Source organism: Oncorhynchus mykiss, chromosome 30 (genome assembly GCF_057628025.1).
Source record: "Oncorhynchus mykiss isolate SJ-2025 chromosome 30, ASM5762802v1, whole genome shotgun sequence".
Lineage (NCBI taxonomy): Eukaryota > Metazoa > Chordata > Actinopteri > Salmoniformes > Salmonidae > Oncorhynchus > Oncorhynchus mykiss.
Window position 1 is genome coordinate 36436776 of NC_143051.1, and position 72089 is coordinate 36508864.

Genomic DNA, 72089 nt, shown 5'->3' on the forward strand with positions numbered 1-72089 from the left:
CACCCATTTCCTCTGTTGTTATTTTCTTGCTGTCTGAGCGGGTGGAAGGTATTACAGAATGGAAGCTCAAGCGTATAGAGTCAGGACTCTGGGAGAATGGGAACAAGGTTGGAAAGAGGGAGAGATTGGCTCTCAGTACTTATTTTTCTTTTCATATTACTGAATCTCTAGCTGTAGTTCTCAAGGAATTACAGAGTGTAATCATTAAAGGTGTGTCTGTCATCTGAATAGGCTTATTGTGTGAAATGACTGAGATGCCTTTCACTGCCTTTTTCAGTGGTACAACATTGCTCATTTTTCTTATGTAATAGCATGTTGGAGAGCTATATTGACAAGGTTCTCTGTGAACTGAAGGGAGTCCGGTTTTTCTTCCCACTATGTGGGAAAGCCGTTGATATGAAATGGTAGGTTGCGGAAATTCAACACACACACACAAACATAATATTACACTTCTATAACCATAGACGTGTTTTTTTATTTATTTTTTATTTAGAAAGAACTTGCACATGCCTGAATTATCTCCTCCTACCTGTTGATACGCAGGCTTGTAGATATGGGACACCCAGTTGTTGGTGTGGATATAGCTGAGATGGGTATTAGGCAGTTCTTTGAAGATCAGAAGTTGATCTACAGTGAAGAAGTGGTCCCAGCAATACCTGGTGCCAAGGTTTACAAGGTATGAAGAAGACCATGCACTTCGGTTCGCATTCCTGAGGGCCAATCTCGTTTGCGTGTCCATCCTTCCATCTACTCCTTTTGTGGATCACATTGATTATGCCTTAACTGAAACGTTCAGATGGAAAGCTATCCTTGTACCGGTGTGACCAATGCAAATTCTCCAGGTAAAGATCATTTGAACAGTAATCCATTTCCCCGCATTTCTTAAATTGTTTTGACACAAGTTACGTCTGTAACAGGTATGCAGCACTGATCATGTCGTCCGTGGACAAGGACTGACGATACCTCTTGGACAATTTTTTTTATTTTTATTCTTAATAGTTTGAAGGTAAGATCTTCCCCTGAAATAACAGCTCAAATGATATTTGTCTTCCATTTGTTCTAGATGCATGTGAGTAGCATATTTATTCAAACATACAGTAGAGTATGCGTGTAGTTTATTAACCTTCCATTGTCATTCGTTAACACCTCTCTATATGTCCTCCATTTTATGTGCCTTGTATAAACAGACTTTCTGGTGAGTTTTATTAATACAATTGTGTTTGTCATTGATAGTACCTTTATTGATATTCCTTTGTATACCTGTAATTGAACTGAATTTGATATTTAACACAAAAACCAATTGAGTGAAATATGAGAAGATATTGTAGGAGAGAATTGTGGCAAGGTAGTTTCACAATATTCATTTGATTTGATATGTATTCCAGGGAGGAGTTGTGATATTGAGTTTATACAGTCTTCAGGTGCTCTCCCAGGCGTGAAGGATAAGGAATGGGGCTTGGATGTCTTCATAGGAGGACAGGGAGAGATGTCTGAGCGAAATAGCGCATTGAAAATGATTGTCAGGATGTTAGGTGTTCTGTGAAGGTTAGATGTTGTTATTAGCTTTGTTGACAGTTTGGAAATGACCTCATGTCGAAATATGTCAAGTCAATTCTTTCAAATGGGAAATGAACTGAATTTGCAGTGTTTTTGAAATGTCTGGCATTTAAAATAAAATAAAATATACCCGTGTGCCTTTGCTTTTTATTATTTGTATCATAGATATTGTGTCCTGTTGAAGAAGAAAACAATTCTCTACAATGAAAGCAAGGAACATGCATTAGATACTCCACAGCAATTGTTATAATAATTCTGACCTGTCTTGAAATGCATAGGTTCCTCATTGTTAACCAATACATTGGATTCGGCACTTCTCTTTGTTCGCGTGCTGTCACGTTCTGCTCCACACTAGACCCCGATTTGCTGTTGCCTAGATACTAGGGGTGCGTTCGTAAATTCACTCTGGCTATCTACTCCGATTTCAGAGCACTTTCGTCCGAGTGTGCCAGAGTGCAGAATAACTGATCAATTTATGAATGCTCAACACCCGTTGAATATGGACCGTGTAAACCTCGGCAAAAAAAAGCATAATCAATTGTTGCCAGCAGCACAGTTACAAGTCAACAACGCCAACACGAAAACAGCCTAAAAGGCGTTCTCTCATTTGTGTCTGGAAGAAGACAGCAAGATATCCAGTTAGCTTGGGTGCTTGACAGCCGTTGTGAGGTCAGAACTTTGGGGTCAACCCTACTCCTAGGCCAGAGCGTCCAGTATGCGCTCTGGACGCACAGAGAGCGAAACCCTCGGAATTTACCAACGGACAATCTAACAACGCATCTGACAACGCTCTGAATTTACGAACGCCCAGTGCGCCCTCTGAACGCACTCTGGACGCACTCTGAGCGCCCTCTGAGCGCACTCTGACACTCCAGATTTAATTTACCAACACACCCTTAGGCCTACATTTTTTGTTAACAAATCCAGGGAGTCAGGGACGAAGATAAGCGTTATTTTATAAAGCAGACGTGCCCGAAGCCACAAAAGAAGGAAACGGTAAGTTTGTAAAACGTGACAAGGTTGACATAATGTTGTCATTGAGTTTTTGTGAATGTTACAATGTAGCAATTGCAAGATGTGCCACATATAGAACAACAAACTGCCCGAGAGGGCTCGAATGCAACGTTTTAACAAAGCGGGCACGTGTTGCTGCAATAACGACGCTCACTCGTGAACGTGTTAACGATTCATTTTACAGTAATGACAATGGTTATTTCATATGACCAGATCAGCATACATCCACCTGGGCAATGTATCCGGGATGATGAAACCCAAGCCCTTGAGGTTAGCAGGTAACAGGCAGCTACAGCGGTAGCAAATGTTACAATCTTTTCTGGACTTATTTTTGTGCACATATTTTTTACACTATTATTTGGGTAGGTGTATATAAATTTATTTTTTTTATTATTATCTAATTCACGTATTAATGAGTATGGCAGGTCAGTCACCGCGCAGCAAGGCTGGAGGGGATATTTACTAATTTGGTTATTATTAAGAAGATGCTTAGAGCCAATGTGATTAGCAGTTAAAGTCTATATCCAGAATAATCTATGTACGTAGATTATACACCACATCTAATACGTCCAGAAATTGTGTGGCGGCCAAACCTCCATGCACAAAACATTTCACCTACTGCGCTAAACTATCACTTTAAGTGCTTTGTTTATACAGGAGACGTGGCACTGACCTATAAAGAGGCAGTTGTATGAGGTTAGTACCAAACACCACAGAGTGGGGATTTGACCTTTGCAACTGTATATTCCAGAGGAGATGTTGACTCAACAGAGGCTACTGCTTTGACAGGCAGTACTGTTTAACCAGCGGTGGTGGTATAGTATATCAGGGTTATTATAGGGTAACGCAGCACCCGGTGTGTCTGCATCTAGTACCAGAATAGCTCTTATGACCTTAGTAAATGTCTTTTGAAAAAAAAAAGGAATGATGATGTGACACAAACCCAGATTCTGTGTTTTACTAGCAGCTTGAAATAGACTGGCTGGCTGACTGCCTGAATGAATGGATGGATGGCTAACTGTACCTCTGTCTCCTGAAGATGGTGCCGACAGCAGTAAACATAAACAAACTAGCTGCACCAATCCAACTGTAGCATTTCAGCTCTGTTTTTCAGGTAACCTTTACCTTTACCTGGCTATCTGCTCGGTCTGTCCCAGTGTCTGTACAGCTTCTTCTGCTACGTTCATTAGGAAGGACCCAAGGGGTATCCAGGAGGAGGTAGGGCTCCTGCTGCGTTCCCCACCCTCAGGAACAGGGTGGAGGCCACAAAGGACAGACCAAAGGTGTGTGGGGAGTGGGGGAGGGCTAGGGTGGTGTGGGTGCGTGCGTGACTATCTATCCACTACCACATTACATGTTGAGTGATTTCTATGTTGCAGTAAAGAACCAAATGGTTTGGTTTGGAAAGCCATCTCTCCTTGAATGATGTCTAGCTACCTCCCATCCCATAGGACTCATAGGACTGATTGAGACAGATTTAAGACTTGTCAGATATGAGTGACAGGATGTTTAATGTCAGCTCCTAACATCTGACAGACAGTTCTGTAAGTAATTTGAGGTCTATTGCTGTTATGCTGTCAGGTCCAGGCCAAAACAAATTCATAAAAAATCCTACAATGTGATTTTCTGGATTTTTTTTCTCATTTTGTCTGTCATAGTTGAAGTGTACCTATGATGAAAATTACAGGCCTCTGAGTTTACATTGGAGCGTTACGTTCACTAGTTCCAGAAACATCCAGTGATTTTGCATAGCCACATCGATTCAACAGAAATACTCATCATAAATGTAGATGATAATACAAGTTATACACATGGAATTATAGATATACCTCTACTTAATGCAACCGCTGTGTCAGATTTCAAAAAAACTTTACGGAAAAAGCAAACCATGCAATAATCTGAGACGGCGCTCAGAAAATTAATCAAATTAGATGCCATGTTGGAGTCAACAGAAACCCGAAATTACATGATAAATATTCCCTTACCTTTGATGATCTTCATCAGAATGCACTCCCAGGAATCGCAGTTCCACAATAATTGCTTGATTTGTTCGATAATGTCCGTTATTTATGTCAAAGTAGCTCCTTTTGTTAGCGTTAGGTACACATATCCAAACGCTTGTGCGTTTGGACAAAAACTTTGGGCAAAAACTTCAAAAAGTTATATTACAGGTCGAAGAAACATTTCAAACTGAGTATAGAATCAATCATTAGGATGTTTTTATCATAAATCTTCAATAATGTTCCAACCGGAGAATTCCTTTGTGTCTACAGAAGCAAGTCGATATCATGTGGAATGCGCATTACCAGGAAATGGCTCTCTGCCAGTAAGCTGACTCATTAAGCTCTTATTCAGTCCCACAACATAGCAGAAGCCTCATTCAAGTTTCTAAAGATGGTTGACATCTAGTGGAAGCCCTAGGAAGTGCAACTTCATTCATATCCCAATGTGAATTCAATAGGGCCTGGGTTAAAAATATACCAACCTCAGATTTCTCACTTCCTGTTTGGATTTCTTCTCAGGTTTTTGCCTGCCATATGAGTTCTGTTATACTCACAAACATCATTCAAACAGTTTTAGAAACTTGTTTTCTTTCCAATACTAATAATAATATGCATATATTAGCAACTGAGACTGAGGAGCAGGCCGTTTACTCTGGGCACCTTTCATCCAAGCTACTCAATACTGCCCCTGCAGCCATAAGAAGTTAAGGAAATTCTACAGTATGACTCGTGTGATTTTGTCCTCCCACTGTAGGATTGCTCCTCACTCTTATGCCCAAACCCAAACAAATGAATATCTAGTGCCTAGGGAATAGGCACCCGTTTGGAATTGGTCCTCAGTCTTCTGCTTTTCGTCCTCTGACCCTGAGTAAGCTCGTGACCCAGCTCTCCCCAGTCATGGTGTCCCTGCTGCCCTATCCGCGGGAGAAGGCTCCTCACCTGTTCCACCGCAACAGACTCAAGAATCAGAGCCAGGCCGCGCTGTGTAACCCAGAATAGCCCCATCCCAGGTCTGTTTGTGCTGTCTTGCCAACTCCTATGGCCATTGTCACTCCAATTGTTAGCAAGACAGCATAAAGTTCTGGGACCAGGCTAGGGAATAAATATGTTCGCTGAATCAGAAGGTTGAATGGAAGAACAAACTAGAGGTGTAAGAGACTGATAATATGCACTGGAAACATTCTATTGAACTTCTGAATATCTCTTGTGCAGTGCATTCGAAAAGTATTCAGACCCCTTGACCTTTTCCACATTTTGTTACAGCATTATTCTAAAATTGATTTTTTAAAACATTTCCCTCAGGAATCGACACCCAATAATGACAAAGCAAAAACTGTTTTTTTGACATTTTTGCAAAGCTATGTCAGGTTGGATGGGGAGCGGCGTTGCACAGCTATTGTCAGGTCTCTCCAGAGATGTTCGATTGGGTTCAAGTCCGGGCTTTGGCTGGGCCACTTAAGGACATTCAGAGACTCATCTCTAAGCCATTGTCTTGGCTGTGTGCTTAGGGCCGTTGTCCTGTTGGAAGGTGAACCGTCGCCCTAGTCTGAGGTCCTGAGTGCTCTGGAGCGGTTTTCATCAAGGATCTCTCTTTGCTCCATTCATCTTTCCCTCGATCCTGACTAGTCTCCCAGTCACTGCCACCAGCAGTGACTGGGAGATGGTAGGGATGGTGCCAGGTTTCCTCCAGATGGGACACTTGGCATTCAGGCCAAAAACTTAAATCTTGGTTTTTCCAGACCAGAGAATATTGTTTCTCATGGTCTGTGAGTCCTTTAGATGCCTTTTGGCAAACTCTAAGTGGGTTGTCATTTGCCTTTTACTGAGGAGTGGCTTCCGTTTGGCCACTCTACCATAAAGGTCTGATTGGTGGAGTGCTGCAGAGATGGTTGTCCTTCTGGAAGGTTCCCCCATCTCCACAGATGAACTCTGGAGCTCTGTCAGAGTGACCATTGGGTTCTTGGTCACCTCCCTGACCAAGGCCCTTCTCCCCCGATTGCTTAGCTTGGCCGGGCGACCAGCTCTAGGAAGAGTCTTGGTGGTTCCATTTAAAAATGATGGAGGCCACTGTGTTCTTTGGGACGTTTAATGCAGCAGAAATGTGTTGGTATCCTTCCCCAGATCTGTGCCTCGACACAACCCTGTCTTGGAGCTCTACGGACAATTATTTCAACCTCATGGCTTGGTTTTTGCTCTGACATGCACTGTCAACTGTGGGACCTTATATAGACAGGTGTGTGCCTTTCCAAACCATGTCCAATAAATTGAATTTACCACAGGTGGACCCCAATCAAGTTGTAGAAGCATTTCAAGGCTGATCAATGGAAACAGGATGCACCTGAGCTCAATTTTGTGTCTCATAGCAAAATCTGTAAATAAGGTATTTCTGTTTTTTATTTTGGATACATTTGCAAAACAAATGTAAAACCTGTTGTCGCTTTGTCATTATGGGGTATTGTGTGTAGATTGATTAGGGGGGGAAAAAATTACATTCATTTTAGTATAAGGCAAAATGTGCCAAAGGGAATACTTTCCAAATGCACTGTATTGCCACACCCCTGAACTTATGTCTGTTATGTGTGAACTTTAATATCTGTTTTCCTAGATTTGGGTTTCTAGAGAAGCCTCTGAGCCAGTTCAGCTGCACCACCCTCATGCACAAGGGAGCCAACAACGAGGAGGGGGAAGAGGATGATGACGATGAAGACCCCGGCGTCCATGTTAGAAGCAGTAAGAACACCTTCAACGCAGCAGCCTCAGCCGTGCCAATACAGTCGCCTCACGGGCCCCCACAGAGGGAGTGTGTGACGGAGAAGTCCGTCAGTACACCAACACACACACACATTAATCGCGCCTCCCTGCTCTGTTATTAGCTACATTAACAATGAGAGTTGTATGTACTAAGATAGAGACGTTAACTCTCTTAGTACATACATTTCACACTTTATTCTTTCCTCCCGTCAGTAACAGTTTATGGCATAAAGAATATACAGACAAGCGTTCATGTTTAATTTAAGCAACGTTTATTGTACTTATCAATGTTATGGATGAGTGCGTTGTTTGTTTGGTTCTGTTCCCCTCTCTCCGTCTCTGTAGCTTCCGTGTATGCTGGGATAAGGACCAGAGGTACGGTAATCGGGCTGGCTTTGTAGTGCCTGTCCCGAATGGCTCGTTCATGTGAATGAGCTTATTGGAAGACTCCATGTCAGTAGGGATGGGATTTTGTAAATGTTATATTGGTATATTGTATCATGAGAAACGTGTTGCAATGCATATCATTCATGATGTTTAGCTGAGTGGGAAATGTAAGCTTTGATGAAGGTAATTGCTAATTAATTAGTGCTGGGTATGCTCTGATGGGAGGGGCTTCCCCTACAAAAAGGAGCCTCTCTTTCAGTTCAAGGGGGGGACCATTTTGGATTGAGCTATTGATGGGGCAGCATTGTTATTTTAATTACATTTTTTATAGCTGTCCCATAATGGATACTTTGGATGGCAGTACTGTTGTTTTTCTTCCGTATTCACTATGTAAATAAACACCCAGAAGCACAGAAGTACTTTTGCGGCGCCGCCATCTTTTTATTTGATGGAGGTTAGGTTTTTCAGTTTAGCCTTCTGGCCTACTCTACCTGACAGTGTGCCCTCAGACACAGAGTGATAGTATGTGCGCGTTTGTGTGTCTGCGTGTGTGTTTGTGTGCAGTGGTGCGTATTTATGATCTTTGTGTTTCATAATTGTCCTTCAATTCGCAAGTGGCTGAATGTATCTCACCAGAGAAAGCATCCAACTGAGCGAAACAGCATCCCTCTGTCTCAGTATGTCTGGCCAAAAAGAGTATGACATTGTTGCCACCTGTAGCATTGAATTCATTAGCAAGAGAAGCCAGCAAGCATTTGGACTCCCTTGATAATGTTTAAATAAAATAATAGCCAATCAGTGTTGAGCTAAACTGAGTGAGCTCTACTGTGAATGGTCCTGGCGCACCAAACAAAAGTGTCAAGTGAAGCCATTTTTGATTTAACTTCACACAAATCATATTGCATCAAAAGCACTGATAGAATTGTAAAGAAAAAATCATCTCGTTGTGAAGTTGTCCTCCGGTGGCTAGCTAGTTAGATAAAATCGTCCCTTTCCTAAATTAGCCATGGATGGAGATAGGGATTTGGACTTGTGGACTTGGTGTACCAGCCAATCATTATAACGGCAATTCTGATCCAACCATAAAGTCTCTGGGGGGATACATTGTGCCCCTGGCCTGAGAGGATGGAAGTTCAACATGTAACTAGATATATTAGGCTAACGTGAACGAGTTGGCTCATCGTCGGCCATGAAATTAGGTTAGGCTTGCTGGCATGCCTTTTAGCCTGGTAGCCTAGTCTAGGACAACAAAGACTAAAAGTAGGTCGGCTACTGTATGACAGAGAGGAAGATTGCATAGGCGTTCCTCTACAAGTAGGGTGAATCAACATGTTTTTTCTACTTGTGCGCGCACACACACACACACACACTGAGCCCTCTCCTGTACTTCCTGTTCACCCACGACTGCGTGGCCACGCACGCCTCCAACTCAATCATCAAGTTTGCGGACGACACAACAGTGGTAGGCTTGATTACCAACAACGACGAGACGGCCTACAGGGAGGAGGTGAGGGCCCTCGGAGTGTGGTGTCAGGAAAATAACCTCACACTCAACGTCAACAAAACTAAGGAGATGATTGTGGACTTCAGGAAACAGCAGAGGGAACACCCCCCTATCCACATCGATGGAACAGTAGTGGAGAGGGTAGCAAATTTTAAGTTCCTCGGCATACCCATCACAGACAAACTGAATTGGTCCACTCACACACACAGCATTGTGAAGAAGGCGCAGCAGCGCCTCTTCAACCTCAGGAGGCTGAAGAAATTCGGCTTGTCACCAAAAGCACTCACAAACTTTTACAGATGCACAATCGAGAGCATCCTGGCGGGCTGTATCACCGCCTGGTACGGCAACTGCTCCGCCCTCAACCGTAAGGCTCTCCAGAGGGTAGTGAGGTCTGCACAACGCATCACCGGGGGCAAACTACCTGCCCTCCAGGACACCTATACCACCCGATGTCACAGGAAGGCCATAAAGATCATCAAGGACATCAACCACCCGAGCCACTGCCTGTTCACCCGAGGTGAGTACAGGTGCATCAAAGCTGGGACCGAGAGACTGAAAAACAGCTTCTATCTCAAGGCCATCAGACTGTTAAACAGCCACCACTAACATTGAGTGGCTGCTGCCAACACACTGACACTGACTCAACTCCAGCCACTTTAATAATGGGAATTGATGGGAAATGATGTAAACATATCACTAGCCACTTTAAACAATGCTACCTTATATAATGTTACTTACCCTACATTATTCATCTCATATGCATATGTATATACTGTACTCTATATCATCGACTGTATCCTTATGTAATACATGTATCACTAGCCACTTTAACTATGCCACTTTGTTTACATACTCATCTCATATGTATATACTGTACTCGATACCATCTACTGTATCTTGCCTATGCTGCTCTGTACCATCACTCATTCATATATCCTTATGTACATATTCTTTATCCCCTTACACTGTGTACAAGACAGTAGTTTTGGAATTGTTAGTTAGATTACTTGTTATTACTGCATTGTCGGAACTAGAAGCACAAGCATTTCGCTACACTCGCATTAACATCTGCTAACCATGTGTATGTGACAAATAAAATTTGATTTGATTTGACACACACACACACACACACACACACACACTCCAGTACCATGGACATTCATTATTCTATTCACCTAGCTCAATGTAACACAGCTGGTTTTATGCTACTACTTTTCCCTATACCCATCATGAGGTTGCTACAACCTAGTCTATGAATGAAAGTTTATAACGTAGGTGCCCATATCGAGCGAATTTTGAGTAATCAAGGTGACAGACAGTGACACATTCAATACCGCCTTGCACACTCTTGCCTGCATCTAGCTGATCTAGGGTGTAATCATTAGTCCAACAGTTGCAAACAAGAGTTTCTATTGGACAAATTCAGGTATGTTTATCCCCGTTTCGTTCCATTTGCTTTCGTTTAAGAAATATTTTTCAACAGAATCGACAGAATGAATACACCCCCGAATACAGTTCACTTTCATAGCAGCCACATAAAAACAGCATGATCACTTTGCATGTTGTACACATAATTCCTTCTCTCAACTGTCTACGGGCTCTCCTCTCACCTTTTCCCTTTCCTTGTGGACTTCAGTGCACAACACATTAGCTGTGTGACCAGGCGAAAAAACCTTTCCAAGCCAAACCATATCATGCCCTGTAACTGCTACACACAGCCTACATCTTTGTCACAACATAGTCAACACACCTGAACTAACGCGTTGGTAAACCACCTACAATCATGCAACACAGTGTACAGTCAGAAAGTAGTTTAGCAGTTAGACCGGTGGCAATAAATTAATACCACCAAAAGCTTACTTTGACTTGGAAGAGGTCCAGTGTTGGATAGCCATAGCCAGCTGCTAGCTAACATAGCATCCCTCTCTGTTTGAGCTGGGTATTTGAGTAAACTAGGTAGTTGCATTCGCTAGCTAAGTGAAAAAAAAATACAACCAAATATAGCTAGCTTTCTCTCTCTCTCTGCCTCTCTTTCTCGTTCTCGCTCTCTTGCTTCTTCTTAATTTTGGAAGAAATTAATTTGTTAAAAACTGTTTTGTGTCAACTACTCACCACGTTGTATGCACTGCAGTGTTAGCTAGCTGTAGCTTATGCTTTCAGTACTAGATTCATTCTCTGATCCTTTGATTGGGTGGACACCATCAGTTCACGCTGCAAGGGCTCTGAAAGATTCAGGGACATCCTCCAGAAGTTGTCATAATTACTGTGTAAGTCTTTGGAAGAGGGTGAGAACCATGAGCCTCCTAGGTTTTGTCCTTTGGCTAAAACATGGTGCTACCTTCCAGAGTGCTGCTGAGGCTACTGTAGACCTTCATTGAAAAACGTTCATTGGTCCTCCCCTTCCTCCTCTGAGGAGCCTCCACTGCCCAGCACTGTCAACACGTTGTATTCAACACTTTTATAAGTCCTAAAAGGCACGTCCTTCCTTTTCCCACTCAGCACTACAACAAGCACTGCAGCAGTAATGAATGAGTATGAAAGTGTATCTATAGGCTTGCGTTTTTGTTGTTATTATTAGCAGCTTGGTTCTTTTTTTTAACATCTAGGAATATTTCACTTTCTCTGTTCATAGGAGTAACAACATGAATTTGTGCTTGAGGCCGAAATAATGTGGTGCAACTCGGAGTTTCACGGTCACCTCAGTCTGCTGCTCTCTCCCTCCGCTGAGATTGACCATCAGCCCAGTAAAATCAAAGCTAATTATTTAAATGTATGCTCACTCAGCTGTGCCTCACAAATAAAACAAGGGATCTATTACCGGTGTGATCATATAGCCTACCTCAAATGTTGAAATATAATGTTTTTAAATGTTCTGAACAACAATGCAGAGGCATGGCAATTCAAGCAAAGACAATATGCAGTGATAATGTATTGGGCCTATAGCTGACTGCACAAACCTCATTGCTAGAGCACTGTTTTTAATTGGTTAATGTTGCATAGGCTTCCATTTTTTAAGTTGACTCAAAAAGTGATCTTGAAGTTGGTGACCACTGTTCTAGAGTTTTCTCTGTTAACACTATCAACGTTTCCCTTTACTGTAGCAATTGTGATAGAATCAATGCAATATTAGTCACTTTCAATGCAACTTACTGAAACAAAACTAACTATGCAAGATATTTTGTTGTAGGCAGAACGCATCGGAGTAGGATTCTATTGCATTGACATGGACAACTCAGCCCGTATTCTACATAGACCGGTGCTGCATAAACAATCAGAGCTGCAGTAGGCCTATATGCAAATAGATCCTTGCCATATATGGATCTGTGCCATTCACTTTGAACTGGACTGTGTTTAAAGCATGAGTGGTCGTGAGTAGATGTGCTTGTTTTGAGATCAAAGTGAGAGCTGCATGTAGCCACGTGTGCACATTTTGTTCATATCCTTTGCTACTTAGTGAGTCCAATTATAGAACATTTGTAGTCAGCAATAGGGGAGTGATTGCTTCCTACAAGAGCACAAAACGTGTACATTTCTAGAAATCTTTTAAAAGCAAGTCAGGTAAAGAGCATTTTTTTGTCTTAAAGGGGCAGTGTTGTATTTTGAGACAGGCTTGCATAAGCTAAGTAACCAATAGGCAGAGGGTATTATAATTTGGCCTATTCTCTGTAATAATGGTATGGGAATAATAATGCATTTTATTTTGTAAAGTGGTTTCTTGCATCACAAAACAAAACAACATTTTCAGTCACCTTGTTTGAAGGTGAAGTGGATAAACAGGTGAATGTCAAGCCCTGCATGTTTTTTCCCCCAAAAGTCTCATGGAATGTAGGTCTACGTTGAACACCACACAATGGCTGCTACTGTAGGCTGAATGATAGAACAGCTATTTCCATGTTAAAGTGTTATAGGATGCATTTTCTCCATTGTTTTTGGTGGTAGGTCACTCTGGTAGGTCTACATTAGGATCAAATAACCACAGTAGCCTACTTGGCCACTGTTAAAACTCTAACCTAAAGTGGGTACAGCCTCAGTGTTCATAGTAAAGGCACGCTGGAAGTTGCACAGAGTTCAACGTTCAATTTTGCGCTCAGCAGAACAGAAATTTGCACCTGGCTATTGATTAACGAACAAAACAAGAACATTGTGCCATTTGGTTTGCTTAATATAAGGAGTTTGAAATGATTTATACTTTTACTATTACTTTGATACTTAAGTATATTTAAAGCCAAATACTTTTAGACTTTTACTTTCACTTTTACTTGAGTCATTTTCTATTAAGGTATCTTGACAGTTGTGTACTTTTTCCACCAATGATTCTGCCCACTGTGTGACTGTTCTCTTCTTGTTGTCTCGGCCTTATATATATCACAGTGGGTTATAGAGGAAAATACGCAATTATCATAACAGGTTGTAAAAAATTGTATGGCTTTTTTTCCTGGCTAGGCTTAACCCAGAGATTTTACCCACACACTGCTACTGTGTGTGTGTGTGTTGAGTTTCACATTGTAGCCTTGAACCGAGGCGGAGAAAAATACAGACAATAGCTGCTTTTTCCCAAACATATGCCTGCAGGTTTATTTTTGTATTATTTTTCTCAACATGTAAGACTTTTGCCTCTGGGCTATCACTTGAAATATAATTTTTATATCCTGTTTACGGTTTCCCCCAGTATACTGTCTAAATGCGTTTGGATGTTCGGGAACTATTATTATTTGCCACCAGGTGGTGCTGTTGTTTGAGAAATAACGAAATATGATTTCCTCTTTCAGTATTACTGTACAATCAATCCATCATTGTATATGGTTCAGTTTCAAAGCATATATAATGATCACAAAATACCATGGCATGTATTCAATGCATCACTATCCTCCATAAAATGTATAACTGCTAAGTAAATCTCATGCTACAGTATGTAAATTCTGCGTCTTTCATACTGACTTATACATTATATCCATTTGACGTAAGACAGCTGCCATGACTCTTTCCCCCAGGGTGACTTGCATGTCTACCAGTCAGTGCTGCCTGTGTCCTATCCTCGTATAACACAGGGCCATAGCTTCTCAGCATGCTGCGGCTGCACCAGCCACTGTGGCAGAAGGGGCTTTGCCTTCACTCTAATTGGCTGGGTAATCTGGGATGCCAGAGCAAGAGCTAAGCCTGCTCTGGAGACTGGGGGATGGGACACAGGGTGCAGGGATGGAAGGGGCCACTGGAGGGAGGCTGGAGGGTGATCCCTCCATGGACCCTCCTTTACACGGGCTGGATCCGACCAGGAGGGCATGATGGCAGGAGCCAAATCCCCCTATAGATTTCATTCCACCAGCCTTGGCAATGGCTAGGTTGCGCCATGCTCCAGACTCTGAACACAGAAGATTCCCTTAAGAAGTAAACAAGGGGAAGGAGATACAGGGTCACACTTTATATTAAGTTACACAGTTACTGTGGGAACAGGGGCCTTTTATTTATTACAATTCAGTCATTGTTTCCAGCCCGTTATCTGCAGATACCACGTATAGCTAAGTAATGACATAGTGGTTATCAAAGATGATCAGTTTTATTGAGATAGTAGTAGAGAGAAAAATGACACATGGTATAGGTACTAAGTACAGTGTGGCCATCCAACTTGTGGGCCAAATAGTTGCATGGCCGTATGCAAAGTTATCAAAAAAGATAAACCTAAGTTAATAGTTGCATGGCCGTATGCAAAGTTATCAAAAAAGATAAACCTAAGTTAATAGTTGCAAGGCCGTATGCAAAGTTATCAAAAAAAAGATAACCCTAAGTTGGTCAATTCTGGTAAGCATTATTATGAGTTCAATATACTCACTCAGAGTTGATGGTGTAGTGAACCTTTCACCATAAAAGATCTTTGTCCTGATACATAATGTATTGGTTTCGTCTTGCTATAAAAAGCACAACCACATTCAAGAACAACACCCCCAACTTGGAACTATACTCACTAAAAGTTTCTGACAAATAGTTCAATAAATTCCCACAAAGCCTCCTCTATTCTCCATGCATTAGGCCCTTGCTCTGCTCTTCAGAACGTTGCGGTCCTAAAGTCTATGCTCTCTGAAATAGTTTGCAGTTGACGCATGTCACCTCTTGTAAAGGACCAGTCATGCCTGTAATTACAATCCATATTCAACAATGACAGGGGATGTTAAGGGATTTCTGTTTGAAGCGGACGACCAAAAGCAGAGCACCCTGCTCGCGATTCGGAAAGCGGAAAACTGTGTTTCATAAAGTTGAGGTTTATACAGTGCTAACTACGAAAGGGTATAGGTCTATTGTACTCCTAATTTAAACAGTGTTATGTTGAAATCCTCCTCAGAAGTTTGCCAGTGTCCTTTCTCAACCGATAGTGAGACTGAGCTGAGAGAAAAGTCTGGCAGCAAGGTGACATGGCTTCTGTTGTCCCAGACGGTAATCCCAACATGTTTCAAGCTGACCACCATTGTCCCTGTTCCCAAGAATTCCAAGGTAACCTGCCTAAATGCTTTGAAAGGCTGGTCATGACACACATAAACACCATCATCCCAGACACCCTGGACCCACTCCATTTCACATACCGCCCCAACAGATCCACAGATGACGCAATCTCTATTGCACTTCACACTGCCTCTCCTCTTCTGTACTCCCTGTTCACCCACGACTGTGTGGCCACGCACGACTCCCAACACCATCATCAAGTTTGCTGACAACATGACGGTGGTAGGCCTGATCACCGACGGCGATGAGATAGCCTACTGGGAGGAGGTCAGAGACGTCCACATCACTAAGGACTTAACATGGTCCACACACACCTGCACAGTCATGAAGAGGGCACGACCGCACCTCTTCTCCCTCAGACGGCTGCAAAGATTTGGCATGGGCCCTCAGATCCTCAAAGAGATCTACAGCTACCATCAAGAGCATCTTGACTGGCTGCATCACCACTTGGTATGGCAAATGCACCACCCTCGACTGCAAATCGATACAGAGGGTGGTTCGGACAGTCCAGAACATCACTGGGGCTGAGCTCCCTGCCATCCAGGACCAATATATCCAACAGTGTCAGAGGAAGGCCCGAAAAATGGCCAAATACTTCAGCCAGCAAGCCACAGACTGTTCACTCTGCTGCTATCCGGCAAACGGTACAGGAGCATTGGCTCTCAGACCAACAGGCTCCGAGACGGTTTCTACCCCCAAGCCATAAGGCTGCTAAAAATGTCAATTAAAAGGTTACACAGACTATCTGCATGGACCCTATCTTGCATTGACTCTATGCACACTAACAAGACTGAATCCAGTGCCCTCAGAAAGTATTCACACCCCTTGACTTCTTCCTCATTTTGTTGTGTTACAAAGTGGGATTTAAATGGATTTAATTGTCATGTATTTTGTCAACGATCTGCACAAAATACTCTGTCTATGTCAAAGTGGGTAAAACATTTATGAAAACGTAAACATTAATATATCTTGATTAGATAAGAATCCCCTTTGGCAGTGATTACTGCTGTGATTCTTTCTGGGTAAGTCTCTTAAGAGTTTTCCACATCTGGATTGTGTAACATTTGACCATTATTCTTTCCAAAATTCTTCAAGTGCTGACAAATTGGTTGTTGATCATTGCTAGACAACCATTTTCAGGTCTTGCCATAGATGTTCAAGCAGATTTAAGTCAAAACTGTAACTTGGCCACTCAGGAACATCCCCGGGCTTCTTGGTAAGCAACTCCAGTGTAGATTTGGCCTTGTGTTTTATGTTATTGTCCTGCTGAAATGTGAATTAATTTCCTAGTGTCTGATGGAAAGCAGACTGAACCAGGTTTTCCTCTAGGATTTTGCCTGTGCTTAGCTCCATTCACTAACTTTTTTATCCTGAAAAACTCTCCAGTCCTTAACAATTACAAGCATACCCATAACATGATGCAGCCACCACTATACTTGAAAATATGGAGAGTGGTACTCTTCCCTGAACAATCAATAATTTTGTATTCAGGACAAAAAGTGAATTGCTTTGCCACATTTTTTGCAGTATTTCTATAGTGCCTTTTTGCAAAAAGGATGCATGTTTTGGAATATTGGTTTCTGTACAGGCTTCCTTCTTTTCACATTGTCAATTAGGTTAGCATTGTGGAGTAACTACAATGTTTTTGAGCCATCCTCATTTTTCTCCTATCACAGGCATTAACAGTTTTAAAGTCAACATTGGCCTCATGGTGAAATCCCTGAGCGGTTTCCTTCCTCTCCGGCAACTGAGTTAGGAAGGATGCCTGTATCTTTGTAGTGACTGGGTGTATTGATATACCACCCAAGGTGTAATTAATAACTTCACCATGTTCAAAATGATATTTATTGTCTGCTTGTTTTATTTTTTACCCATCTACCAATAGGTGCGCTTCTTTGCGAGGCATTGGTCTTTGTGGTTGAATCTGTGTTTGAAATTCACTGCTCGACTGAGGGACCTTACAGATAATTGTATGTGCGGGGTACAGAGATGAGGTAGTCATTCAAAAATCATGTTAAACAACCCCTGTATATAGCTTTATTCTTGTGTATTTTATTCCTTGGGTTACTATTTTTATACAAACAAGTTTTACTCGTTGGGAAGGACTCGTAAGCAAACATTTCACTGTAAAATCTACACCCGTTGTATTCTGCACACGTGACAAATCAAATTGGATTTGATTTGTGCGAGAAAGGCAATATACAAGCATATAGTCTGATACAAAGTATGAATGCGTGGTTACTTGTAAGTTAGAAGCCATGTTTGCCATTCACAGTATGAGAATGTCAAACAATTGAAACAAAGTGCTCATTCAAGATTCAAATACTGTCATTTATGCGTGATATGATTGTAGGATTCATACCGTAGGCCTACTGAAACTGGATCCCATTTCATATCTCTTTAGGAGTGAATTATACCAGCAGGGGGAGACTTTGCATGGAAATTAACCATAGAAATGGACAGACAGGAACATTTCTTAAAATGATCCTCTACTATCGAGGCCATCAGGAAAAACAGTTAGTAGCACAATTATAATTTCAAGCTGTCACAGTCATTTCAGTAAAGTAATACTTTGTTAAAGGGGAACGATGAGGCCCGACGAGATGACTGCAGTGATTTAAAAGATGCAGATAATTATAACCCACAATTTAAGATGATACATTATATTATAGTTGACTAATGGTAACTGTACTTTTCTGGAACATGAAACAATATTTTATCATTATGTAAGCTATTAAGTGATATTCTAAGTATATCATGTCCCCGTGTAGCTCAGTTGATAGAACTTGGTTGTACTTAAAAGAATATGCGCTCACTACTGAAAGTCTCTCTGGATACACGCGCCTGCTAAATGACAGAAACGTCAATAAAGTACATCTAGATGCAAGCAATAGGACATTTCATTTGATGGCAGTGCGTTGTAGTGATATACAGATAGGCAATGCTCTTGGCTTGAACGATGCACCCATATGGTCGGAGTAACTGTCAATCATTGCACTATCTGTCCTTGTGTTTTCTTCCCGACTCTCTCTCTGCATACTGTTGACTTTCTGTGAAGTGTGAAATGGCCGAATCGTAGCGAGTTTAGCGGAACTGTACTATAAGTGAATAGAAGTCCGGATTCAACTGTGAAACAACCAAGTCAAATGTCCTACGCAGCAATTTGACTCAATATATATATATATATATATATATATATATATATATATAAATGTTTTGGTAGGGAAAAAGTGCGTGGCGGAATAAGAAAACGCAACACGTATCCGGTGTTCCACTCTTAGAGTGAGAGAAACGCAAAGGACCGGAGCGAGGGTGCAAGGGGAGAGGGGGATAGTCGCAAACAGAAGAGGGAAGGGAGAGAAGGAAGACGATTTGGTATTTTGGCTGTATCTACAAATTTCACTGAAGGAATAATGAGGAACATTTGGATAATTTTGACCCTCGGCATGACGGCCTTTCTCTCGGGGGAAAGGGTAAGTTTAAAAAAAAGTGAACCATATCGATTTGCTTGCGGGTAACGTTAGAATGGGGGGGAAACAACGTTGAATCTGGGACCACTCACACTTGTATGTTATACCGTAACGCACTTGAAGCAATTGTGACTGTAGCCCATTGTTGTCCTGAATGTGACACATTGTAGCCGGTCATATTACAATTTAGGAGCAATGAGAATTTAATTCCGGACAGAGCTATTTCTTCAACTGTAGTCAATGTTAAACTTTTTTTTTTTTTGACCGGTCAAGTTTGTCTATGCTGACAATGTTTCAACGTTCAGAGTTTGCTTTGAAGAGATACATCTTCTTTTTTTTTTTTTTTTACAGTTTTGTCTAGTTTAATTTCTGTATTTGAACATCTTCCCGAAACTATCATTTCTACGTACGTGGCAGGTTGCTGGTCAAAAATAGAGGAAACCTTTCTGGATGGAAATAACAAGACTAATTTTAATTTTATTTTTACAAATCACTGCTTATTATAAGCTAACCTGTTATCAGTTGGCCGTTGGAGTTCATAAAACTCAGCCTGGTTCCATTTACGAAGCTTTTTGTCGTTTAGATGTAATGGCCAATTCATAGGTTATTATTGTGAAATGCAAATAAACGCTATTGCTGCATGCAGCCTTTCCAAAAATCATTTTGGCTGCGTAAACGTGCCTAGCCTACTCAAACACTAAACCAGGAAAGTATAACCTAGTTATATACATCCTTATGCTACGTTATGTTCCGTTATGTGCCCAGCTCAGTTGGCCGTTTTGCTTATCAGAGTGAGACACAATTCCAGGCAACCCAATAAGCTACTGTAATGCTCACAAAGACTTTAGTGAGAGCTAAATAAGTTGTTTATGGCAGTGTAACAATAGGTTGTTTACCTAGTGTATTACCCAAAAGGCTCAGACTTGTCTGTTCCCGTCTCCACACGGGCTCTATCCGTGTCTCATTGGACCATGGCTCCGGCGTGGGGCCAAAGCCAGGCCACTGGTACTTTTCAGCTGGCATTTAGATAACAGTAGCTAACTGTGAACTTTAACACCTCACACAAGACGTACTGTTTTGATGACGCCGATGCTGTTGATGCTGCTCTTCACTAGTCCTCAAAACACAATTTCCCTATTGCAACACTGTTATAAACTGGGGGGGTTCGAGCCCTGAATATTGATTGGCTTAAAGCCTTGGTACCACGGGTATGACAAAATATGTATTTTTACTCTTCTAATTACGTTGGTAACCAGATTACGATAGCAATATGGCCCCTCAGGGGTTTGTGCTATATGACCAATATACCACGGCCAAGGGCTGTAATCCAGGCACTCAGCGTTGCGTCGTGCCCAAAACAGCCCTTAGACTTAGTATGTTGGCCTTAGACCACACCCCCTTGGGCCTTATTGCTTAAGTGTAACACTGGTGTTACAGTGGAAAGTCAGCATTAGAGCCAAACATATTAGAGACATGTATGGAATTTGTTTTATTATAGATATCCAAACTTACTATTATGTGATCATGCTGTTTCTATATCCTCATGTTTGGTAATATAATTGGGGCCCACTGATTATCCCACAAATTGTCTAGAATGCTGGAATGTACTTGGAAAAATATAATTGAGCATTTGTGTCTTCCATGTATTTGGTGCTATAACTGAACTCTTATTCAAAGTGTCCCACTGCTTTCTCTGTGGCTTTACAGGTCTTGTCACTTGGCTCCGTTCCTCTCGGAATGGTTGTCCAATTAGCTGTTTTAACGAGTCATTGTTTTGCATGAAGTCACCCCCAGAGGGCATGTTTTTAACAGATGAGCCTCAGATCCAGAAGCCCTTGTGTCTGCTTGACTCATAGGGTCTCCCTCCATTGGATACTATTGGAGAGAAAGTCAAAGCTCACAAAAACACAAAAGTGGCCATGTTACTTTGTATTTTTGTTGTTTTGAAGAACATTGTCATCAGGCAGTTGTGAAGAGAGCCCCTCAACCTGTCATTTTCTTTGACCCCTTGGTCCTTTGGGCTGTAGCCTACCAAGGTCTGATCCATGGCTTTGTGGGCATGGCAACGATGTATGTTTGACCATGTATGTTTGACTATCCCCCTCCTTCTCCCTCCCCCTATCAATCTATCGCTTCTCTCTATCTGTGTGTACCCTGCAGCAGTGAGAGGCGAATATCCGTCTCAATGAAACTCGACGCGTGACATTGATTCTCAATGTTGGCACCCCTGTTGACATGTCAATCAAGTGGTTTGGCTGATAACCACCAGGCAAATCTATGTGTTAATTATAAGGTTGACGTTTATTGTCATGAATCTTGCCCTGGAGGCAGAACTGAGCGAATTCCGCTAGATGTGCCAGCTGCAAAGTCAAAATTGTCTCTATTGTTTAAATTCCTGTGGGGAAATTAGCTTGTTAGTCTTAATTCAAGGTTAGGCATCAGGGTTAGCAGTGTGGTTAAGGTTAGGGTTATGTTTAAAAACAGATTTTATGACTTTGTGACTGTGCCAGCTACTCTACAGAGCTGCCTACAGGGCAAGATTCATAACAAAAAATGCCAACCTGCAGTTAATTACCACACTCCTTCAAGCACAGTTATTACTGTACCCTTCAGATAAGACATTTCAGCTGGGGTCTTCGTCCCAAATTGTCTATTTACATTAAAATTTTTGTCCTTTAGCAGATGCTCTTATCCAGAGCAACTTACAGTAATGAGTGCATACATTTTCATACTGGTCCCACACGGGAATTGAACACACAACCCTGGCGTTGCAAGTGCCATGCTGTACCAACTGAGCAACATGGGACTAAATGGCAACCTATTCCGTGTATAGTGCACTACTTTCGACCAGAGCTCCATGGGCCCTCATCAAAAGTAGTGCACTACGTATAGGGAATAGTGTGTCAATTTAGACAGAGCCGTAGTCGAAGGTGATTTATAATGCCCGCTGGGATTTTTTTTCTCCCAGTTTTCATTTCCTGTAACCCGGATGCGAAGAAGGTTGGGCCCTAGCTATGTTTTGGGTTCCCGCTAGTTGCCAGATGTGGGAGCATGTCAATTTTTGTCAGGTATTGGTGGGAAGCGTGGGTGCTCACCTCCTTTCAAATTGATGATTTATGTGAGGGTAGCACTGTCTCAGTGTCTGATGCAGGACCTCAAAGGAATAACTCAAAACATGGAATTGGCCAATGAATCTCGGGACATTCAAGGAAAATAAGTGGGAAAAACACAAAAATTCCATTCCACTTTTGAGGTTATAGACACTTTGTATATAACAAAATATGTGATTGTTTACAAACTGTATATCATAAGGATTTACACATCTATAAGCACACCATAAATGCATGCTTACTTACATTACGTTGCAATAATGCTATGTAGCAATAAAGCAATGTTTATGATGTGCTTATAGATGTGCATTGTATGCTTTATGATCCCGTGCCCTTAAATAACACTGGAAAGTAAAACAACGAGGTCAGGGGAGATGCATCCATGGGTAGAACTACACAGCACCTCATTTGTTCTGTGTTCACTGATTTGAAGTAATGTTGTGCCCGAGTAGCACAGGTTGCTAGCTGACCGCTGGATCACCCCACACTCCTGCCAAGCTCCACACCTGAGGCTGTCTTTGGCTTCTGTATTAAAGAAGACAATAGCAACATCAATACACAAACTGCGTTCACTAGCAGGCCCAGAACCACCGATGCCAAGCCTTTTTCCATTTCCTATTCCTCTAGATACGGTATACAATTTTCAGCCAACTTTATTGATCTACCTGTAGATTCTTGCAACTTCTCTGAATGTTCTGACCTGAATAGCTGTACACCCCGACTCTGCGCAGTTTTAGAACCCGACTCGCAGTCTCTTTTAAAGTGACTATAAGAGGGCTTTATCCCATCCTCCTTTTGTAAAAAAAAAAAAAAGTGCATCATCTATCATTTAAGAAATATTGAACAAACAAGAATGAACAGTAAACATGTCACCCCCCACAAATGATGCAGTGCCCCCATTGGGCCAATCAGTGTAATTTTGTAAATGCCAGATCTCTATGGCAAGACTCATCATTCACCCAAGTTTTGTCAAAATCAGGCCAGCGGTGTCTGTGATATGGCGTGGGTTAGCTCGCACCTATCCCTGAGCATGTGAGCCAAATGTCATCACTCTGAGTCAAAAATATACATTTTGTCCCGTTATAGCGCCAGTTATAGTGTTTGCAACTGTGTTGTTACAATATGAATATCCTTGACTGATTTATGTGCCAGACCAACCCCACGTGAATGTTTATTGGTCAATAGTGGCCCTGTGGTTTTAGGTACTAGTTGGAAAAATATTGCATCGAGAGACCTTTTGTCTATAGATGCCACACTTCAAGTTTCGTGCAGATCGGTTATTCGTTGCCAGAAGAGTAGCGTTTTAAAAGTTTAGCCCAAAATTCTAAATGCTAAATTCTAAAATTCTAAATTGGCTGACCTTATGGCTCCCCGAGACATTTGTTCCTTGTAAGGAGAGGGACCTATGTACCTAATTTCATGATTTTAGGTCAAACGGGGTGAGGGGTGTTACCTTACAAAGTTAGCATTTTCAATCTCCCTATCTGCCAAGCGTTATGCAATCTCTAATGGACTCTGCAGGCCCGGGCTCCTTGGGCCTCTGAAGGAAAGCGTCTGTCCCCATGCGCTCTTCTTTTGTCATCAGCCACGCACGCAGCCCTGCTTTGTCGACCCCACCCCCAAGGCTAAGACGCTGCTTGGCATTACCGCCGCGTCTTAAGTTACCCTGAGAACAGTTGCATTATTATTCCACATTGAGACAGCTGAAAATAATGTTGTTGTTTTTTAAGACGGGAGATGCAGCACCAACGCTCTGCTTTGCTGACACTCGAGAAGGGAGTGTTTGTGTACGCTTCGCGGACATCTGCAGGACGTGTGTGCGTTTGTTTGAAAGGAACAGCCCCCCCCCCCCCCCCCCCCCCCCCCCCCACCCTCTCTTCTCTTGACTTTTTGGAAGGGATTTTTCATGAGGCTGAGGTTGTGTGTGTGTGTGTGTATTTGTTTGTCTTTATTAAAGACAAAGTCCAGCCTTCTAGGCTTGGGGAAACACATTAGGGAGAGGCAGCACATGGACGGTGGTTTAACTTTGGCCCCTGCCACCGTGCATGTGTAGACAGTAAGGAGCCACAATTTGACAAACTAGTGACTCCCCACCTTTCTTAACGTGGATGTCAAGTTTTTGTTGAAAACAGTAACTGTTTATAAAGCAGCCCATCTCTCTCTCTCTCTCTCTCTCTCTCTCTCTCTCTCTCTCTCTCTCTCTCTCTCTCTCTCTCTCTCTCTCTCTCTCTCTCTCTCTCTCTCTCTCTCTCTCTCTCTCTCTCTCTCTCTCTCTCTCTCTCTCTCTCTCTCTCTCTCTCTCTCTCTCTCTCTCTCTCTCTCTCTCTCTCTCTCTCTCTCTCTCTCCCCTTAATTAGGTTAGCAAATGAAACGTTCCTTCAGAGGATTGTGGTGGAGGTTCTGTGGTTGTGACGAAGAAAAGGAAAGCAGGGAAAAGACCCTGTGTTTAACCTGTCTGCTTCCTTCCTGTACTACCATGCATGCAGCCTAGTTACACTTTAAATGAAGAGGAGAGTGTGAATTTGGTCTCCCTTTTGGCGAAGGGGGCTCCTTCTGTCTGGTGCTTTACTGCTAGGAATTCTTGAGGATGTCTGACTTGGGGGTGGGGGGGGGCAGACCTATGTGCCGAGCAGGATGGCGCTGGATTAGGCTAGTTAGGACAGTAATGAGAGTTAAGTGTTTGGCCTGAGCACACGATCCCACATCTGCCTAACACTATCCCCAGTAAGTCTCAGTTGCCAAGAGAAATAACCATTGTATTGGGTCAAAAAATCAATTTCTGCTTTGAATCATTCCAATGAAATGACAAATGAATGATCCAAAAAATTCAATTGCATGCTCTTATCTCCCGTTGATATTTGGAACGCTATTTGGACTTATTGTCATGCAACGCATTCGATCGTTGTTTTGAGTGAGGTCAGATGAAACCTCAAAATTGTATGTGATTGTCACGTGTGTGCTCCCTCTCTGGCCTCTTGGTCACCAGGCTGCTCGTTATGGCGCACACCTGTCACCATTGTTACACGCATCTGCACACAATGACACTCACCTGGACTCCATCACCTCCTTGATTACCTGCCCTTTATATGTCACTCTCTTTTGTTTCTTCCCCAGTCGTCATTGTTCCTGTTCCTGGGTCATGTCTGTCCGTTGTTTGTGTTACGTGTTGGTTTCATTTATTTATTAAAACACTCACTCCCTGAACTTGCTTCCCGACTCTCAGCGTACATCGTTACAGAATGACGACTCAATAAAGGGAAGCATCACGGAGTGTTTTTTTTGTGTTGGAGGTGATGTCGGGTCCAGGTGTTGGAGCCGGAGCTGCCTGGGAGGTCTCAGCCGGTTTGTCGGATTCCCATGCCTCAGCGGGCTCGATAGGCTCCCATGCCTCAGCGGGCTCGATAGGCTCCCATGCCTCAGCTGGCTCGATAGGCTCCCATGCCTCAGCTGGCTCGATAGGCTCCCATGCCTCAGCTGGCTCGATAGGCTCCCATGCCTCAGCTGGCTCGATAGGCTCCCATGCCTCAGCTGGGTGAACAGGTTCCCGTGCCTCGACCGAGGTAACCGGGGAGGTTTCAGCCGGCTCATCAGGCTCTCACGCCTCAGCCGGTACGTCAGGTTTCTGCGCCTCAGCGGAGGCGACCAGTTCTCTCCAGATCCCCAGGTCCTGTAGCTGGAGCCGAACGCGCCGGGGACGGGGTACTGTCAAGTGTGCTCTCTCCGGAGCTCTAGGTCACCATGCTCCCGCGCCTCAGCTGGATCGACAGGTTCCCGCGCCTCAGCAGAGGGGACCAGTCCGCTCCTGATCCCTAGGATCGTCATCTTGGTCGGCGTCCTGTCGTATTTGTTTCTGTTCCCGGGTCATGTTTGTGCTTTGTTTGTGTTACGTGTTGGTTTCATTTATTTATTAAAACACTCACTCCCTGAACTTGCTTCACCATCACTCTCAGCGTACGTCGTTAGAGTGACGTTGTACACATCGTATTTTATGTGGCACGGAGTTACTCTCATGTCACTTCATTAGAAACAGAAACTTTGACCGACACTCTCCATCTCCTTGCTCGGACTTGGGCACACGACCGCCACACTAAGTTACAGAAATGTTATTGGCGCAGAGTTTCATAGTTTGTGGTCAAGCTTGTTGTGTATATCTGCTGCCTGTGAAACCTCTCCTTCTCCCTATTGGCTCTGTTCTCCTGTATAGACAAGGATCCGAGTGGGAATGTGCTTCATCTGTGGGGTGTTATCTACAAATGGGGGATATATAAAGAAGTCATGACTTCAATTGAATTTTTCCATCCCGCTCCCAAGATTGCGCTGGAAAACATCTTGCCACATTTCCCACGTCTGTTCTCACTCATATTTCCGAGCATGTTTTATCGGTTCTAAAAAGCACCTAATTGATATCTGTACTGTGCTCCGCCAAGCAGAAAAATGCACTTTAATATCTGGTGTTTCCATTATAAACCCTGACTTGATTCAGTGCAACACTGTAATTTCATGTTGTTTTCATGAGAAATCCCACAGATTCCAGAGGGTTTTGAGGCACTTCCGTAAAGATTCGTTTAGAGGCTTTCGAAATAGCACCTCTCATCCAAATGCTGAGGTCATGTGTAAACGTTTCTACTCATTGGCATTGAATTTAATGGAGCAGTCATGAATATTCAGCAAAGAGTTGTGGTTGTCATAGGAACAGTTTGAGAAAAACAGGAAGTAATTTAGTTCTCTGTCTAGGTACATCGTACCGTAGGGAAATGTTTTTCAAACTAATAATTGCCCTCCAAGGCACAGCTATGTTTTACTCTCTTGCTCTCCGGAAAAATGCTGCCAATTCAGATTTGGTTCAGTTGTACAAAGACATTTTAAACCTTTTTGTGTTTTGTAAAATAGCTACATTCTATTATCCTCAATCTAAGGCGTTTTTAGAAGCAAGTATACAGCTTCCTGCATCTCCTGTCATGACTGAAAGGCCCTTTTCAGATGTGCTTTAGTTTGATTCTCCAGGCCAGTGGTGGCAGACACACTGCCCAAATAGTCCAGTAGATAAACTGGAAAATTGTTCACGCTGGTATAGAAGCATGAAAAATGGTACACTTGTATAATTTATAGAGCTGAACAAAACCTGATATGGTGCCATCTCTGACTCAGGTGTCCAGCCATGTCCAGTGTCCCGAAACGCTCCCGTTACCGAGAGAGAGAACGAGGGCACTTTTATTAAACGGGGGGAGGAGCCGTTAAAGAACCGTGTGAGATGGAATCCATTTTGATTTTAAATGCAAATGTCACTGACACGCTAATTTCCTCACTCTCCTTTTGAAACGACGGCAAAGTCTTAATGGGTGGAACATTTCAAGGAAAGCCTCCAAAACAAACAAGACTTTTGTGGATGGCGTTCCACAAATTCTGGCCCCCAGTGACCTCATTGAAAATCCACTTTCCCAATCTGTCACCTTTGATAGTGTGTATATCATATCTCTGTTTTCTCCCATCCCTGATTTCGGAGAGACTGGGCCAAAGCTAATTTATTTTTTAATCTTGGCATTGTCATGCTATGCTTAAGCCGGTTAGCCCGGAGGCGTGAGCCTTGATGACTTTGATGACAATCATTTGTTTAATCAAGTGATTCATTGGCTGGCTGGAATGATGGCCGACTTCCCTGACTCCAGACCCAGGATATCCTCTAGAGAAAATAGAGCCTCGTGGCTGTCTCCCAGAATGCATCCAACACCAAGGCTTAGTAAAATTCCAGACAATGACCTACCCTACCAGCCAGTGCCCGGGCCTGGACATTACGTACAGATTTACAGTCTTCCGAACCTCCTCGGAATGTTCTGGAGTTCATGGCATCTTTTGAAGCAGTCTGTTACCCTTTTGTCTTTTTGTGTGGCTTCCCATCACTATGTGTGAGTTATTGACCACATAAGGCATCTTGACAGGGTTTGTTGGGGTCTAGGCTGCAAATACTTTAAAGACATCTGTACTTGTGTGGGGTATAGTAGCATCTCCCCTTTAGTGTGGTGTGTACCACCACAATCTCTGCTCTCCAGCTTTTCAGCGCTCTACATATCTTCTGTTCCTGCTTAGAGGACCGGCATTTCAAAGTTGTTCCACATGCCAGCTACCAAGACCCATTCAAAGGCTCTAATGTTGTGTTTGAACTTTCTGGTAACCAATGAATAGAGGCGCTCGGTGTGTCTCTGGGACCAATCGGAATGCTTCTTCTACCGTATCCTCAGCACCTTCTGCCTGTCCATATGGAGGCAGTAAGACAGAGGGTGGAGCACGGGGTGACCTTGTGTTGTTTCAGGAACTCAGGGAAAGCGAGACGGCGGACTTCCGAACCGCACATTCCTCAGGAATTACAGCAGAGGGATGTAATTGGGCTGCGTAGCGAGAGTGAGGTTTGGCAGATACATTAAAGCTGTTTTTAGCCGCACAGTCTTGTCAGTGATGACTATCAGTGGTTCCCGACGGAGGACAAAACGGTCCTTTTTGGAAGTTCTGGCTGTGTGTGCGTGCATGCGTGGGTATGTCTCTTGTCTCAAAAGTGTGTTTTATGTCTTGATAAAGTGGGCTTCTCCAAAGGGGCCCTGACGGGGGAAAATGCTCTTTCTGCCACATAATCATTAAAGATTGAGAACGAAGCCAAGCCGTGGTTACTCGCACAGGACCTATTTCTGTAGCCACAAACTCAATTATTTACACAGAATGGAATATGAATGAGACCTTTTGCCTCATCTTTCTCAAACATGAGCTCAGGGCTAAAGCGCTGCTTTGAACAGTCACATAAAAGCGCTATAGAATCCAAGCCAACCTGCTTTTTTTGTAAAAGCCCTGATATTTATAGTCCGAGGGTAGCTTATACGCCTATGGCCTTTGCCATTTGATAATAAACTGAGACCGGAAAAGGCTGGTCTATTGTGGCTGCTTTACAAAAGTTGTCTACATAATGTGTCGATGATATTGTCCAGAGCCTTGTGAGTCGTTTACCCCTTGCTTTGTGAACTAACTGCGGCTACATTGTTTTCCAGTTGACTCCCAACAGCTGGGTTGCACATGTAAAACACGGGGAGGAAATGATTTCCCTTTTGTTGTGGAGCAGTTTGTTTCAACAAACGTGGAGACCGAATCGGATGGAGCTGTAGTGCTCTGTCAAGCGTTACACACACATTCAAATGGCTTCCTCTCTGTGGAGTGGTGTTTGATCTCTTCCTGTGAATCGCTCCCTGAACGCTGGCTATAGCAGCTAATCTGCAGCATGTGCCACTATACCCCGGGTGACTTCCTAAACTGATAATCCACCCAGTAATTGTGTAACTGTGTGAAAGGGTAGTAGGTGTGTCCCCAGCACCGCAGAGTTACCAAAACATATTTAAAGCTGTTGCATTAGAGAGCAGCTTTGTTCTACGAGCATCTGGCCATCGGAGGTTTAGGTCAATGTTTTAATGTCTCTATGATGCACTGTTGAGCAGTCTGACTGTGCCAGGGCCTTGCTGGGATCATGCCTCATTAATCGGCTATTACATTAATATTGGCTTCCCACTCTTCATAAGTTGCCGCTTGACTTGAGCATGCCTTTAAGGCTGTTATTGTTTCCCATCTTACCTCATAGTGCGGTCAACATTTGTAGCTTGCGGTGAGGTCTGGTGCCTCAGTGTGAAACTTTAGACCTGTCTCTGGATCAGTGTTTGAACGTAGCGACAGGGCATGGCTACCCCGACCAGGTAATTACTAACCCCCCTGGTCCTGGATCACTGTTCTTGCAGGTGGTGCTGAGACCGGGTCGATGCTCCAGTTATTTTTTTGTGCCAGCGCCAGTTTGTGTCCTCTGCTTGTATTAGCCCTGTATACTGTGATCAGAGATCACCACCTGACGCCCTCGCTCTGAGTCATCCGTCCCTCCCGTAACACCATTAGTGTTTCCTCCTGCTTCTTGCCTCCTCCCTCTGCCGGTACTGACTGTGTGTCCTCGCTCCCTTCATCAACCTCTCGCCATTTATTTTCCCCTTCCTCCTCATAGTCAGCATCATAGTCAGCATCATAGTCAGCATCATAGCCAACATCATAGTCAACATCATAGTCAACACAGCATCATAGTCAACATAATAGTCAGCATCATATTCAACATCATATGCAACATCATAGTCAGCATCATAGTCAACACAGCATCATAGTCAGCGCCATCGTCAACATCATAGTCAGCATCATAGTCAACATCACAGTCAGCATCATATTCAACATCACAGTCAGCATCATATTCAACATCATAGTCAACATCATAGTCAGCATCATAGTCAGCATCATTTTCAACATCATAGTCAGCATCATAGTCAACATCATAGTCAGCATCATAGTCAACATCATAGTCAGCATCATAGTCAGCATCATAGTCAGCATCATAGTCAACATCATAGTCAGCATCATAGTCAACACAGCATCATAGTCAACATCATAGTCAACATCATAGTCTGCATCATAGTCAGCATCATAGTCAGCATCATAGTCAACATCATAGTCAACATCATAGTCAGCATCATAGTCAACATCATAGTCAGCATCATAGTCAACCTCATAGTCAGCATAATATTCAACATCATAGTCAGCATCATAGTCAACATCATAGTCAGCATCATAGTCAACATCATAGTCAGCATCATAGTCAACACAGCATCATAGTCAACATCATAGTCAGCATCAGTGTCAACATCATAGTCAGCATCATAGTCAACATCATAGTCAGCATCATAGTCAACATCATAGTCAGCCTCATAGTCAGCATCATAGTCAACATCATAGTCAACATCATTGTCAACATCATAGTCAGCATCATAGTCAACATCATAGTCAGCATCATAGTCAACATCATAGTCAACATCATTGTCAACATCATAGTCAGCCTCATAGTCAGCATCATAGTCAACACAGCATCATAGTCAACATCATAGTCAGCATCATAGTCAAAATCATAGTAAGCCTCATAGTCAGCATCATAGTCAACATCATAGTCAACGTCATAGTCAGCATCATAGTCAACATCCTTGTCAACATCATAGTCAGCATCATAGTCAAAATCATAGTCAGCATCATAGTCAACATCCTTGTCAACATCATAGTCAGCATCATAGTCAACATCATAGTCAACGTCATAGTCAACATCATAGTCAACATCATAGTGAGCATCATAGTCAACATCATAGTCAGCCTCATAGTCAACACAGCATCATAGTCAACATCATGCTCTCAGAGGAACTCGCGTCATCACCCCTATGGCAACTCTATCTCCACCTCCTTTTTCCCCCTCCCTATTTCTTGCAGCCCACCCTCTTCGTACTGCCCCCCCCTGAACTCAAATCCTCTTAAGGGAAGGGCTGGATGGGAATTTAATTGCTGCGCTGTGAGGGTTGAAGTAGATCAGCCACTGAAGCAGTGAAATCGCCCCTCCCACCCGTCCACCCTCCCTCATACATATGGCTTTTATTTCTCCAGATAAAGGCCCATTTGCAGCAGTGTGGCAGTGAGAGATAGACTGAGCTTTGGAGGAATTTGGCAGGTCATAATTTTTTCGGCACAAATAGATAAGTGGGTGGGGAAAAGGCCATATGTGTAAATGAGCTTGAGTGTGGGTGAAAGAGCATGAACTTTTCCACATCCCACCGGTCCATTCTTAAGTTTTCTTACAGTAAAGGAAAGGGATAAGATTGGAAATGACGCTAAACTCTGAATGCTAAATACATTTGGAAAATAATCTTGTTACGTCAACGCAAATTTGCCTGTCCATGCCTATAACATTGGATGTTATCAATTAAAAAGACAAAAAAAGTCAAAAGTCACATGCAATCTCCATTGCGCCTTGACTACCAAGAGACAAGGAAACCCCCCCCCCCCCCATTGAGCCACTCTTCTGCTTTATGTTGTGAGGAAGACAATATGACATTGTGGTCAGGTCACCTTTGACCCATCGCTCCTAGAAGCTCTTTCATGTCACGGCCCTTCCTGGCTGCATGGGGTTAATGAGCTGGCTCTGAAGAACTCATGAGTTTCCTGTTAAGAAAAGGTTTAAAAGCCTGGATGGAAGCCGGACAAAGGCGCATACAGCCACTTTTTTCACCACTCTGGCCGAGGCTTAGAATCTGGATTCAACCAGCAGGTAATTTATCCATCACGCCCCCCTCCCTGGATGCCATAGCTCTTTTAGAGGCCCGGGGGAACCGAACACAAAGGCTTTGAGCGATGCTGATTGAAGCCATGCCTTTATCCTGACACGCTGAAGGGGATCGCAGACTGTTTGAAGCGTGAATGAGAAGTGCCTTGTGACACGATGGCAACAGTGGCATGGATCAGAGGTAATTTAATAACCCTGTACAGTAAAGACCCATGAACAAAAAATCGGAGTGCACACGCGAGGGAGCATGTGTCCCTGTGCTTATGTACATGTGAGACCGCATGCCGCTTCATGTGTTTGTGCCTCTCCGCGTGTTTGGAGGTTTGTGTACCGTGGCAGTGCACTGTAAAGGTCTGCCCCCCCCCCCCCCGCGGCCCAGGTGTTAGCTCCTGTTTTACGTAACTTGTTTTCATGTGATGTGAACAGTTTGAATCGAGTCCTTGGAATATAAATCTGAATACTGTTGAGAGGATTTGGTCCAGTCGCTGTTCGTGTCACAGTCAAAGTACACACCCCTCTTCTTATTCCAGCAATGCAGTAATCAGCAATGAATCTTTGGTGAAAGTATCCATCCTCGTCCATTCCCTCCCTCTGGCTCATATTAAGATATAAGGAAAAAGCGAAGACCTGTTTTCCCTCTCCGAGAAGAGGACTTGGCAAGTCCTCTCAGCATTCATCCTCCGATAGCTTTTCATCAGGGAGGAATGCCTTTCAGTCGTTGACAGCTCCCGGCGGAACGGTACGGCGCTCCGAATCTGGACCACACGCGGCCCAGCTGAGCCTGTGGCCCGTGTTCAGGGAGAGCCCAATCGCGCTCGAGTGTTGCATATCAAGCCAAAGAGATGAGCGCTTTGAACAGAACCCAAGGCCTGTTTCCTGCAATATCCATCCTGTATACTCTGCCTAATGTGTACAGGCCCCCATGACGAAGAGCCAATTATACCTGCCTGGGAGCAAAAGTATTAATTTCCTTATTTTACCAGAAAAAGCAGTCCTCTCTTCCACCTGTAGGCTAAAAGCTAAGTAAGACAATATTAATGTGCTGCAGGAGAAGTCAGAAAGGTGTAATCTACGTCTTTGAGGCCAGAAGGCAAATTAAACATTTCTCCCCCAACCCGGGCCCCCAGGGATTTTACTACAGGAATGGAAATCCGATCTGTTTTATATTAAGATCAATGAGTCATGGGAAGGTTACTCAGACTTGGGGAATGAGCTCTTGGGAAAGTGCACATTTTCTTCAGCGGGAGCGTCTAGAGCCGACCGCGGGGCAGGCCTTCTCATTTTCCCCATGATTGAGATTGAAAGCGCCTCATCTTGCTTTAATGTGCCTCTAGCCAAAAGTGCATCAGTAGAGGTTTGGCCTGGCTATTAATTAAAGGTGAAACTGATGACGCCTGTGGAAATGTGTGTGTTCAAATGTCCCCTCATATTCTTTCTCTTTTGTGCTCTCTCTCTCTCTCTCTCTCTCTCTCTCTCTCTCTCTCTCTCTCTCTCTCTCTCTCTCTCTCTCTCCCCCTCATCAACCTCTCTTTAGGTGATATGAGCCAATGATTAACTGGCTGGAGGACTAATTCAGTCTATATAACCTTTAAAGATCACATTTGTTAACCGCTCTTCCACTCTCGTCCTCATGCTCATTTTCACTGGAGACGTTTGAGGACCAACGGTCATTGCCTTGTCGCTGATAATGTGTTACTTTTCGGCGAGCTGGAATGTGAAAGGAAGGACCGTTCAAACCTTTACTGAAACGTTCCTTTGTGAGAAGGAATGTGTTGCTGAGTTAGTCAGGGATGTGTGATATGAACGCTAGCGCGTCTCCAACGTCATTCCGACAAGTCAGAACCGGCCAATTGGTGAATTTGCGAACACGGCACGCTACTTTTCCACTTCAGACGATGTCAATTAGAGGGTCAGTGGTTTGCTGAGGATTGAAACTTTTCTAAGCCCCCCTTCAACCTTTCTCCCCACCCCTGTTGAACAAGCAACATCCTCCCCTCACAGAGCTGCCCCCTGAAGAGGCGTACCATTCATGTTGATACGGGCACCATTTTGACTGGCCCAGTGGTATTTGTGAGGATAGTGGACTTGATGTATGGTAGTCAAGCCAGAACGCCACTCCTGGATGTAGGAATTCTAGATTACTGATACCTTTTTTTGTTATAGCTAGTGGTCTTAGGTCTATTGAATATGAGACTTGTTTTATACAGGCCTAAGCACTTAAAACTACCCCGTGCTTGTTTCTGTTCAGCCATGCCTGTTACAGCCTCCTATTTCCACTGTGACTTGAGGGAAGGAACCTGTTGTGCTGCAGCAAATCTTTCAGTTTCCCTCCTCACAAAAATGACTCGCAGGTGAAGCCCATTTCCCAGCATATTGGGTTTCCGAGCTGACAAAGAAGCTTGGGTTTCCAGTGCATATCAAAGCTGTTTAACGGGGATGAGGAATTTCCCAATTCCCACCCGGGGGCAGGTAGTATACCGAACGGTGGATTTGGGAATCCGTAGAGGGCTGTGTGCAGAAAGAACTCTTGTCACGGACTACGGGCTTAGATGCCACAGAGCTGAGGTATTCACTGAAAACTCTACATGTTGAAACCACATGAGCCACGTTGTTTCTTATTATTTTATGGGTGCTGTGGGGGGGGGGGTTCACTGAAGGGTTACATTAACTTTATATTAGGCTCATCAGGTGCCTCTGCGGATGAGTCAAGTAGACAGGCTTTAATTGGTATTCTGGTAAACTATTTCATGGTCTGAGATGGAAGTAAATGAGCCATAATGTGTCGCAGCGTGTGAGCGCTCGCAGGCACACACCGAGACCGCAGCGAGATTGGGGCACATTGGCTTTTCTTATTTTATCATGCCGAACGGCGTAAATAGGATTGCACAGGTAGGGGTGAAAGCGAAGTTTACTCTATTGTCCCGTGGCCAGGCTATCAGTGCGCATCTGTTTTTCGTTGGAAACCATGCAATTGACTCTCTTCCACTCAGGAAGCAGGGGAAGTCATAGCTGGAGTGTGTTGTGTCTTATTGGGCGTCTGTAGGAAAAACGTTGGATTTGTTTTGGCACTCGCTCAAAAGAAAAGTATTTTGTTTAAAAAAAAAGAAGAAGTATTTTGTCCGTCTCTGTGTTATCGGCTTCTTTATGATTCTTGCCTCATGTGTTATTTATGCAGTTTGAGGTAGATGAATCCTCAGTGTATGTGAGGAGGGAATTAGTCAAACTCTCTGTTCTCCTTTGTGAGACTGGCATTTTTGCCAAAACTCCCGAGGCGGGACTTATTTCAGTCAAACTGTAACAAATGTTGCTTATGCAGCTTGTGTTTGTTCACATATGGATGTAGTTTGAGGTGGTTTGAGGTGCTTGACTGGACTGTGACACATTGTTTGTTAGGATGACTAAATCAAAGCTTACGCTGAAACTTTTTAATGCCCCCCGTGTCGGAACTCGAAGGCCTTTTTGAGGGTATCGAATGTCCTACCTTTGTGGCGAACTGAAACGGGTCAAATGGTTCTGAAAGTACTGAGCGTATTTACCCAGAAGTATGGGGTGAACTGATCCAGGTCCATAGAGCAGCAAGGTCTGCTGGTTTTCATTTCAGCGCAGTCTCAGACCGTTTACTCAATCTTTACGAGGACATAAAGATCTGCTAATGAAGCCGTAAATGTCTGCTCTCCGCCGTCCACAGCACCACAAAATAAAAAGGTAACCCCTCATGTCAACGCAAGTGTGGCACCGCTTTGAAACAGGAAAGAGCACCTCAGCTGTGTTCATTTCAGTGTTTACCTTTCAGTTTATTACGAGTGATAACGGTGTGGATTCAAAAGGTATATACTGCATATACTGTCAGCACTCGTCTGTCTAGCTCCTCTCAACTGGGTCTTTCGTTTTCCAATTAGGATTTTAAAGTCTTTATATTAAGAGGTCGACCGATTAGGATTTTTCAACGCCGATACCGATACCGATTATTGGATGACCAAAAACCGCGATACCGATTAATCGGCCGATTTTTTAAATGTTTTTATTTGTAATAATGACAATACTGAATGAACACTTATTTTAACTTAATATAATACATCAATAAAATCAATTTAGCCTCAAATAAATAATGAAACATGTTCAATTTGGTTTAAATAATGCAAAAACAAAGTGTTGGAGAAGAAAGTAATATGTGCCAATATGCAATATGTGCCATGTATGTGCCATTTAAAAATATGTGCCATGTAAAATATGTGCCATGTAAAATATGTGCCATGTAAAAAAGCTAACGTTTAAGTTCCTTGCTCAGAACATGAGAACATATGAAAGTTGGTGGTTCCTTTTAACATGAGACTTCAATATTCCAAGGTAAGAGGTTTTAGGTTGTAGTTAATATAGTATTTATAGGACTATTTCTCTCTATACCATTTGTATTTCATATACCTTTGACTATTGGATATTCTTATAGGCACTATAGTATTGCCAGTGTAACAGTATGGCTTCCGTCCCTCTCCTCGCCCCTACCTGGGCTCGAACCAGGAACACATCGACAAAGGCCACACTCGAAGCAGCGTTACCCATCGCTCCACAAAAGCCGCGGCCTTGCAGCGCAAGGGGAATAACTACTCCAAATCTAAAAGCGAGTGACGTTTGAAACAGTATTGGTGCACACCCAGCTAACTAGCTAGCCATTTCACATCGGTTACACCAGCCATTAGGCTTGAAGTCAAACGGTGCTGTGCTTGCGAAGAACTGCTGGCAAACGCCCGAAAGTGCTGTTTGAGTGAATGATTACGGGTCTGCTGATGCTCAGTCAGACTGCTCTATCAAATCAGACTTAATTATAACATAATAACAAACAGAAATACGAGCCTTTGGTCATTAATATGGTCGAATCCGGAAACTATCATTTCAAAAACAAAACTTTTATTATTTCAGCGAAGTACGGAACCGTTCTGTATTTTATCTAACGGGTGGCATCCCTAAGTCTAAATATTCTTGTCACATTGCACAACCTTCAATGTTATGTCATAATTACGTAAAATTCTGGCGAATTAGTTTGCAATGAGCCAGGCAGCCCAAACTGTTGCATATACTCTGACTTTGCGTGCAATGAACTCAAGAGAAATTACACAATTTCACCTGGTTAATATCGCCTGCTAACCTGGATTAGTAGTTATAACTAGTGATTATGATTGATTGTTTTTTATAAGATAAGTTTAATGCTAGCTAGCAATTTACCTTGGCTTCTACTGCATTCGCGTACCAGGCAGGCTCCTCGTGGAGTGCAATGGTTAGAGCTTTGGATTAGTTAACTGTACGGTTGCAAGATTGTATCCCCTGAGCTGACGAGGTGAAAATCTGTCGTTCTGCCCCTGAACAAGGCAGTTAATCCACCGTTCCTAGGCCGTCATTGAAAATAATAATTTGTTCTTAACTGACTTGCCTAGTTAAATAAAGGTATAAAAATATAAATATATTTTTAAAAAATCGGAAATCGGCGCCCCAAAATACCAATTTCCGATTGTTATGAAAACTTGAAATCGGCCATTCCGATTAATCGGTCGACCTCTACTTTATATACTTTAAAAAAAGAATACGAAGTTCAATCATTAACCAGAAATCCCTATCATGAATGCATTATGTTGTGCTATTATGCGTGATGCAAAAAGGAACATGTGGCAAAGTGAGCTGCTAGAAACAGAGCCAGATGAACAGATTCTGTTTCCTGGATTAGGCTGCTTCTCATGGTAAATGTCAACCCCCACGCACACACACACACAAACACACACACACACACACACACACACACACGCTACAAAGCTGTCCCCCACACTCCTGGAATAGCTCTAGGTCACACAGTCTGGTTTTAGGGAGAGTTTGATTTGTGTCAACTTCCTGCTGTAACAGCCCCTGCCCTCCAGTGTCTCAAATACGATCGATTAGTTCCTTATTATGATCCCCGGGAGGGCAATAAAAGTTGAAGGTTCTGAAGAGCGGCTGAGAGACGACCCCATCCCCACCACCCTACTCCCCCTCCTTTCCCCCACCACCACAAGCATTTGGTTTATTTTGTGGGTCACTGTTTGAACTCCACCTCCATTGGTGCAGCGTTGGTATTTTTCAACTCATTTCTCAACCCCCCAAATGCATTCGACAAACAAATCCTCACCAGCAAACATACATTATGAAGCTAGCTTCCTGCCGGTTTGTTTAGTGTTAGCAGGTTCTAGCGTTATCCTACAAAATGGCCACCGACCGATGCCAACCTAGCAGTCCGTTGTTGTTGTCAGTATCTCTTAATGCAATAAGTTACACACTAAATTCCACATAGGACCAATAGCAAGAGTCAACTCTTAACTTCTTGAAAGACTTCACTATTGAAACACTGCATCTTGAACCCAGCCATTTTAGCCCACTCAAGCTAATTGCTCTCGCCCAGTCACCCCCCAATCTTTTCCTCCCAGCCAGGTCGGCCACAGGGAAAATCCGTAGCCGTCCATCCATTCAGGGCCGATAACAAACCCAAAAAACCTGTAAACGTGCCAGTGGGAGAGAGACGGGAAGGAGGCCAGAGTGGTGGCAGTATTGAGCCGTATGGATCTGCGGCTCGCTGAGTTTACAGATAAACCCACAGCTACCTGCACTTTGTTATTTAGAGATTAACACAGAAACACCCAGGCCTTTTCTCATTCAGAAAGTCATCGACGTTCAGCAGGCCCTACTTTTATTTACCATGAGAGAGAGAGGAGACCGATTTCTTTTGATAGTACAGCGGTAGCCAATGGTCTTACAGAAGAGGACAATACTGACCAATGACCATTGAAGGCTTAATATGGCCTGGACACTGTACTGTGAGGTACCATAGGTGGCATGAGTGGATATTCTCATGAAACATGAAAGGACGGCATTGCAAGTCAAGTGCTTTCTGATGTCATGGGCGTCGCTCGCCCTCATAGTTCATTTGAGGTACTCTTAAGGAAATATTTCAGAGCGGGAGCAGAGCACCAGACCGACGAAGAATGTCTGAGACAGTGTCTGCCCCCTGTCCCCTGTCTCTTGTTTTCCACTCCTGTGAAGCCTTACTGTGTGTCCGTGTGTGTGCGCGTGTGTCCGTGTGTGTGTGAGCCCATGCGTGTGTGAGTGTATTCATGCGTGTCTGCATACCTTTGAGGAACACTCTTTTTCTCCCCCGTCTCTCCCCCGTCTCTCCCCCGTCTCTCCCCGTCTCTCCCCCGTCTCTCCCCCGTCTCTCTCCCATCTCTCCCCCATCTCTCCCCGTCTCTCCCCCGTCTCTCCCCCGTCTCTCTCCCGTCTCTCTCCCGTCTCTCCCCCGTCTCTCCCCCGTCTCTCCCTCCGTCTCTCCCCCGTCTCTCCCCTGTCTTTCCCCCGTCTCCCCCCCGTCTCTCCCCCGTCTCTCTCCCGTCTCCCCCCCCCCGTCTCTCCCATCTCCCCCCCATCTCTCCCGTCTCCCCTGTCTTGGGGTGAGTTAATATTGACCGTGTAAGAAGTGAATGCAGTGTGTCAACGCGGATTAGAGATGGGGCAAGATGGCTCCTCCAAGCTACCCTACACTACCCCCACGACCCTTAGCCACCCATCCCCTACTCTAACTACCCCTCCCCCCCACACACACACACACATACATACAATAGCGCTAGCTCACAGCTAACTGCCCAAGCCATCGAGAGAGCCTCTTTGGCTTCCAGACACCGCCAGGCATAGGTTTGGTGGTTTGACAGGCTTTTAGCAAAGCAACCTGCTGGCAACAGATTGTCTACTGCAGCACATAATATCTCTCTCTCTCTCTCTCTCTCTCTCTCTCTCTCTCTCTCTCTCTCTCTCTCTCCCCCTCTCTCTCTCTCCTCTTTCCTCTTTCTGCCTCTCCTCTCTCCTCCCCCTCTCTTCTTCCTCCTCTTGTCTATTATGTTTCTTTCCCTAGACAAGGTCTCTATGGAGACCGACTGCATCACCACCAAGCCTCCTGCTGGCCACTAGTTGTTCATGAGGAGCAGACAGACAGTAGGAACTGCTGTAGTTCAGTTCTAATAGAAGCCACAGTGCTGCTAGACCCTTGTTATCGCAGTCACTCTGTCAGTCAGTCAGTCGGTCAGGCGCACGACTAGGTGCTGCTCGTTGCTTGTTAGGGTCTCGGCTAAGGCTCTGATTGGCTGTGTGAATTCTCTACGGGCTTTCTCCCCTTTATTCATACCAGTGGAGAGGGATTGTATGTTTTGTATCCGACCGCTCTCACTCTCACTGTGTTAGTTAGGGTCATAGCTGGAGGGGGGGGGGGGGGGGGGGGGTGCATGTGCGTGTGCTTGAAGCATTAACCGATGTCTGTCGGTACTCTATAGAGACCTAGAATAAAAAATGATTTAAACAGCCTTTTTTTTATTTTTTTTTTACAAATTTCACATAAATGAATGCAAGGGAAAAGAGGGGAGGAAGGTTCCACTAGCCATGGACACCGAGGACAACTTCCTGGAGGAATGTCAATGGGAAATTGGACACTCCCGCTGCGGGCTTTGGTGTCTGGTCAGACTGTCCTGACCTCAACGACCTGTGTAACCAGACTGGAGTGGAGCTCAGGTGGACACGGACCGATGTGCAAACTGAGCCAGTGACGGCCTCTTGATGCAGTTGTGGTGAGATCTCGGTGTTGTCGTGGAGGCTTCTGTCACCCATGATGGAGCATCTCATCCAAGGCGAGGCTGCAAGTCCTACCAACAAAATATAATCTACCACTCTGGAACCCTGCAAACCATGACCCATTTTGTATTCTACATGAGTCAAATGTAATGGAGTCCATTGCCCATGTTGTGAATGGCTGCTGGTCATTAAAGGATTGGTGCGTTGCTAGACATGGCCGCCTTGTTGACCTGATAGCCAGAGAGGTGAAGTAGTCTCACCACCAGCACACGTACAGAAACATTCTTGTGTAAGGGGAAGCTGGTGTGACGATGATGATGATGTGTTCCTGTGTTCCATATTGTTGTTGTGGGGGGAGGCCAGGGGGGAAGGGCTCATTCTGGAAGTGGGCTGCTCTTTTGACGGCTCCATGGAGCAGGCCTTTGCCAGGAAGCTTCTTAAATACCAGCCCCGCGTGGCACGCTTGGACAGTCTCGGGTGGAGGTGCAAGCTGGTGGGGCTGATATTTGGCAGTCTCGGCCACGTACACAGGCGTGCGGCGCGTGGCCTCCAGACTGCGGGCCTGACAAAAACTAGGGCAAAGCATTTGGCTAGGTACTGCTCTGTTTCAGCTGTCGTGGGCAGCCTGGCTATTTGGAGAAGGAGGTGCTTTCTGTACCCTTGAGTGTCATACATACAGGGACCTTTGAAATGTTTGGATCCTTTTTTTAATGCAAATTTGATTGGTGGATTCAAATAAAGTATTTCAAATGCGCGTGTGTGTGTGTGTGTGCTTGCGTGCGTGCGTGCGTGTGTGTGTGTGTGTGTGTGCGTACGTGCGTGCATGTGTGTGTGTGTGTGTGCGTGCGTGCGTGCGTGCATGTGTGTGTGTGTGTGTGTGTGTGTGCTTGAAGCCTTAACAGATGTCTGTCCGTACTCTAGAGCCCTCGTCTTTATAAAGAAAAAGCCTGCTTGGAAGAAAGCCTTTATGTCTTGAGTTGAAAGAATGCCAGTGCGCAGTAGTCAGATCATGTGTAGAGCAGGCTTTGTTTGTGAAGAGCACCACGAGGGGGAACAGCATTAGGCTGTAATAGCCTAATTGCCATTTAGTTGACGAGCTGAAAGAGAATCGGTGCCCTGTCTGGCCTCTCACTTTCTGTGGAAAGAAAGTAAACAAACACAGAAGACACTATCTGGAAGGAGAAGAGGGTTTCCATACACGCGAGAATGGCGTAGAAATAGAATTACTAGTAGTCTAATGTTTCTATGGGGATGGCACTTCTTTGTTATGGGGTTCTAGGCTTGGAACTCCCAGCTTGTGAGAATAATTCAAAGGCAAGTCTTCCTGGAAGGTTCAAAATGTCAATAGTGATAAGGGGGCAGGAGTTTACTGACAATTTCCGCTCTAGACTTAATATCTGATTTGATTCACTGTGTGCTCGCCCTTTGTACACTATAGCAGTGTCATTGTTTAGTGTTTCTTTCTTTATATTTGTGATGTATTGAATAATGTGTGTGTGTGTGTGTGTGTGTGTGGGTGTGTTGTTCATCTATTGCAGGCATAGTAAAAAAGGCAACCTTGCAAGGACAGACACACACACAGACAGACAGACAGACAGACAGAGACAGACAGACAGACAGACAGACAGACAACACAAACCTACTACTGTTCTACCTTTATCACAGCTTCCTTCCAAAGAAAAGAGTCATCTCTTATGTCAGGCCCTCCGAAACTCTTTCTTCCCCGGCCTTTTCTGGAAAAGCACCGAGTGTAAAATCGAATCCCAGTTCATTTAGTTTCAGGTTTATCAGCACCTAGCACCACCACCACACAAGCACCTTAGCAACGCTGGGATGATTTATTGTTGGCCCTCTTTTGTGGCCCTTTTCTTAAGTAGCATCAGTATGGAGGGGACATCACACCCGGGCTCTGAGTGAGGTTGAATGGAGGTTGGTTGGAGGTTGCCATGGAGGTTGCCATGGGGCCTACCCAGCTACCCAGCTATTCCACATGCACGCACACAGCAATGGCAATGTTTTGTCCAATGTGCAGTCATTACACAGAGTTTCTATGATGTTGTGTGTAAAGGAAATTGAGGATGGATGACATAACATTTTATTAACTAGCATGCTATAGTCTCGGGGGGGTTGATGCCTTTGCAAGTCACACAAACAGCATAGTTCAATTTCAGCTTCCCTATTGGCTACTCCGTTTAAGCTGTAAGACAAACACACACTTCTATGGACTTTCACCCCCCGGCAACGATGGCGGGCGGGGCTAGACGTCTAATTTAATGCTCATCTGTTTAGAGAGGGGTGTTATGTCTCTTGAGACAGTGATATAATCCAGAGCGTTTTGTGTAGACAAGTTTCCTCGGAGGTACGCGGACTACAATGTTCAAGCATATAACAATGGTCCTACCTGGCAGAACATTCTGTAGTTCCCGAAACTACCAATGCAACTCTTTTTGGGGCAACTACGGCTTTGAGTCCAGTGATAAGAGCGTTGGTGTTCACTTTTCAATGAAACTCAGGGCCTCCTACCAAAGGTGAGACCGTAGTATCCATGAATGTGTTCACCGCTAGAAGTATTTTCCAAGACAAAGTGGTGGCTACAGGAAAGTTATGTCAGACTCGCACACTGAAAAGTGGTCTCTTTACAGTCTAAATCCTCCAACACTTAGTCTTATGTTTCTGTTGTTCTCCCTTTCAGATAGCGGATGCGGCCAAGTCGTCCTCCGAAGTGGACGAACTTTTCATTGACGACACAGGGTCCGGGGGTTACTACCCCGAGGACGACGACGACTTTAACTCGGGGTCAGGGTCAGGTAAGAGTCTGGTCACCGTAGCCTTCAACTGGGTCAACACGCACAGGGAGGCAGGCTGGCGGACACAAACAGTCACTGCTGTATACTGTGTCTTTCACCCAGAACAGGCATGTCGGTCAAAACGGAGGTTTCACTTAGGTATCGAAGCACCTTTTACGAAACCTTTTAGCGACAGGCAGGCGGCCAAAGCAAAGCAGGCTGTAACAAAGTGCTATGACAACTGTAGCGAACTCTTGTTTTTACCTCACATTAGTTCCACCTCATCCCATTCGAGAATATCAGGAGGTGGCTTTTGTCTGTTGCAATTGAATTAGGAATGCGAATGTAACGTACTTCTAAAAAAAAGAAGGTCTTATGAAAAAGCAGGATTTCACTTAAACACAGACTCAAACGACCTTTGGCCTTCAGCAGGCATTAAAGTGAAAGGGATTGACTTCCGGGGATGTAGTACATCTCTTCATCTTGCTCTGCAGGCATTGGCGAGGAGGTGTTCGAGGAGGCGGTGACCGTGAGCACGCTGTACATTGCCCCCAAAGCAGAACCCACCAAGGACTCCACCAAAGACTTCACTCCTAGAGTGGAGACAGCCACACCCAGAGAGGACCTGCCAATGCAAACGCCCAGGAAGCCAGTCCGAACAGAGGTGAGGGAACAGAACAACCAACCCATACACCAGACCGGCCCACTAAGCTAAAGATGGACCAGCCCATTGAGCATTTGCCCGAACTGCCCTATGACCAGTCCTAATCTGCTGCATATGGTAGATATTCCTTTGTACAATCAACGGGTTGACAATTGCCTGCTATTTTCTTTGAGGGACTTTCAATTCACCACCCCCAGATAATAGTTGAACATGCATTGACCCCAATGCTGGAATTCTAGGATCAATTAGGATCAAGTAGTCATCTAGACCACTGATGTTGATCTGGTCTGTGGTACGTTATGCTGGATTACTGAACCAACAGCCATAATCTCACATTTTGGAACACTATAATCCCCCTATACATGGTGTATAGGGGGATTATTTCCTAGGTAAGGGGCAGTCACTTCCCGTTAAGCCAAGTCAAGGACACAGGTTTGTTGCCAATAGTGGTCCCTTTCCTGTTCCCCTAGCCCCTTCAAAACATTACGGATCTGAAGAGACTAGGGATGGTCTCCAAATATGGTCAAAATATCACCCCTTTAAAGCCCGTGGGGAGTATACAACGCCGTACCATGAAATACAACGTCGCAAAAACAAAACAAAAACAACCTAAAGGTTTTATTTGGCTCGTTCAGTTGTGGCTTGACCGTTAGAAGTAAAAACACAGCTATAAAGAGACGACCATTAGGACAATTAGTTGCTTTTAGCGCTGGAAAATATACTCACCAATAAGGCCCTGATCCTCAACAGCGCCCTCCTGTAGGCGTTTAGGGGGGAGTCTGGCCACCTTGTGCCACCAATTTCAGCAGCGTCTTTTGCGCATCACTTAACTGATCACCTGCACATTAAGAGTGGAAGCCTTTTCTGTTTCACAGAGTTGAACTCGTTTTGGGATGGTGCTTTTATGGCCACGTGGGTGCCCTCTATTGCTCCGGTCCTATTTTGGAACCCATTGATGGTAAAGAAATCCCTCTTGACTTCAACCTGTTGTGCGATGGTGTATGGGAGATTGTACATTTGTTTCGCTGAGAATTGCATCCAAAACATTGGCTCATCGAGGGCTGAAAGATGCCGATTGGCAAGCGCCCGCTGAATAAGTGCCCGCTGCCAAAAACACAAGGGTGGATAGCACGTCTCGAAAAACGCAACCTCTGCAAAATGCAGCGTGTGCTGAATCTTCCAACAGAGCAAGATTAGCCTCTCATTCGATTTCCCATCATCTTAGACTTTTATAGAGTTTCAACAATAGTTTCACTTTCACACGTGCCTCTAATTTAACAAATGACTCTACTTTATATGGATCGTTATCGTACAAATGCACTGACGTGGTCAAATGTAAATGCAATGACGTTTTCTTGAATGATTACTCATTATGACATTTTCAACATTCTACGCTTGACAAGCGGTTTCCTTATTCCACCACTTGGCACTATGCGTACACATGGTCACGGTTGTGCGTAAACTTACGCACACTGTCAAGGAAAAGTAGCTAAATCTCGCACTTTACGTGGAAATGATCCCGCGTGGCCGATTTACGCCCAGACTTGTGCCTACGCACAATTGACAAATGAGGCTCCAGGCCATTATGTTGCTACAGAACCCGTATGTATCCCTCAATCTGTAACTCTTTCATTCTCTCCTCCCAGCCCCCTGTACCCGTCACAGAGGACGAGCGTAAGAACCAGATCACCAGCACCACCGGCGTCCCCAGCTCCCCCCTGGAGCCCATCGAGGTGCGTTCGGAAAACCTCTTCCAGAGAACAGAGGTGCTGGCAGGTATGTACAGAAACCACACTGGGGTTTGGCGGTTTGGACAGTGGACACAGGATGCAGTCCTTGCACCTGCGTCTACACATCTACACTAGACTACTGTTTGTGATCGACTAGAGGTTGATTATGAGTTGTGAGCTTTTAAATAGGAAATTAGGTTGAATTTCTTAGATGACCAACCAGGTTTCCATCTAACCTTTTTATGCGCCTAAAGTACTTAAACTTTATGCTATTTTCGAATATATATCGAGGGTCTTATTCGGGTGACATGGCGATCGATACTTGCCTGCTGTTTGACAAATACAAATGATCTCGCTCTTTTGTATTTTTTTTGTTTTCACAGCCCCTTGACTTTTTCTCCATTTAGTTGTGTTACAACCTGAATTTAAAATGGATTAAATAGAGGTGTTGTGTGTCACTGGCCTACACACAATACCCCGTCATGTCAAAGTGGAATTATGTTTTCAGAATTTTTTACAAATTCATAGAATTTTTTTGATCTGAAACATCTTGAATCAAGTAATAAATCTCTTCATTATGGCAAGCCCAAATAGGTTCAGGACTAAACATTTGCTTAACATGTCACATAATCAGTTGCATGGACTCACTCTGTGTGCAATAATTGTGTTTAACATGATTTTTGAATATCTACCTCATCTCTGTACCCCACACATACAATTATCTGTAAGGTCCCTCAGTCGAGCAGTGAATTTCAAACACACATTCAACCACAAAGAACAGGGAGGTTTTCTAATGCCTAGCAAAGAAGGGCACCTATTGGTAGATCGATAAACATGAAAAAGCAAACATTGAATATCCCTTTGAGCATCGTGAAGTTATTAATTACACTTTGGATGGTGTATCAATACACCCAGTCACTAGAAAGATACAGGGGTCCTTCCTAACTCAGTTGCCGGAGAGCCGTCTCAGGGATTTCACCATGAGGCCAATGGTGACTTTAAAACAGTTACAGAGTTTAAACTGTTGTGAACTGCTGTGAAAGCTTAAAACTGAGGATGGATCAACAACATTGTGGTTACTCCACAATACTAAAAGAAGGAAGACTGTACAGAATAAAAAATATTCCAAAACATGCATCCTGTTTGCAATAGGACACTAAAGTAAAACTGCTAAAATTTTACCACTCCTCATATTTTCAAGCATGGTGGTGGCTGCTTCATGTTATGGGTATGCTTGTCATCAGCAAGGGAGTTTTTTAGGATTTAAAAAAAACGGAATAGAGCAAAGCACAAAATCCTAGCCACATATGACAAGCCAGCTAGAGTCATAGTACGGATGAAGCCTGAGCTAGAATGTGAAGCTAACTGAAGCTGGCTTTATAAAAGTAGTACACTCAGTGCTTTCCAACAGACACTGGGAGACAAATTCACCTTTTAGGAATACAATTACCTAAAATACAAGGCCAAATATACACTGGAGTTGCTTTTCAAGACGACATTAAATGTTCCTGAATGGCCCACTTAGTTTTGATTTAATTCGGCTTAAAATACTTGAAAATGGCAATTTGACAGAGCTTGAATCATTTGTGTGAATACTTATGTAAATGAGATATTTGCTCAAATAAATGTAAAAAATATGTTTTTACTTTGGCATAATGGGGTGTTGTGTGTAGATGGCAAAGAAAACAATTGATTTAGTCCCTTTTGAATACAGGCTGTAACATGACAAAATGTGGAGTAAGTCAAGGGGTTTGAATACGTTCTGAAGGCACTGTAGGTACCCTATCCGCACTGTATCTGCATGCTGTTGGCTAGAGGGAATTTGCCATGTCCAGAGTGAGCACATTCGCTGTATAACACAATTGTTTTTGTGACAACACCATTAGTAGAGTTCAACATGCGATGGAAACCCATTTCACTTCCTTTTTAATTCAGTACATGTTTTTATGCAGATTTTTGAATACTCACACTAAAATCTGTCTCCAATTGGATGGAAACCTAGCCACTGTCAGGTAACTGAACTGCCGTTTGAATTCTCCACTGAGTTCTTGAGTACGTCTTTGATTATGAAGTAGGTCAGGTGCCCTGCTTGGATCGATGCCAAAATGTGTCTGCTTGATGTCAGGCACATTTAGTTGGTTGCATCTTCGCTGCATCTTTATCTTTATGCACTTGTGCAGCAACTTCATCTATGCTCTGCAAAGGGACTCTTGATGAAAACACCTAATCATCTATAATACAGTCGTTTTAACATTGATGTTATACATTTAGTTTATTTCCTGATCATTCCTTAATCGTGCTGTTAATAGGTCAGGGTAGTAATGGTGCAGTAACACACATCTAAGGGCAAGGGGGATTTCTCCCCACGTCTGTCAAGCTCTCTAAGCTCTCTACAGCTCCTGAAAATAACCAGTTTAATATATAAACTAAATTACCCCTCAGTGGGACCTTCCAGAGTTCATAATGCGGTTTGCTCCAATTTAGTGTTAATTCCCCGGCTCTAGTGAAATGCGAACTAGGGAAATGATCTGACTGGAAATCACACTCACTGATGCAGTTTTCCCTTCAGTGTCAGAGATACACATGTCGTGTGCTACAAATGGATTGCTACTTTACTTCTGCTTTGTTGTGACAGCCGTCTTTTAGTTCCTGGGAAGAAGTGAAATGGATGAGGATGAATTCGGACGTCAATATAGTTGTGCTGGAAATACACTACATGGTCAAAAGTATGTGGACACCCCTTCCAATGAGAGGATTTGGCTAATTCAGACACACCCGTTGCTGACAGGTGTATGAAAATCAAGCACACCGCCATGCAATCTCCATAGACAAACATTGGCAGTAGAATGGCCCATTCTTAATTGCTCAGTGACATTCAACGTGGCACCGTCCGTCATGGGATGCCACCTTTCTAACAAGTCAGTTCGTCAAATGTCTGCCCTGCTAAAGCTGTCCCTGTCAACTGTAAGTGCTGTTGTTGTGAAGAGGAAACATCTAGGAGCAGGATCTGTCCTCGGTTGCAACACTCGCTACAGAGTTCCAAACTGCCTCTGGAAGCAACGTCAGCACAAGAACTGTTCGTAGGGAGCTTCATGAAATGGGTTTCCATGGCCGAGCAGCTGCACACAAGTCTAAGATCACCATGCGCAATGCCAAGCATCGTCTGGAGTAGTGTGAAGCTCACCGCCATTGGACTCTGGAGTAGTGGAAACGCATTCTCTGGAGTGATGAATCCCGCTTCACCATCTGGCAGTCCGACGGATGAATCTGGGTTTAGCGGATACCAGGAGAACGCTCCATGCCCCAATGCATAACATTTGGTGGAGGAGGAATAATGGTCTGGGGCTGTTTTTCATGATATGGGCTAGGCCCCTTAGTTCCAGTGAAGGAAAATCTTAACGCTACAGCATGTAATTACATTATAGACAATTCTGTGCTTCCTTCTTTGTGGCAACAGTTTGGGAAAGGCCCTTTCCTGTTTCAGCATGACAATGCCCCCGTGCACAAAGCGAGGTCCATATAGAAATAGTTTGTCGAGATCGGTGTGGAAGAACTTGACTGGCCTGCACGGATCCCTGACCTCAACCTCATCGAACACCTTAGGGATGAATTGGAAATGCGACTGCGAGCCAGGCCTAATCGCCCAACATCAGTGCCCGACCTCACTAATGCTCTTGTGGCTGAATGGAAGTAAGTCCTCACAGCAATGTTTCAACATCTAGTGGAAATCATTCCCAGAAGTATGTGGAGGCTGGTATAGCTGCAAAGGTGGGACCATCTCCATATTAATGACCATGATTTTGGAATGAGATGTTCGACGAGCAGTTGTCCACATACTTTTAATCATGTAGTGTGTATCCAACAAACATCCATCCAGTTAGTTGCCTTTGCGCATTTGGATTTTTATGTTTATTCCAAAGTTTGACATTTCTAAAAGTTACATCCAAACTTGAATATTTGTCTAACTAGTGTATTTCAAAATTGTTCAAATGATCTACCCTGTAGACATGTGAGGCCCTGCCTTTTCAAAGTCTGTCTGCTAGGTATGCTACTTTTTTCATTTGTTTTCAATTACTGTCACGTTGGCCACATCCACTGAAACCCGGGCCTGGACAAGCCTGTAAATACTGTGGATTAACTCAATGTAAAACCCAGAGACCAGAAGGCCCAGCCCACTGTGCAAACAGACGTGGCTAGCTAACCTCCTCCTGTCCTCTATACCTCTAATTTTCCTCTTCCTGTCCCCCATGGCTCCCACAACTCTAATTGTCGTCATTTCCTGTACATCTATCCGCTCCACACCGAGGCACTGCACGGTTTCCAGGAGGGTAATTTGCTGTAAGAGTGGCAGGTTACTTTTTACCCATGGGGCCAAGGGGCCAGTCCAAGATGTTGAAATAAAACTGAAGCAGAGGGGAGATTGTATCGTCATGAGGGCCCTAAAACAGATTAAGGACTATAAAGAAACCTCATACAAGTATTAATGGGAAAATTACGAAAGCCTATGTAAAGAATTAGCACACAAGAAAAAAGTGCAAGATCTGGGAGTAATGTTGAGTAGCTTGACAGGTAGATTGCTTACGAAAGGGTACAGTGCATTCAAAGTTCCCTCTCTAGATGCTGTAAGCTTCAGTGTCCTCTGAATAGCCTTTGACCTCTAACCTCTGATCTCTCCTGCTCTCTGTCCACAGCTGTCATTGCGGGCGGAGTTATTGGCTTCCTCTTTGCCATCTTCCTCATCCTCCTCTTGGTTTACCGCATGAGGAAGAAGGATGAGGGCAGCTACGACCTGGGAGAGAAGAAACCCTCTGGGACAGCATATCAGAAGGCCCCAACCAAGGAGTTTTATGCCTAAAGCCCCGCCCCCTCGCGAGAAGATTGACAAATCACAGTGACAGTTTATGGCAGTCCATGACAACGACAAAAGCTGTTAAATTACAACAACAACAACAAAAAGTTCAACATTTATTGAGGAAAAAATACATAAAGGAAAGCTTTTGCATAGAGTATTGTAATTAAGACATTTTCTTTCTTCTTTTTTTAAATGAAAAGCCAAGCATTGCTTATTTTATGGCAAATCTCAGTGTATTTAAACATTTTGTGTATTATTTGAAAAGGCTGAAAAAAACGAAACAAAAAACACAATCTGTAAAGGTGAGAAAAACTGATTCCATCTGTCTTCTGTCAAAGGAGCTGTTTTTAGTCACTGACTACTATTTAACTGTAGCAGTGTGTATTTGTAAAGAATATTTTTAAAAGTGGAAATAATTGAATATAATTATTCTGTATCAATCCTACTTCATATTTTTTTTTTTCATTTTTGTCCTAGCATGTCTGACATTGATCTCTAAAATGTGTATTTCATTAATTTATCTTTTTTTTTTCTCAGATGTAAAAAAAAAAAAATGCCTTTGTAGTTTTCATGAAGTACTTTCGTCTTCATATTAACGCTGATAACGGTCAATGTAAATGTTCTCCCTTCAGGTTACAATGTTTATTTTCTTGCTCTCACACCCATCTAGTGGAAAGTGAGCGTTTAATTTAATTTTTGTTTGTCTTGTTTTGTTTTCTTTCAATGTTTCTCTTGGTCAAAACCATTTCTTATACAGCGTACGTGTTTATAATCGGGAATTGGTCTTTAAAAGCGAAGATGTGGCAGGGGCTCAAGAAAAAGATATAAGATCTACTTTACAGTGTGTCTTGTGGATGTTTATGTCATTTTATTTAATTGCATACAACTTTTCACATTTCACATTCACTGCATTGCTCCTCTGCTGGTCTCGTTCAGCTCAGAGCGTTTAGTATATTTGGGGTTAAATTTGGCTCAGGGGCGTTGGCTCCCTTCCACCCCCAATATTTCCCCCTAGTTTACTTTGCCTGTACCACCTCTGACTCTCACCCCCAGCACTCTCTCCATCTCCTCATGGTAATCAGATTGGACCAGAGCCAATGGACCTGTCGGCCCCTCCCCTTTGTCTCACTCCACTGTGTTGCCAGCGCGCCCAGTGTTTTTGTCTCCCCGTGTCGCTGGTTTAGTCAGGAGATCCTTTCTGGCGGCCTGTTATGTACTACTGGACACGCACCAGCTGCCAACTGAAATGAGTCAGCTCTGTGCGGATGGCAGCGATGTTCCCAGTGGTTCAGTACCAGTTGTTAAGAGTGAAATGGAACTTTGGATCCTTTTTCTAAAGCTTCAAGTGTTGTGGTCAGTCAATGCATCTCGATTTGAGCTAATCCCAATACAGGTGCTGGTCCGCAGAATTGCTCTGTTTACCGGGGAAGAGCTTTCCTGAGAGCGATTATCAGACAGTGTGAGGTTGGTTACCAAGCACAAAACATGTACCGACAAAAGTACAAAGGTACGGGATTGACCTGTTGTTGCCGTCACCCTTTCTCATTAAAACGGTCCCCTCTGCATGAACCTGCAACGAGGAGAAAGGTACAACAGATAGTGAAGTTGCCTTTTTTGAGATGCTGAGCTGTGCGGTAATGTGAAATAGACGTTGTCATCTGAACTCCTACCACCAATCTGAGGCCATCCTCCTCCATGCAACCCTTCCTCCTCCTCCTTCCCCACTCTGCTATACCCTCAAGCTTCTGCCCTCTACCTGCAACCCCCCCCCCCCTCCCCTCTCTCTCTCAGCTTATCATAGAAAGGAAGGTACTGAACTGCAGAAACAAAACCCAAAGACGGTATTCTCACCATCACTATACATATTCCCATTATGGCCACATTTCTTTCTTTGTTTTAAAAAAATATATATATATTTTTATTTCTATTAGAGCTCTGACCAATTGAGTCCAATTGCTTATTAGTATATGAAAATATATATTATATATACACAAATGTATATTCACCAATGTTTTAAACCTTCAAAGTGCCTACCATTTGGAAATGTACCCGCTCTCTTGGAGAGAATAGGGAGGTGCGTACATTACACCAGGGGGGTGATGATAATGACTGGCATTTTCTTTTTCTTTTTTTTGTCTTACAAAAGCAGACAGTATTGTACCTATACGTTGAAACAACACTACTGAATAAACATTGTGGCCTAATATCGATCTCAGTGTCTTTTCTCTTCACTGTTTTTCCTCCCTCAGGCCACAATCAATGACCGAGGAATACTGTATACTGGTTTCCCCAAGACCCCTTTTTACAGATGCTGACATCTAGGTAATGAATAACATCAACTACAGTGCCTTGCGAAAGTATTCGGCCCCCTTGAAATTTGCGACCTTTTGCCACATTTCAGGCTTCAAACATAAAGATATAAAACTGTATTTTTTTGTGAAGAATCAACAACAAGTGGGACACAATCATACAGTGGAACGACATTTATTGGATATTTCAAACTTTTTTAACAAATCAAAAACTGAAAAATTGGGCGTGCAAAATTATTCAGCCCCTTTACTTTCAGTGCAGCAAACTCTCTCCAGAAGTTCAGTGAGGATCTCTGAATGATCCAATGTTGACCTAAATGACTAATGATGATAAATACAATCCACCTGTGTGTAATCAAGTCTCCGTATAAATGCACCTGCACTGTGATAGTCTCAGAGGTCCGTTAAAAGCGCAGAGAGCATCATGAAGAACAAGGAACACACCAGGCAGGTCCGAGATACTGTTGTGAAAAAGTTTAAAGCCGGATTTGGATACAAAAAGATTTCCCAAGCTTTAAACATCCCAAGGAGCACTGTGCAAGCGATAATATTGAAATGGAAGGAGTATCAGACCACTGCAAATCTACCAAGACCTGGCCGTCCCTCTAAACTTTCAGCTCATACAAGGAGAAGACTGATCAGAGATGCAGCCAAGAGGCCCATGATCACTCTGGATGAACTGCAGAGATCTACAGCTGAGGTGGGAGACTCTGTCCATAGGACAACAATCAGTCGTATATTGCACAAATCTGGCCTTTATGGAAGAGTGGCAAGAAGAAAGCCATTTCTTAAAGATATCCATAAAAAGTGTTGTTTAAAGTTTGCCACAAGCCACCTGGGAGACACACCAAACATGTGGAAGAAGGTGCTCTGGCCAGATGAAACCAAGATTGAACTTTTTGGCAACACAGCTCATCACCCTGAACACACCATCCCCACTGTCAAACATGGTGGTGGCAGCATCATGGTTTGGGCCTGCTTTTCTTCAGCAGGGACAGGGAAGATGGTTAAAATTGATGGGAAGATGGATGGAGCCAAATACAGGACCATTCTGGAAGAAAACCTGATGGAGTCTGCAAAAGACCTGAGACTGGGACAGAGATTTGTCTTCCAACAAGACAATGATCCAAAACATAAAGCAAAATCTACAATGGAATGGTTCAAAAATAAACATATCCAGGTGTTAGAATGGCCAAGTCAAAGTCCAGACCTGAATCCAATCGAGAATCTGTGGAATGAACTGAAAACGGCTGTTCACAAATGCTCTCCATCCAACCTCACTGAGCTCGAGCTGTTTTGCAAGGAGGAATGGGAAAAAATGTCAGTCTCTCGATGTGCAAAACTGATAGAGACATACCCCAAGCGACTTACAGCTGTAAAAAAAAAAGCAAAAGGTGGCACTACAAAGTGCTCATAGATGACAGGTTAAAGAGCATCTGAAATCTTGGCTTAGAGTGCCAGCGCACTACAACTAGCATGCGATCAAGGTTAGTTCATTCAGAATGGGGCTGCTCACGCTCCAGTTGAATAATGGCTGCGAGGACCTCCATGCTTCAAAGTGTTGGGATTGAAGAAGCCATTTGTATTCTCTTTGAAGAAGTGGGAGGATGCGGGATGTGGGTGTGCTATAGTTGGTAGCGTGGGAGAGTACCGTATGTGAGTTTTTGTGTCTTTTCTTGCTTGATCAATGGGTCAAGGAAGACATGCTATCACTGGTTGAAGCACGGGTCGTTTCGCTGTACGAATACGCTTCTCTATACAGGACAAGGTCGTTATACGTCAGTATGTGATATTTGCCCTGAAAGCGATACATGTACAACACATCCCAAAGAGAGGCATCTCAATAGAATAAAGCAGAGATCCAATAGGATCTCCGACACATCCATCCAGTTTCCCCACTTCTGTTTGTGTGCGACCACAACTCTGTTGATGTTTGTGTTGGGGTTAGTGTCCGTGTGCATATGTCAGAGTGTGGAACATAAATTCATGACCCTCTCAGTAGGAGAGAGAGTAGGGAAAGGGGTTTAGGTGGATGTCGAAAGAGGACAAAAGCCACTCCGTCTCTCTCTATCTCTCTCCCTCTCTCACTCTCACGCTCTGACACAGAACTAATTCAATAAAGAGGCCGGCCATCAACTGTTAGTGAGCGCCAAACCATGCAGAAACTTCTAGGAAATGGCGTCCAAAGTAAACACGCTGTCAAGCCTCATAAGGACTCATGGCTGGAGGCTAAGCCAGGGCCGGTGTGGACCCATAGCACCTCAGTGAACCAAACACAGCCAACTGACACACCACTGGGCCACTGACACACCACTACAGTCATCTGTATGGCCACAAACGGGGTCAAACACCACAGGAACCTTACTGGACAACACCTATCATTGCCAAACATCTGTGCCAATAAGAGGTGGTTAGAATGGTTGTATGGATGGATGGATGGTATTATTAGGCATCAGTGGAAAGAGCTTAGTTCTAAGCTGTTCTGTGCCAAATTGCAAGGCAGCTAAATGACTGCATTTCTGGACTGATTCTGTCACGTTCTGACCTTAGTTCCTTTTTTATGTCTTTGTGTTAGGTTGGTCAGAGCGTGATTTGGGGTGGGTGGTCTATGTTCTTTTTTCTATGTTATATTTCTATGTGTTTGGTTCAGAGAACAACTGAAATAGTTCTGTCTGGTGCAGACACAAAAACAGAAAGCAAACACCCACAACCAAAATGGGGAAAACAGGCTACCTAAGTATGGTTCTCAATCAGAGGCAGGTGTCGTTCGTTGTCTCTGATTGAGAATCATACTTAGGTAGCCTGTTTTCCCCATTTTGGTTGTGGGTGTTTGCTTTCTGTTTTTGTGTCTGCACCAGACAGAACTGTTTCGGTTGTTATCTGTGTTTTTGTTAATCAGTGTTCAGTTCCATTATTAAACGGATGAACGCGTACCACGCTGCACCTTGGTCCTCGCCTTCTTCCACCTACAACAGCCGTTACAGATACTTCATCCGAATTGACCAGACAGATCTAAGACCAAAGTCAGCTGAACATGGTGTAATGAAGTGTGAAAGCGCACCAAGACAACTAAGGCCCCTACAATTTATGTACCAAATAGTTTTCTTCTGGCCTAAACTCCCAACAATACCGCCTCCGGTACACCTTCAAACTCCCCACTTCTAGCTTCACGCCACAACAAGTACCCTAAAGGTCAGATAACACGTATGCAACGCTCTCGCGTAAACACTATTTTTACCCACCCTTTTTTGTTGTTGTTGCCGCTACATCACTCATGCGGTCAGCATGTTTCTCTCGATTGCCCACTTTTCTTCATTCTCAGGATTGCGAGAAAGTCATTCAAAGAGCTGTTCATTTGTTGAAGACACTTTATTGGATTCAAGTTTTGACAGGCGAGGAAGTGAAAAGGAAAAGAAAAGCAGTCTCACCCCGCAAAATGGCCTGATACTGTAATTGGCCCCTGTGGGGAGGTGAACTACTGTTTCCTCCCTGTTGATTGTACCAACGAGGCACAATAAATGTATGGATACGGTGAATGTTGTCTTCTAAGGTTGCGCAACAATTAATATAACACATACAGTGCCAGTCAAACGTTTGGACACACCTACTCTTTCAAGTTTTTTATTTTTGTTTTACCTATTTTCTACATTGTAGAATAATAGTGAAGACATCAAAACTATAATATAATACATATGGAATCATGTAGTAACCAACAAAGTGTTAAACAAATTCTTCAAAGTAGCCACCCTTTGTCTTGATGACAGCTTTGCACACTCTTGGCATTCTCTCAAGCAGCTTCATGAAGTAGTCACCTGGAATTCATATAAATTAACAGTTGAGCCTTCTTAAAAGTTAATTTGTGGAATTTCTTTCCATCTTAATGCATTTGAGCAGACCAATTGTGTTGTGACAAGGTAGAGGTGGTATACAGAAGACAGCCCTATTTGGTAAAAGACCAAGTCCATATTATGGCAAGAACAGCTCAAATAAGCAAAGAGAAACGACAGTCCATCATTACTTTAAGACATGAAGGTCAGTCAATCTGGAAAATTTCAAGAACTTTGAAAGTTTCTTCAAGTGCAGTAGCAAAAACCATCAAGCGCTATGATGAAACTGGCTCTCATGAAGACCGCCACAGGAATGGAAGACCTCTGCTGCAGAGGATAAGTTAATGAGATAAATTAGAGTTAACTGCAGCCCAAAGAAATTCTTCAAGGAGTTCAAGTAACAGACACATCACAACATCAACTGTTCAGAGGAGACTGCGGGAATCAGGCCTTCATGGTTGAATTGCTGCAAAGAAACCACTACTAAAGGACACCAATAAGAAAAAGAGACTTGTTGGGACAAGAAATAAGAGCAATGAACATTAGACCGGTGGAAATCTGTCCGTTGGTCTGATGAGTCCAAATTTGAGATTTTTGGTTCCAACCGCTGTGTCTGTGAGATGCAGAGTAGGTGAACAGATGATCTCCGCATGTGTGGTTCCCACCATGAAGCATGGAGGAGGAGGTGTGATGGTGTGGGGGTGCTTTTCTGGTGATACTGTCAGTGATAACTGAGAGTGATTTATTTAGAATTCATGGCACACTTAACCAGCATGGCTATGACAGCATTCTGCAGCGATATGCAATTCCATCTGGTTTGCGCTTAGTGGGACTATCATTTGTTTTTCAACCGAACAATGACCCAAAACACACATCCAGGCTGTGTGAGGGCTATTTGATCAAGACGGAGAGTGATGGTGCTGCATCAGATGACCTGGCATCCGCAGAGTGAAGTAAAAGCAGCCAACAAGTGCTCATTATATGTGGGAACTCCTTCAAGACTGTTGGAAAAGCATTCCTCATGAAGCTGGTTGAGAGAATGTCAAGAGTGTGCAAAAGTGTCATGAAGGCAAAGGGTGGCTACTTTGAAGAATCTCAAATATAAAACATATTTTGATTTGTTTAATATTTTTTTGGTTACTACATGATTCCATATGTGTTATTTCATAGTTTTGATATCTTCACTATTATTCCACAACGTAGAAAATAGTACAAATAAAGACAAACCTTTGACTGGTACTGTATATCATGCACTGTCTTTCTCCAGGCAAGACATTTATCATCATTTGAACAGTTAGCTACTTGAAACTACGTTTAGTGTCAGAATCCCGTGAAAAACACACTTTGCGATCTCTGAAACCCTTAACAGCTTTCGTTTTCAGATGAACCTACGGTAATGACACGATTTATGCTTACAGATTTAGCTTGATAAGGTTTTGAACATTTCCGATGCTCAGATGAGAAGGGTGTTAATGTATCACATACCTGGCTGTAACTCGTTTAATCATTGACGAAGCCAACGCAAACTATAAAGTTTCATAGTTTCCTTTGCGTATTAACTTTTGAGTTAAAGCTAGAGGGATGTTACATGGATCGTTGGACACCAAAACCTACATTGGGGCCATTTTGTTCTTTTAAGGTGCATAATGCTGAAATCGCTCTTCCATTTCCTTGTTGATACAATTCAAATAGTTATCCTAATTTCAGTTTATGTGACAAAACAAGCAAACTAAAGTGTAGAGAATAATTGTACCGTCTAAACAGCTGTAAAATATACAGTTGAAGTCAGAAGTTTAAAAACATTTAAGTTGGAGTCATTTAAACTTATTTTCAACCACTCCACTCATTTTTTGTTAACAAACTATAGTTTTGGCAAGTCAGTTAGGAGATCTACTTTGTGCATGCCACAAGTAATTTTTCCAACAATTGTTTACAGACAGATTATTTCACTTATAATTCACTGTTTCACAATTCCAGTGGGTCAGAAGTTTACATACACTAAGTTGACTGTGCCTTTAAACAGCTTGAAAAATTCCAGATAATGATGTCATGGCTTTAGAAGCTTCTGATAAGCTAATTGACATCATTTGAGTCAATCGGAGGTGTACCTGTGGATGTATTTCAAGGCCTACCTTCAAACTCATTGCCTCTTTGCTCTGACATCATGGGACAATCCAAAGAATCCAAAGAAATTATCCATTGTAGATCTCCATGGGAACAATTTCCAAATGCCTGAAGGTACCACGTTCATCTGTGGGACAAAGCAGCCGTCATACCGCTCAAGAAGGAGACGTGTTCTGTCTCCTAGAGATGAACGTACTTTGGTGCAAAAAGTGCAAATCAATTCCAGATCAACAGCAAAGTACCTTGCGAAGATGCTGGAGGAAACAGGTACAAAAGTATCTATATCCACAGTAAAACGAGTCCTGTATCGACATAACCTGAAAGGCCGCTCAGCAAGGAAGAAGCCACTGCTTGAAAACCACCATTAAAAAAAACAGACTATGGTTTGCAGGAAGTTAAAGCTTAAACCCAAGCATACCTCCAAAGTTGAGGCAAAATGGCTTAAGGACAACAAAGTCAGGGTATTGGAGTGGCCATCACAAAGCCCTCACCTCAATCCCATAGAAAATTTGTGGGCAGAACTGAAAAAGCGTGTGCGAGCAAGGAGGCCTACAAACCTGACTCAGTTACACCAACTCTGTCAGCAGGAATGGGCCAAAACTTATTGTGAGAAGCTTGTGGAAGGCTACCTGAAATGTTTGACCCAAGTTTAACAATTTAAAGGCAATGCTACCAAATACTACTTGAGTGTATGTAAACTTCTGACCCACTGGGAATGTGATGAAAGAAATAAAAGCTGAAATAAATAATTATTTCTACTATTATTATGACATTTCACATTCTTAAAATAAAGTGGTGATCCTAACTGACCTAAAACAGGGAATTTTTACTAGGATTAAATGTCAGGAATTGTGAAAAACTGAGTTTAAATGTATTTGGCTAAGGTGTATGTCATCTTCCGACTTCAATTGTATTTTCAATAACCAAAAATATTGTATTTTCAGCTATTTGAAGCTGGTGTACAAAACCGGAAGTAAAAGACGCAAACAACATAGGAACAGGATGCGTAGAAATTGCGCATATAGAACATATCTAACACTTCTTAGACTTGCTTTCAATGAGAATGACAGATCTATAACTCACATTTCTATGTGCATTTGGTTGGGTCTCCCAAACAGTTACATAATGCAGCTTTAAACGGTGTCTCAGTTTGAGCAAAGCCGTAAATCTGCCAATCAAAGTTAGTTCAAATGTCAAACAAAATGGTAAAAAAATAATTTAGTTTTGTAAAAATAACAGAATTAGAATCTTACTCATTAAACGGCTGTGAGATGATAACGAATAATATCCCTTGCTCACACACACAACAAACTCAATTTTGAGAAATGACAAGCTCCTCAATTCGCTACTTAATCACTCCGGCGCTTGATTAAACACTGACTGATAATAAATGCCAATGTGCCACCGTAGTACCCCCTGATAGGATTTAGAAATCATCACGGCAGCATTCTCCTCTTCCCTCCACCAAGGAACACGATAGTGTGCTTAATTTTAATACCACCAGCTCATTGGAGGCCTATTTTGAAAAATGAAAGTTTTGTTTTGATTAAGGCCTTTCTGATAGGACCGTTTATAATCATTATATTCTAATTAAGTTGGATGCTCAGGAGAGAGAAAGACTCATGGATTTGAGCTTTGAGCCCATGGAAATTCGTTGTATAAATCAGTGTTTTCCTAACGCTGGTCCTCGAGTACACCAAACAGTACACGTTTTTTATTGTAACCCTGAACAAGCATACCTGATTCAACTCGTCAACTAATCATCAAGCCCTCAATGAGTTGAACGAGGTGGGTTTATCCAGGGCTACAAGGAAAAATATGTAGAGGTAATGGTAGAAGTCACACTTGGTCATTTTGTCATCAGGGTTTAGTAAAGTTACAGGCCTCTAGTTCTGGTATCTGAAGCAATATTGGAACTATGCTGTACCGTGTTCTTCGACTCTGGTTCTCGGTAACCGCAGCATGCAGACTGGTCTCATAGACTAGACATAACATAGTAAACATCAATCTGAGACACTCCAATTAGTATTATAGGTAACTTAGGCAAAAACGAAAGGAGGGTAGTTGGTCGGGTGGATGAGTAGGTGTAGAACACAAATGTCTCGCAAGCCAAATTGCTGCGTGTTCGAATCTCATCACGGACAACTTTAGCATTTTAGCTAATTAACCCTTTGATGTAAACGATCACATATAGGTGACCGTTGTTGACCGCAAACATGTGATTGGAACAATAGCAACAGAATGTGTGATGCAACAAACGCGTCTAAACAGCACTGTTGGGTGGAAATGGGGGAAGGTATTGTGGGGGGATTCATCAATAAATATAGGCCAAATACAGGAGAAGTTTACAAGTTAAACAAAAATAATACCCCTGGAGTATTATCTGGCAACCCTGAGGAACAACAGTTACAATCTAAGTCAGTCAAGTGAACCATCCCTTCACCTCGTTTTGTTATAACATCTTTGGTCTGACAGACGTTTACGTGACAACCGGAATGCATTGTGTAATATCAACAAACATGGCGCCACACATACCTGGCATTTAGCTCATCATAATCAGTACAATCTTCCAAAAAGTATTTTACACACATCATATGTGTCCATTACAATCTATGCACGAAGCGGAATGCATGATTTGTCACCAGTACTTGAAAACATGTGATTAAACAGTAAATACATTATGCTCCATGCATACATACAGTGCGTTATGCTACAGTAACCTGCTCCTCTTATTCTCTGTCCCCAACGCTCTAGGCGACCAGTTTTGATAGCCTTTAGCCGCACCCTCATACTACTCCTTCTCTGTTCCGCGGGTGATGTGGAGGTAAACCCAGGCCCTGCATGTCCCCAGGCACCCTCATTTGTTGACTTCTGTGATCGAAAAAGCCTTGGTTTCATGCATGTCAACATCAGAAGCCTCCTCCCTAAGTTTGTTTTACTCACTGCTTTAGCACACTCTGCTAACCTTGATGTCCTTGCTGTGTCTGAATCCTGGCTCAGGAAGGCCACCAAAAATTCAGAGATTTCCATACCCAACTATAACATCTTCCGTCAAGATAGAACTGCCAAAGGGGGAGGAGTTGCAGTCTACTGCAGAGATAGCCTGCAAAGTAATGTCATACTTTCCAGGTCCATACCCAAACAGTTCGAACTACTAATTTTGAAAATGACTCTCTCCAGAAATAAGTCTCTCACTGTTGCCGCCTGCTACCGACCCCCCTCAGCTCCCAGCTGTGCCCTGGACACCATTTGTGAATTGATCGCCCCCCATCTAGCTTCAGAGTTTGTTCTGTTAGGTGACCTAAACTGGGATATGCTTAACACCCTGGCAGTCCTACAATCTAAGCTAGATGCCCTCAATCTCACACAAATCATCAAGGAACCCACCAGGTACAACCCTAACTCTGTAAACAAGGGCACCCTCATAGACGTCATCCTGACCAACTGGCCCTCCAAATACACCTCCGCTGTCTTCAACCAGGATCTCAGCGATCACTGCCTCATTGCCTGTATCCGCTACGGAGCCGCAGTCAAACGACCACCCCTCATCACTATCAAACCCTCCCTAAAACACTTCTGTGAGCAGGCCTTTCTAATCGACCTGGCCCGGGTATCCTGGAAGGACATTGACCTCATCCCGTCAGTTGAGGATGCCTGGTCATTCTTTAAAAGTAACTTCCTCACCATTTTAGATAAGCATGCTCCGTTCAAAAAATGCAGAACTAAGAACAGATACAGCCCTTGGTTCACCCCAGACCTGACTGCCTTCGACCAGCACAAAAACATCCTGTGGCGGACTGCAATAGCATCGAATAGTCCCCGTGATATGCAACTGTTCAGGGAAGTCCGGAACCAATACACGCAGTCAGTCAGGAAAGCTAAGGCCAGCTTCTTCAGGCAGAAGTTTGCATCCTGTAGCTCCAACTCCAAAAAGTTCTGGGACACTGTGAAGTCCATGGAGAACAAGAGCACCTCCTCCCAGCTGCCCACTGCACTGAGGCTAGGTAACACGGTCACCACCGATAAATCCATGATTATCGAAAACTTCAATAAGCATTTCTCAACGGCTGGCCATGCCTTCCGCCTGGCTACTTCAACCTCGGCCAACAGCCCCCCCCCCCCCCCCCCGCTGCTCCTCACCCAAGCCTCTCCAGGTTCTCCTTTACCCAAATCCAGATAGCAGATGTTCTGAAAGAGCTGCAAAACCTGGACCCGTACAAATCAGCTGGGCTTGACAATCTGGACCCTCTATTTCTGAAACTATCCGCCACCATTGTCGCAACCCCTATTACCAGCCTGTTCAACCTCTCTTTCATATCGTCTGAGATCCCCAAGGATTGGAAAGCTGCCGCAGTCATCCCCCTCTTCAAAGGGGGAGACACCCTGGACCCAAACTGTTACAGACCTATATCCATCCTGCCCTGCCTATCTAAGGTCTTCGAAAGCCAAGTCAACAAACAGGTCACTGACCATCTCGAATCCCACTGTACCTTCTCCGCTGTGCAATCTGGTTTCCGAGCCGGTCACGGGTGCACCTCAGCCACACTCAAGGTACTAAACGATATCATAACCGCCATCGATAAAAGACAGTACTGTGCAGCCGTCTTCATCGACCTTGCCAAGGCTTTCGACTCTGTCAATCACCATATTCTTATTGGCAGACTCAGTAGCCTCGGTTTTTCGGATGACTGCCTTGCCTGGTTCACCAATTACTTTGCAGACAGAGTTCAGTGTGTCAAATCGGCGGGCATGCTGTCCGGTCCTCTGGCAGTCTCTATGGGGGTGCCACAGGGTTCAATTCTCGGGCCGACTCTTTTCTCTGTATACATCAATGATGTTGCTCTTGCTGCGGGCGATTCCCTGATCCACCTCTACGCAGATGACACCATTCTATATACTTTCGGCCCGTCATTGGACACTGTGCTATCTAACCTCCAAACAAGCTTCAATGCCATACAACACTCCTTCCGTGGCCTCCAACTGCTCTTAAACGCTAGTAAAACCAAATGCATGCTTTTCAACAGATCGCTGCCTGCACCCGCATGCCCGACTAGCATCACCACCCTGGATGGTTCCGACCTAGAATATGTGGACATCTATAAGTACCTAGGTGTCTGGCTAGACTGCAAACTCTCCTTCCAGACTCATATCAAACATCTCCAATCGAAAATCAAATCAAGAGTCGGCTTTCTATTCCGCAACAAAGCCTCCTTCACTCACGCCGCCAAACTTACCCTAGTAAAACTGACTATCCTACCGATCCTTGACTTCGGCGATGTCATCTACAAAATGGCTTCCAACACTCTACTCAGCAAACTGGATGCAGTTTATCACAGTGCCATCCGTTTTGTCACTAAAGCACCTTATACCACCCACCACTGCGACTTGTATGCTCTAGTCGGCTGGCCCTCGCTACATATTCGTCGCCAGACCCACTGGCTCCAGGTCATCTACAAGTCCATGCTAGGTAAAGCTCCGCCTTATCTCAGCTCACTGGTCACGATGGCAACACCCATCCGTAGCACGCGCTCCAGCAGGTGTATCTCACTGATCATCCCTAAAGCCAACACCTCATTTGGCCGCCTTTCGTTCCAGTACTCTGCTGCCTGTGACTGGAACGAATTGCAAAAATCGCTGAAGTTGGAGACTTTTATCTCCCTCACCAACTTCAAACATCAGCTATCTGAGCAGCTAAACGATCGCTGCAGCTGTACATAGTCTATTGGTAAATAGCCCACCCATTTTCACCTACCTCATCCCCATACTGTTTTTATTCATTTACTTTTCTGCTCTTTTGCACACCAATATCTCTACCTGTACATGACCATCTGATCATTTATCACTCCAGTGTTAATCTGCAAAATTTTAATTATTCGCCTACCTCCTCATGCCTTTTGCACACATTGTATATAGACTCCCCCTTTGTTTTCTACTGTGTTATTGACTTGTTAATTGTTTACTCCATGTGTAACTTTGTGTTGTCTGCTCACACTGCTATGCTTTATCTTGGCCAGGTCGCAGTTGCAAATGAGAACTTGTTCTCAACTAGCCTACCTGGTTAAATAAAGGTGAAAAAAATAAAAAATAAAAGTAGAAATGACAACCCAATATACAGAAACTATAATGATAACATAATAAGGTACTTACTTTGATAGGAACACACACATGTCCAAAGTTATTATTAATAAGGAAAACAACAACGAAGGCAATGTGGGCGACAGCCTGAAAATGTGCCATGGGGACACAGTTTGTGCAGGTTCTGTTCTGACAGGAGATGCTCAAATGTCTACATACTTGATCTGGGGAAACACTGGAGAAGTGCTTGGGCTCTTGTCGAAGAGAGATGTTTGTCCGGCTTAGTAAAGCCGCAAACATAAATTGTTTGCAACAGTGAAATGGGCTCCTTCTATGTGAAGCACACCTCAATTCAAACTGTTGTTAGTTGCAACATAGACTATATATAATTCGCAGGCAGTTTGAAGGTGGCTTGGGTTAACTGTCCTGTTGCGTAACAATCACATTTTGGAACCTCTCCCTCACTCTGGTGGTGACTGTAAGAGATATTTGGAACTCACAAGTGAAAGGTTAACACCTTTGCAACAACATAGCTACTACATTTGAATTACTTTGCAACTACTTAGCATGTTAGCTAACCCTTCCCCTAACCTTAACTGTTTTTTCCTTTCAATTAAGACCTTGACAACCAGGTGAGGGGAGTTCCTTACTAATTAGTGACCTTAGTTCATCAATTAAGTACAAGGGTTGAGCGAAAACCCGTAGACACTCGGCCCTCCGTGGAATGAGTGATTTAACCTAACTCCTAACCTTAATCCTGACCTTAAACCCTAACCCCTAGAGTGAGCTAACATTAGCATTAGCTGGCTAATGACAGCCACAACAAATTGGAAGTCGTAACATATCATACGTTTTGCAAATTTGTTACATATTGTACGTTTTGTGCTGCGGATAGAGACGAAGGGGAAGGAGAATCAAAGCTGCATCAGATACACTTTATAGTGTCGACCCCCCTCACAGAGGCAATGCAATGAGCGGGATACGTGTAACATGCTGATCCTATCTTTGCTTTGTTTCTCCCCATGTATAATTATCTATTCATCACAAACAGTTTTTGTGAGCTCCGGACCCCTGGAGATCTCATTACCTTAGCAACAAGAAATGTCTCTCCTAAGACATCGGAAAATGCATCTTCATTCTCGCAAAGGACACGTTATCTACTGCCCAGAGACATTAACATTGGATTTTTTTTTTTAAACAAACTTTTAAAACATTTTCAATATTCTTCTGCCTTATTAATCATGTAAAAAGAAGGATAAAAGGTGATTCGAAGTGTCATTCGTTTTCTCTTCCACACGTCAATATATGAGACGAATGAAGCTGTCGTGACACTTTTTAACTGACTTCTGTCACCAAGCTGTTTTCATCGCGTTCGACAATTCGGCCGCATCATCGAGTGGTGACAAATATCCGTGTGCCGCTAAGTGACGAGCTACTCCTGCTTTCATTACCTCCCTTTGGCCCATGTCGACGTCCAAACGTCTAATCAAGTCTGCTGTACTCTGATGAATTACCAATGGACCGAGTCACTGATCTTCCACCAACTCTCAGGAGTACACCTCCGTCGTGATGAGCAGCAAAATGCCTGCTAACAAATAATGGAAAATGAAACAACGTTTTTCATGCCGATTATAATTTCAACTCATCTAACCCGTGGCGATATACATCTGAAGACTGCTGTCAGGAATAGTAGAACAGGCATTCAAGTTATAATGCTATATTCATGAGATATTCGTCAGATAAAATGTTGAACCCGATGATGGTAGGAAAGGTTTTTATACTACGAGTACTGTGGATTAAGGAGTTATTAATATTGTACTGTTTGTGGGAGATACTTTACTGTCCTCTTGTCCTCATGGTCATAACATTATCCTGAAGCTAACCCTTATTCTCTCTGGCACCTACTACCATACCCCCTTCAAATGCACATGCATTCGCCTTTTGTCTCGCCAATTCACCCTCTGAATGGCCCACATACACAATCCATGTCTCAATTGTCTCCAGGCTTAAAAATCATTCTTTCACCGGTTCTCCTCCCCTTCATCCACACTAATGTAGCTAGTGACATCAATAAGAGATCATAGCTTTCACCTGGATTCACCTGGTCGGCCTATGTCATGGAAAGAGCAGGAGTTCTTAATGTTTTTTTTACACTTGGACCAGACAAGCTACAGTAGGCTCCGACAATCCTTAGCCATTGGCATTGGTCCCATTTGAATTCTTCACTCAAGCACATGCACACATATTGTTCTCTCTGTAACCTCACCATAGAGAAGAACAAAATAGGATCAGAAAGGATTCCTGGGCATACATGAGCAACCACAAGAGAAAACAGTCCCTAAGAAAATACATTATCCACTCCAAAGACCCCGTTTTGTTGCCTCGCTGATCTCTCTCTTATCTCCCTCTCTCTCTCTCCTCTTTGTCCCTCCCTCCTTCACTCCCTCTTTACCTGCTGTCACTGCAGCTGAGGAGAGGAGAGAAAGAGGGAGAGAGAAGAAAAGAGGGAGAGAAAAGTGGAGAGAAGGAGCGGGGGTTTCTGGTCTCCAGGCAATGTTTTAATGAAGGCTGTTTGAAGTATGCCATGATTGTGCAGCGCCCGTGTCCTCTTCAAAAAGGCCCCACGTCTCTCCGAAATGCTTTCTCTCCTCTTCCCACCCTGCTCTATCTCACTCCGTCTCACTCTCTCTCTCTCTCCACCCTTCTTTCCCTCTCTCTATCTCCATCTCTCCATGATCAGGTTATGGATAATGTGCACACTTAACTAGGCATGCAGGACCCATCTCATTACCTACAGGGGGGGCGGGGGGGGGGGGGGGGGGGGGGTCAGAAAAGAGAGATGGAACCCCTATAGGATTCTGGAAAAGTGCTGCCGATTGGCTGTTGCCCCAGGTGATAGCGCTGCGGCAGTGGCACTCTGTTATCTTAACAAAGTGGGTCCATGGGCTATTGTACAGAAAAACCTCCTCTCTCCTTCACTCCCCTCCTCCTCTCTCCATCACTCCCCTCCTCCTCCTCTCCAACACTCCCGCCCTCCTCCTCTACATCACTCCCCTCCTCCTCCTCTCCATCACTCCCGCCCTCCTCCTCCATCACTCCCCTCCTCCTCTCTCCATCACTCCCCTCCTCCTCCTCTCCTTTACTCCCCTCCTCCTCTCTCCATCACTCCCCTCCTCCTCTCTCCATCACTCCCCTCCTCCTCTCTCCATCACTCCCCTCCTCCTCTCTCCTTCACTCCCCTCCTCCTCTCTCCATCACTCCCCTCCTCGGCCTCTCCATCACTCCCCTCCTCCTCTCTCCTTCACTCCCCTCCTCCTCTCTCCATCACTCCCCTCCTCCGCCTCTCCATCACTCCCCTCCTCCTCTCTCCATCACTCCCCTCCTCCTCTCACCTTCACTCCCCTCCTCCTCTCTCCATCACTCCCCTCCTCCTCTCTCCATCACTCCCCTCCTCCTCCTCTCCATCACTCCCGCCCTCCTCCTCCATCACTCCCCTCCTCCTCTCTCCATCACTCCCCTCCTCCTCCTCTCCATCACTCCCGCCCTCCTCCTCCATCACTCCCCTCCTCCTCTCTCCATCACTCCCCTCCTCCTCCTCTCCATCACTCCCGCCCTCCTCCTCCATCACTCCCCTCCTCCTCTCTCCATCACTCCCCTCCTCCTCTCTCCATCACTCCCCTCCTCCTCCTCTCCATCACTCCCGCCCTCCTCCTCCATCACTCCCCTCCTCCTCTCTCCATCACTCCCCTCCTCCTCTCTCCATCACTCCCCTCCTCCTCCTCTCCATCACTCCCGCCCTCCTCCTCCATCACTCCCCTACTCCTCTCTCCATCACTCCCCTCCTCCTCTCTCCATCACTCCCCTCCTCCTCCTCCTCTCTTCATCACTCCCCTCCTCCTCCTCTCCATCACTCCCCTCGTCCTCCTCTCTCCATCACTCCCCTCCTCCTCCTCTCTTCATCACTCCCCTCCTCCTCCTCCTCCTCTCTCCATCACTCCCCTCGTCCTCCTCTCTCCATCACTCCCCTTCTCCTCTCTCCATCACTCCCATCCTCCTCTCTCCATCACTCCTCCTCCTCTCTCCATCACTCCCCTCCTCCTCCTTTCTCCACCACTCCCCTCTTCCTCCTCCTTCTGCTCCTCTCTCCATCACTCCCCTCTTCCTCCTCCTCTCTCCATCACTCCTCCTCCTACTTTTTCCATCACTACCCTCTTCCTCCTCCTCTCTCCATCACTCCTCCTCCTCCTCTCTCCATCACTCCTCCTCCTCTCTCCATCACTCCTCCTCCTCTCTCCATCACTCCTCCTCCTCTCTCCATCACTCCTCCTCCTCTCTCCATCACTCCCGCCCTCCTCTCTCCATCACTCCTCCTCCTCTCTCCATCACTCCTCCTCCTCCTCCTTCTCCATCACTCCTCCTCCTCTCTCCATCACTCCTCCTCCTCTCTCCATCACTCCTCCTCCTCTCTCCATCACTCCTCCTCCTCTCTCCATCACTCCTCCTCCTCTCTCCATCACTCCCCTCCTCCTCCTTTCTCCACCACTCCCCTCTTCCTCCTCCTTCTGCTCCTCTCTCCATCACTCCCCTCTTCCTCCTCTTCTTTCTCCTCCTCTCTCCATCACTTCCCTATTCCTTTGGTGTCAATAAGCAGTGCGGCTTGGCTGTGTTGTGTGGATCTCGACCTTCGCCTCTCCCGAGTCCGTACGGGAGTTGCAGCGATGAGACAAGACTGTAACTACTACCAATTGGATACCATGAAATTGGGGAGAGAAAAAAAGGGGGAGAAAAATATTCATTTTTAATACTATAGATTCAATATTTATTGGAACTGAGGGAAACATTTGTAATCAATGACAGGCTATACAGTATATGTAACTATGTAATGCATATCTATGGAATTATACAATAAATTCAATGAATAATGCATTCTGTGATGTCTTTTTCTCCATCGAGGCTCCACGTATTGTCATGTGATGTTGTGTTAAACTGGCTGGGGCTGGCATGCGTACATTTAACACTTGGTTGCATTGTTTGGAAGGGAGATTGTGCAGGGTTCGAGCCAAGACTGGTCTGTGTGATTCTAGGCCCCTCTCATCCCGGCCCTGGTGTTTGTTGGGCACCCACTGAGAGAGAAAACACTAGTGCAGCAGCATGGTTTAGTCTCACCTCTTTACATCGCTCTCTCGCTCTCTCCCCTTTCCCTATACCTCCCCTCCCCTCTCCGCTGCTGCGTAGACACAATGAAGTCAGCACCGTGACTCTGTGTACGAGGTGTTTTTACACGGGTGGTCGAACAGAAGGTTTCAGGCACTCGCTTGGAACACCTCACACTTCCCAGCTATCCAGGAACACTGAACAAACGATCTGACTCAACGTCCAGTCAGAGAGGGGAGAACGTGAGAACGTTTCACAGGAGAACTGTATAAGAAAGGGATATCTCGGCATTCATACTGTATTATATGATGATGGTGATAATTGTGATAAACATAAAGTATGCATTCATAAGCACATTGCAATATTGCACTCGTATACCGTATGCAAATATATAGAATCATAACAATCACATTCCACATGCAATTTCACACGAAGTATAACTCGAAGCATCTTGACATTCAATTTAACAAGGTTGTCCCTAGATAGGTCTATTATTCCCATATTGCCTCTGTCCAACTGCTACAACTAGCACTTCTTCATTTAATCAAAAACCCTATTCTGTAACTCTAGTCTTTTCCCAAGTAGTTGTACTCACATGGCTAGTGCTAGAATATAAAGCTGTTCTGTGGGAGCAGTATAATTTGCTGCACCAAATAGCTCAGTCAATAGCTAGGTTATGAGATGGCTGGGCGAGTCAATAATGACTGAGATCAACACTTATTCCATATAGGCAGTGTGGAGAGAAAAAAAGGCTGCTCCAAAGTGTTTTCAGACGGAGTATAGCAGAGCGTCCCGTAATGACTTATTCCCCCTTTCTATTGCTCCTTCCCTTGAGCGGCTTGCCAAAGCAATTTCAGAGGTTTTTAAGTCCTGTGGAGCTGCCATATGCCTTGCGAACAGGCCCGATAGTTACCCCGTAAATGATTTATTGAGTCATATTTTTAGGGTCCGACCGTTTTAAATGATGTATTCATCAAATGAGCAGTTCGGCAGGCATTCATATGCAAGTTGGCATAAAATTTGTAAAAACAATTTTTTACATTTTAACTATGATTGGTAATATACATTTAACAGTATACATTTAACAGGCTTGCTTTGGTGCATTCCAAAAGACTGAAGGGATTTTGAAAGGTAAATGAATGAAAAATAAAACACTTGATTGTCTATTTAAACTCTGGTCTGTTGAGATAAAGCAATTAATCCATTAAAATAACATCAAATTGATCAGAAATACAGTGTAGACATTGTTAATGTTGTAAATGACTATTGCAGCTGGAAACGGCTGATTTTTAATGGAATATCTACAGACGTACAGAGGCCCATTATCAGCAACCGTCACTCCTGTGTTCCGGTGGCACGTTGTGTTAACTAATCCAAGTTTATCACTTGAAAAGGCTAATTGATCATTAGAAAACCATTTTGAAATTATGTTAGCACAGCTGCAAACTGTTGTGCTGATTAAAGAAGCAATAAAACTGGCCTTC

General features: G+C 43.9%; 1 protein-coding gene and 1 long non-coding RNA gene across 2 annotated transcripts; both read left to right on the top strand.

Annotated features, from left to right (window-relative positions):
• The first annotated feature begins 3685 nt into the window (after positions 1–3685).
• On the top strand, positions 3686–8131 carry LOC110489338 (uncharacterized). The gene is made up of 2 exons (XR_002468559.3): positions 3686–3854; positions 7180–8131. It is a non-coding gene; the product is annotated as an uncharacterized LOC110489338 (long non-coding RNA).
• Positions 8132–18230: 10099 nt separating this feature from the next.
• LOC110487617 (syndecan-2-A) lies at positions 18231–53320 on the top strand. Its single transcript, XM_036971809.2, has 5 exons — positions 18231–19184; positions 43777–43891; positions 44365–44534; positions 46181–46310; positions 50956–53320. The coding sequence occupies exons 1-5, from the start codon at positions 19125–19127 to the stop codon at positions 51117–51119; spliced, it is 639 nt and encodes a 212-aa protein (XP_036827704.1). The 5' UTR covers positions 18231–19124; the 3' UTR covers positions 51120–53320.
• Positions 53321–72089: the final 18769 nt, after the last annotated feature.

Bases quoted from the DNA above. Each gene is read 5' to 3' on its own strand.
- LOC110487617 (XM_036971809.2), top strand. From the start codon at position 19,125: ATGAGGAACATTTGGATAATTTTGACCCTCGGCATGACGGCCTTTCTC. The intron at 43,892-44,364 runs GTAAGAGTCTGG...CTTGCTCTGCAG, and splicing joins TAACTCGGGGTCAGGGTCAG to GCATTGGCGAGGAGGTGTTC. The intron at 46,311-50,955 runs GTATGTACAGAA...CTCTGTCCACAG, and splicing joins GAGAACAGAGGTGCTGGCAG to CTGTCATTGCGGGCGGAGTT.